Consider the following 71,073-nt stretch of genomic DNA (forward strand, 5'->3'; position numbering starts at 1 on the left):
TCTCTTTAAGCTCGATAGGTCAGCGAGCAGGGGGCGCCCTCGCAACTCCTCCCGTTCCCCCTAATCAACTGCTGCTTGGGGATTTGCTGGGGTCGGGGATTCTTCTGCAGCTCGCGAGCTCGACCAGCAGAGGACGCACTCCTAGCGCTTCCCGTTTCCCCCCGCCCCCTTAAATGAGTGGAGCGTGGGGATCGGCTGGATCCGGGGACCGTCCTGTAGCTCCTGGTCTGGGCCAACAGAGGGCACCCTCGCAACACCTCCCGGCCCAGCCACCATCCAGTGAAGCGCGGGCATTGGCTGGGTCAGGGGCCCGTCCTTCAGGTCTATTGGTGGGCCAGCAGAGGGCGCCCGCAGCTCCGCCCACTCTGCCCAATCAATTGGTGCTTGGGAATTGGCTGGGTTCGGGGATTCTCCTGCAGCCGAGCTCGTCCAGCAGAGTACGCCCTAGCAGCTCTTCTCGTTTCCCCCCTTATCCTTAAATAAGAGGAGCGTGGGGATCGGCTGGGGCCCGGGACCATCCTGCAGCTCCTGGCTCGCCCAAAAGGGGTCGCCATTCGTGCTCCTCCCGGCCCACCCCCCATTCAATGAATCGCGGGGATCGGCTAGGGCAGGTGACCGTCCTGCAGTTCTCTGGGTGGGCCAGCAGATGGCGCCCTCGCAGCTCCTCCCGTCTCCCCAAATCAGTGGAGTGCAGGGATTGGCAGGGGCAGGGGATTACCCTGCAGCTCTTGGACTCGGTCATCAGAGGGTGCCCTCTCGGCTACTCCTGTCCCCTCCATATCAACTGGTGCTTGGAGATTGGCTGTTGTCGGGGATTCTCCTTAAGCTCACGAGGTCGGCCAGCAGGGGGCACCCTCGCAGCTCCACCCGTTTCCCCCCTCCTTAAATGAGTGGAGCGTGGAGATCGCCTGGAACCGGGGACCGTCCTACAGCTACTGGGCTCGGCCAACGGAAGGCGCCCTCGCAGCACCTCTTGGCCCAAACCACTTTCAGTGGAACGTGGAGTTTGGTTGAGGCAGGGGCCTGTCCTGCAGGTCTCTGGGTGGCCAGAAGAGGACGCCCTCACAGCTTCTCTCGTTCCCTCCTATCCACTGGTGCCTGGGATTGCTTGGGCTCAGGGATTCTCCTGCAGCTCACGAAGTCGGCCGGCAGAGAACGCCCTCGCAGATCTTCCCGTTTCACCCAGCCCTCCTTAACTGAGTGGAACATGGGGATCTCTTTGAGCCAGGTACCGTCCTGCAGCTCCAGGGTTTGGCCATCTGATAACGCCCTCGCAAGTCCACCCGTACGCCACCATTCAGTGGGTCAAGGATTGGTTGGAGCAAGGGATTTCCCTGCAGCTCCAGGGCCAGGCCAGCATATGGAGCCCTCGCAGCTTCTTCCGTCGCCCCAAATCAGTGGAGTGTGGGGATTGGCTGTGTGCGGGAATAAACTGTAGCTCCTGGACTGGGTCAGCAGAGGGCGCCCCCTCAGCTTCTCCAGTCTGCTACAAATAAATAGGTGCTTGGGGATCGGCTGAGGTCGGGTATTCTACAGAGGCTCTAGGTGGGCCATCAGAGGGCCCCTTCGCAGCTCTTCCAATTCCCAGCAAACAACTGGTGCTTGGGGATTGGCTGGAGTCGGGGATTCTCCTGCAGCTCTTGCACCCCGCCAGCAGATGGGGCCCTCGCAGCTCCTCTCTTTCCCCCTACTCAGGTGGCGCTTGGGGATTGGCTGTAGTCGGGTATTCTCCTGCAGCTCGCGAGCTCGGCCAGCAGAAGATGCCCTCACAGCTCTTCCCGTTTACCCCTCTCCTTAATTGAGTGGAGCGTGGAGATCGGCTGGAGACGGGGACACTCCTGCAGCTCCTGGGCTCGGGCAACAGAGGTCGCCCTCACAGCTCCTCCCGGCACACCACCAATTCAGTGAGCGCGGGGATTGCTTGAGGACGGGGCCTGTCTTGCAGGGCTCTAGATGGGCGAGCAAAGGGTGCCCTCCCAGCTCCTCCCGTTCCTCCCAATTAACTGGTGCTTGGGGATTGCCTGGGTCGGGGATTCTCCTGCAACTAGAGGGTTTGGCCAGCAGAAGACGCCCTCGCATCTCTTTCCGTTTCTCCCACTCTCCGTAAATGTATGGAGCGTGGGGATTAGCTGGAGCTGGGCACCCTCCTGCAGCTCTTGGGCTCGGCCAACAGAAGGCACCCTCGCAGCTCCTCCCGGCCCACCCCCATCAGTGGTGGGGATTCGTTGGGGCCGGGGATTCCCCTGCATCTCTTGGACTCGGTTAGCAGATGGCGCCCTCTCAGCTTCTCCCGGCCCCTCCAAATCAACAGGTGCTTGGGGATCGGGTGACGTCGGAGATTCTCATGCAGTTCGCGAGGTCGGCCAGCAGGGGGCGCCATCGCAGCTTCTCCCATTCCCCCAATCAACCGGTGCTTGGGGACTGCCTGGGGTCGGGGATTCCCCTGCAGCTCGCGAGCTTGGCCAGCAGAGGATTCCCTCGCAGCTCTTCCTGTTTCCGCACCTCTACTTAAATGAGTGAAACGTGGGGATCTGTTGGAGACGGGGACCGTCCTGCAGCTCCTGGGTTCGACCAACAGAGGGCGCCCTCGCAACTCCTCCTGGCCCACTCCCCAAAGAGTGGAGCGCGGGGATTGCCTGGGGCCGGGATCCGTCCTGCAGTGCTCTGGGTTGGCCATCATAGGGCTCCCTCGCAGATCCTCCCGTTCACCCCAATCAACTGGTTCTTGGGGACTCGCTGGGGTCGGAGATTCTCCTGCAGCTCGCGAACTCGGCCAGCAGAAGACGCCCTTGCAGCTCTTCCCGTTTCCCCCACTCTCCTTAACTGAGTGGATCGTGGGGATCGGATGGGGCCGGGGACTTTCCTGCAGCTCCTTAGCTCAGACAGCAGACAGCGCCCACGCCGATCCTCCCATCCCCCCGATTCAGTGGGGTGCGGATTGTTTGGGGCAAGGGATTTCCCTGCAGCTCATGCGCCCGTCCAGCCGATGGCGCCCTCTCAGCTTCTCCCGTCCTCTCCAAATCAACAGGTGCTTGGGGATCGGCTGAGGTCGGTCTACAGAAGCTCTGGGTGTACCAGCAGAGGGCGCCCTCCCAGCTCCTCCAATTCCCACCAAACAACTGGTGCTTGGGGATTGGCTGGAGTAGGGGATTCTCCTGCACCTCGAGAGCTCGGCCAGCAGAAGACGCCCTCGCAGCTCTTCCCCTTCCCCGCTCCTTAACTGAATGGAGCATGGGGATCGTCTGGAGCCCGGGACCCTACTGCAGCTTCTGGGCTCGGCGAGCAGAGAGCGCAGTCACAGGTCCTCCTGTCCCCCGCTATTCAGCGAGGCGCGGATTGGTATGGGCAAGTGATTTCCCTGCAGCTCCCGTGCCCGGCCAGGAGATGGCACCCTCGCACCTTCTCCCCTCTCCCCAAAATCAGTGGAGTGGGGTGTTTGACTGAGGCCCGGATTCCCCTGCGGCTCCTGGATTCGGTCAGCAGTGGGCGCCCTCTCATCTTCTGAATCCCCTCCAAATCAACTGGTGATTGGGGATCGGCTGAGGGTGGGCATTATCCTTAAGCTCACGAGGTCTGCCAGCAGGGGGCGCCCTCGCAGCTACTCCCGGCCTACACCCCATTCAGTGGAGCCCGGGGATTAGCTAAATTGGGGACCGTCCTGCAGGACTCTGGGTGGACCAGAAGAGGGCGCCCTCACAGATCCTCCCGCTCCCCCCAATCAACTGGTGCTTGGGAAATGGCTGGGTTCCGGGATTCTCCTGCAGCTCGGCCAGCAGAGGACGCCCTCGCAGCTCTTCCTGTTTCCCGCCTCTCCTTACATGAGGGGAGCGTGTGGACCGCTTGGAGCCCGGAACAGTCCTGCAGCTCATGGGCTCGCCATCAGGGGTGCCCTCGCAGCTCATCCCGGGCATCCTCGAAGTGGTGGAGCGCGGGGACTGTCTGGGGCCTGGGATTCTCCTGCAGATCGCGATCTCAGCCAGCAGAGGACGCCCTCGCAGCTCTTCCCGTTTTCCCCAATCTCTTTTACTGAGTGGATCGTGGGGATCCGCTGGTGCCAGGGTCTCTTCTGCAGCTCCTGGGCCCGGCCTGCAGAGAACGCCCTCGCAGGTCCTCCCGTCCCCCTCCATTCATTGGGGCGTGTATTGGTTGGGGCAAGGGATTTCTCTGCAGCTCGCGGGCCCGGGCAGCAGATGGTGCCCTCACAGCTTCGCCCGTCGCCCCCAAATCAGTGCATTTCTTTGATTGGCTGGGGCTGGGGATTCCCCTGCAGCTCCTGGACTCGGTCAGTGGGGGACGCCTTCTCAGCTTTTCCTGTCCCCTCCAAATCAACTGGTGTTTGGGGATCCGCTGAGGTTGGGTATTCTCCTGAAGCTCGCGATGTCAGCCGTTTCCCCTCCTCCTTAACTGAATAGAGCGTGGGGTCCTAGTGGAGCCGGGGAACCACCTGAACCTCCTGGGATCGGCCAGAAGATTACGCCCTCGCAAGTCCTCCAGGCCCACCCAGTCAGTGGGGTGCAGATTGTTTGTGACAAGTGATTTCCCTGCAGCTCGAGGGCCCGTCAAGCAGATGGGGCCCTCCCATCTTCTCAGGTCTCTTCAAAATCAGTGGAATATGGGGATTAGCTGGGGCCGGGGATTCCCCTGCAGCTCGTGGACTCGGCCAGCAGAGGGCGCCCTCGCAGCTCCTCCCGTTTCCCCCAGTAAAGTGGTGCTTGGGGATTGGCTGTGATCGGGGATTCTCCTGAAGCTCCCGAGCTTAGCCAGCAGAAGACGCCTTTACAGCTCTTCCCGCCACCCCCCCCCACCTCCTCAATTGACTGGAACGTGGGGATCGGCTGGAGCCAGGCACCGTCCTGTAGCTCTTGGCTCGGCAAACAGAGGGTCACCTCGCAGCTCCTCGAGGCCCACTCCCCATTCAGTAGAGCGCGGGAATAGACTGGGGCTGGGGCCGGTCCTGCAGAGCTCTGGGTGGGCCAGCAGAGGGCGCCCTCGCAGCTCTTCCCGTCCCCCCCACCCTTAACTGAGAGGAGCGTAGGGATCGGCTGGCGCCGGGGACCCTCCTGCAGATCCTGGGTTCGGCTATCAGAGGGCACTCTCACAGGTCCTCCCATCCCCCCCATTCAGTGAGGCGCGGATTGGTTGAGACAAGCGTTTTCCCTGTAGCTCGATAGACCAGCCAGCAGATGGTGCCCTCGCAACTACTTCTGTCGCCCACAAATCAGTCGAATGCGGGTATTGGCTGGGGCCGGGGATTCCCCTGCAGCTCTTGCACTCGGTCAGCAGAGGGCGTCCTCTCAGCTTCTCCCGTTCCCTCCAAATCAACTGGTGCTTTTGGATTGGCTGGGGTCGGGGATTGTCCTGAACCTCGCGAGGTCAGCAAGCAGAAGACGTCTTCGAAGCTCTTCGCGTTTCCCCCCTCTCCTTAAATGAGTGTAACATGGGAGTCGGCCAAAGCCTGGGACCATCCTGCAGCTCCAGGGCTCGGCCGACAAAGGTCGCCCTCGCTGCTCCTCCCGGCCCACCTCCCATTCAGTGAATTGCGGGGATGGGCTGGGTCAGGGGCCCGCCCTGTAGATCTTTGGGTGGGCCAGCAGAGGGCTCACTCGCAGCTCCCCGCGTTACCTCCAATCAACTGTGCTTGGGAATTATCTGAGGTCGGGGATTCTCCTGCAGCTCGAAAGGTCGGCCAGTGGAAGACGCCCTCGCAGCACTTGCCGTTTCCCTCCTCCTGCTAAAATGAGTGAAGCGCAGGGATAGCCTGGAGACGGGGACCGCCCTGCTGGTCCTGGGCTCGGCCAGCTGAGAACACCCTTGTAGGTCCTTCCTTCCCCCCCCCCCATTAGGTGGGGCGCAGATTGTTGGGGCAAGGGATTTCCCTGCAGCTCGAGGGAGCAGCCAGCAGAGGGCACCCTCGCAGTTTCTTCCATCACCCCCAAATCAGTGGAATGCAGGGATTGGCTGGGGCAAGGGATTCGCCAGCAGCTCTTGGACTAGGTCAGCAAAGGGCGCCCTCTCAGCTTCTCCCAGCCCCTCCAAATCAACAGGTGCCTGAGAATCGGGTGACTTCGGGCATTTTCCTGAAGCTTGCGAGTTCGTCCAGCAGGGGGCGCCATCGCAGCTTCTCCCATTCCCCACAATCAACCGGTGCTTGGGGATAGCCTGGGGTCGGGGATTCTCCTGCAGATCGGGAGCTCGGACAGCAAAGGATGCCCTCGCAACTCTTCCTGTTTCCCCCCATCCTTAAATTAGTGGAGTATGGGGATCGGCTGGACCCGAGGACCGTCTGGCAGCTCCTGGTCTCGGTCAACAGAGGGTGCCGTGGCAGCTCCTCCCTGCCCACCACTCATTCAGTGGAGCGCAGGGATTAGCTGGGGTTGGAGCCCGTCCGAAGGGCAGAGGGTGCCCTCGCAGTTCCTCCCGTTCCCCCGAATCAACTGGTGCTTGGGGATTGGCTAGGGTCGGGGATTCTCATGCAGCTCGCAAGGTCGGTTAGAAGGGGCCGCCCTCGCAGCTCCTCCCGTTTCCCCCAAACAACTGGTGTTTTGGGATGGGCTGGGATTGGGGATTCTCCTGCAGCTCGTGAGCTCGGCCAGCTGAGGACGCACTCGCAGCTCTTCCCATTTCCCCCCCTCTTTAAATGAGTGGAGCTTGGGGATCGGCTGGAGCCGGGGAGCTTCCTGCAGCTCCTGGGCTCGGCCAACATAGGGTGCCTTTGCAACTCCTCCCGGCCCACCAGCCATTCAGTGAAGCGCGGGCATTGGCTGGAGCAGGTACCTGTCCAGCAGGTCTCTGGGTTGGCCAGCAAAGGGTGCCCTCGCAGCTCCGCCCGTTTACCCCAATCAACTGGTGCTTGGGGATTGGATGGAGTCGGAGATTCTCCTACACCTTGCGTGGTCGGCCAGCTGAGGACGCCATCGCAGCTCTTCCAGTTTCCCCCCCTTAAATGAGTGAAGCATGGGGATCGGCTCAAGCCAGGTCTGCCCTGCAGCTCATGGGCTCGAACAGAAGAGAAAGCCCTCGCAGGTCCTCCCAACCCTCCATTCGGTAGGGCGCGGATTGTTCGGGGCAAGGGATTTCCCTGCAGCTCGAGGTCCCGCCCAGCAGATGGCGCTCTCGCAGCTTTTCCTGTCGTCCCTAAACCAGTGAAGTGGAAGGATTGGCTGGGGTTGGGGAGTCCCCTGCAACTCTTGGACTCCCTTTCAACTTCTCCCGTCTGCTCCAAATCGACTGGTGCTTAGGAATCGGCTAAAGTCGTGTGTTCTCCTTAAGCTCGTGAAGTCGGTCAGCAGAGGGCGCCCTCGCAGCTCCTCCCGTTCCCCCCAGTCAGCTGGTGCTTGGGGATTGGCTGGGGTGGGAGATATTCCTGCAGCTCGCGAGATCGACCAGCAGAGGAAGCCCTCCCAGTTCTGCACGTTTTCTCCCCTCCATAACTGAGTGGAGCATGGGGATAGGTTTGATCCAGGGACCACCCTGCAGCTCTTGGGCTAGGCCAGGAGAGAACGCCTACTCAGGTCCTCCCGTTCCACCCCATTCAGTGGGACGCCGATTGGTTGGGGCAAGGGGTTTCCCGGAAGCTCGTGGGTGCGGCTAGAAGATGGCGCCCTCGCAGTTCAACCCGTCGCCCCAGAATAAGTGGAGTGCGGGGATTGGCTGGGGCCGGGGATTACTCTAGAGCTCTTGGACTCGGTCAGCAGTGGGCGCCTTCTAAGCTTCTCCCATCCCCTCTAAATCAACTGTTGCTTAGGGATTTGCTGGGGTCAGTGATTCGCTTGAAGCTCTCGAGATCGCCCAGCAGTGGACGCCCTCGCAGCTCTTCCCTTTTCCCCCACTGTCTTTAAATGAGTGAAGCGCGGGGATAGGCTGGAGCCGGGGACCGTTCTGCAGCTCCTGGGCTCGGCCAACAGAGGGCGCCCTCGCAGCTCCTCCCAGCCCACCCCACATTCAGTGGAGAGCGGGGTTTGGCTGAGCCCGGGGCCCGTTCTTCAGGTCTCTGGGTAGGCCAGCAGATGGCGCCCTCGCAGCTTCTCCCGTTGCCCCAAATCAGTGGAGTTCAGGGATTGGCTTGGCCCGGGGTTTGCATTGCAGCTCTTGGACTCGGTCAGCAGGCGTCCTCCCAAATTCTCCCATCCCCTCCAAATCAACTGGTGTTTGGAAATCGCTTGAAGTCAGGTGTTCTCCTAAAGCTCGCGAGGTCGGCCAGCAGGGGGCACCCTCGCAGCTCCTGCAATCCCCCCAATCAACTGGTGTTTTGCATTTATTTGGTTGGGGTCGGGGATTCTCCTTCAGCTCTTGAGCTCGGCAAGCAGAGAACGCCTTCGTAGCTCTTCCCGTTTGACCCCATTCCTTAAATAAGTTGAGCATGGGGTCCGTCCTGCAGCTCTTGGGTACAGGCAGCAGAGAAGGCTTTCGCAGGTACGCCACTACCCCCCATTCAGTGGGGTGCGGATTGGTTGAGGCAAGGGATTTCCCTTGTGCTTGAGGGCGCGGCTAGCCAATGGTGCCCTCGCAGCTTGTCCCATCGCCCCCAAATCAATGGAGTGCAAGGATTGGCTGGGGCCAGTTATTCCCCTGCGGCTCTTGGACTCGGTCAACAGAGGGCGCCCTCTCAACTTCTCCCGTCCCTCCAAATCAAGTGGTGCTTGGAGATCGGCTGACATCAGGGGTTCTCCTTAAGCTCGCGAGGTCGGCCAGCAGGGGCCGCCCTCGAAACTCCTCACGTTCCCCCCAATCCACTGGTTCTTAAATGTGTGAAGCGTGGCGATCGTTGGAGCCGGGGACCGTCTTGTAGCTCTTGGGCTCGGTCAACAGAGGGCGCCCTCGTTGCTCCTCCCGGCCCACCCCACATTCAGTGGAGTGCGGGGTTTGGCTGAGGCCGGGGCCCGTCCTGCAGAGCACTGGGTGGGTCAGCAGAGTACGCCCTCGCAGCTCTTCCCGTTTCCCCCACCTCTCTTTGAGTGAGTGGAGCGTGGGGATCGGCTGGATCCGGGGACCATCCTGCAGCTCCTCTGCTCGGCCAATAGAGGTCGCCCTTCGTGCTCCTCCCGGCCCACCCCCAATGCAGTGAATCCCGGGGATAGGCTGGGGCGGGGGCCCGTCTTGCAGTTCTCTGGGTGGGCCAGCAGATGGCGCCCTTGCAGCTTCTCCCGTCGCCCCAAATCAGTGGAGTACTGGGACTAGCTGGGACAAGGGATTATGCTGCAGCTCCTGGACTCGGTGAGCAGAGGGGGCCATCTCTGCTTCTCCTGTCCCCTCCAAATCAACTGATGCTTGGGGATCGGCTGAAGTCGGGAGTTCTCCTAAAGCTCGCGAGGTAGGCCAGCAGAGGGCGCCCTCGCAGCTCCTCAGGTTCACCCCAGTCAACTGGTGCTTTGTGATTAGCTGGTGTCGAGGATTCTCCTATTAATCGGCCAGTACAGGGCGCCCTAGCAGCTCTTCCCATTTCCCCTCCCTTCTCCTTAAATGAGTGGATTGTGTGGATCGGCTGAAGCCAGGGACCGTCCTGCATCTCCAGGGCTCGGCCAGCAGAGGGCTCCCTCGCATCTCCTAGGGGCCCAGCACTCTTTAAGTCGACCGCGGGAATTGCCCGGAGTCTGGGCCCGTCCTGCAGTGCTCTGGATGGGCCAGCAGAGGGCGTCCTCGCATCTCCTCCCGTTCCCCCCAATCAAATGGTTCATGGGGATGGCTGGGTTCGGGTATTCTCTCTGCTCGCCATCTCGGCCAGCAGAGGACGCCCTCTCAGCTCTTCCCGTTTCCTCTCCTCTCTTTAAATGAGTGCAGCGTGGGGATCTGCTGGAGCCGGGGACCTTCCTGGAGCTCCTGGGATCGGCCAACAGAAGGAACCCTCGCAATTCTTCCCGGCCCACCCTCCATTCAGTGAAGCGCGGGAACTCGCTCGGACAGGGGCCCGTCCTGCTGTTCTCTGCGTGTGCCAGTAGAGGGCGCGCTCGCAGCTCTTCCCGTTTCCCCCCTCTACTTAAATGAGTGAAGCGTGGGGATCGGTTGGAACCGGGGACCGTCCTGCAACTCCTGGGCTCGGTCAACAGGTGGCGCCCTGGTATCGGGGATTCCCCTGCAGCTTTCGGACTCGGTCAGCAGAGGGCTCCCTCTCAACTTCTCCCATCCACTCCAAATCAACTGGTGCTTAGGAATCGGCTAGGGTCGTGCGTTCTCCTTAAGCTCGTGAGGTCGGTCAGCAGGGGGCGCCCTCGCAGCTCCTCCCGTTCCTCCCAGTCAATTGGTGCTTGGGGATTGGCTGGGGTCGGGGATTCTCCTGCAGCTCACGAGATTGGCCAGCAGAGGACGCCCTCGCAGTTCTGCACGTTTCCACCCCCCATCCTTAATCAATAAATAAATCAATCGTATTTATTGAGCGCTTACTGTGTGCAGAGCACTGTACTAAGCACTTGGGAAGTACAAGTGGGAGTATAACTTAACTGAGTGGAGCATGGGGATCGGTTTGATCCAGGGACCGTCCTGCAGCTCCTGGGCTCGGCCATCAGAGAACGCCTACTCAGGTCCTCCCATCCCACCCCATTCAGTGGGGCGCCGATTGGTTGGGGCAAGGGTTTTCCCGGCAGCTCGAGGGTGCGGCTAGCAGATGGCGCCCTCGCAGTTCCTCCCGTCGCCCCCGAATCATCATCATCGTATCAATCGTATTTATTGAGAGCTTACTGTGTGCAGAGCACTGTACTAAGCGCTTAGGAAGTACAAGTTGGCAACATATAGATACAGTCCCTACCCAACAGTGAGCTCACAGTCTTAAAGGGGGAGACAGAGAATAAAACCAAGCATACTAACAAAATAAAATAAATAGAATAGATATGTACAAGTAAAATAAATAAATAAATAGAGTAATAAATATGTACAAACATACGTACATATATACAGGTGCTGTGGGGAAGGGAAGGAGGTAAGATGGGGAGATGGAGAGGGTAACGAGGGGGAGAGGAAGGAAGGGGCTCAGTCTGGGAAGGCCTCCTGGAGGAGGTGAGCTCTCAGTAGGGCCTTGAAGGGAGGAAGAGAGCTAGCTTGGCGGATGGGCAGAGGGAGGGCATTCCAGGCCAGGGGGTGACGTAAAGCTCTCGAGCTCGGCCAGCGGTGGACACCCTCACTGCTCTTCCCTTTCCCCCCACTCTCTTTAAATGAGTGAAGCGCGGGGGAACGTCCTGCAGCTCCTGGGCTCGGCCAACAGAAGGCGCTCTCACAGCTCTTCCCAGCCTCAGCGCGGAGCGCGGAGTTTTGCTGAGGCTAGGGCCCGTCCTGCAGAGCTCTGGGTGGGCCAGCAGAGGACGCCCTGGTAGCTCTTCCTATTTTCCCCACCTCTCCTTAAATGAGTGGAGCGTGGGGATCGTCTGGATCCGGGGACCACCCTGCAGCTCCTAGCCTCGGCCAACTGTAGTCGCTCTTCGTGCTCCTCCTGTCCCATCCTCATTCATTGAATCGCGGGGATTGGCTGGGGCAGGAAACTGTAATGCAGTTCTCTGGGTGGGCCAGGAGATGGCGCCAGCGCAGCTTCTCCCGTCTCCCCAAATTAGTGGAGTGCAGGGATTTGCAGGGGCAGGGGATTTCCCTGCAGCTCTTGGACTCGGTCAGCAGAGGGCGCCATCTCAGCTTCCCCCTTCCCCTCTAAATCACGTGGTACTTAGAGATGGGCTGAAGCCCTAATCAGCTGGTGCTTGGGGATTTGTTGGCATCGGGGATTCTCCTGAAGCTCGCGAGCTCGGCCAACAGATGACGCCCTCGCAGCTGTTCCCGTTCCCCCCCCCTTAAATGAGTGAGCTGTGGCTATCGGTTGGAGCCGGGGACCGTCCTGTAGAACCTGGGCTTGGCCAATTGAAGACGACCTCGCAGCTCCTCGTGGCCCAACCCACATTCTGTGGAGCGTGGGGTTTGGCTGAGACCTGGGCCCGTCCTGCAGTGCTCTGGGCGGACCAGCAGAGGACGCCCTCGCAACTCTTCCGGTTTCCACCCCCTCCTTAACTCAGTGGAGCGTGGGGATTGGCTTTCGCCCGGGACCGTCCTGCAACTCCTGGGCTCGGCCAACAGATGTCGCCCGTCGTGCTCCTTCTGGCCCACCCCCCATTCAGTGAATCGCGGGGATCGGCTGGGGCAAGGGCCCGTCCTGCAGTTCTCTGGGTGGGCCAGTAGGTGGCCCCCTCGCAGCTTCTCCCGTGGTCCCAAATCAGTGGTGTGCAGGGATTGGCAGGGGCAGGGGATTCCCCTGCAACTCTTTCACTCGGTCAGCAGAGGGTTACTCCTGTCCCCTCCAAATCAACTGGTGCTAGGGGATCGGCTGAAGTTGGGGGTTCTCCTTAAGCTCGCGAGGGCGGCCGGCAGGGGCCGCCCTTGCAGCTCCTCCCGTTGACCCCAATCAACTTGTGCTTTGGGATTGGCTAGGGTCTGGGGTTCTCCTGCACCTCTCTTGGACGGCCAGCAAGAGGACGCCTTTGCAGCTCTTCGCGTTTACACCTCTCCATAATTGAGTGGAGCGTGGGTATAGGCTGGAGCCATGAACCGTCCTCCAGCTCCTCTCCTCGGCCAGCAGAGAGCGTCCTCGCAGGTCCTCCCGCCCCCCCACCATTCAGTGGGGCACGGATTGGTTTGGGAAAGGGATTTCCCTGCAGCCCCTGGGCAAAAGTCGGGGTTCTCCTTTAACTCGCGAGGTCTGCCAGCAGGGAACGCCCTCACAGCGCCTCCCGTTCACCCCAATCAACTGATGCTTGGGGATTGGCTGGGTTCGGGATTCTCCTACACCTCGCGAGCACGGCCAGCAGAGGATGCCCTTGCAGCACTTCCCGTTTCCCCCCCCCTCCTTAATGAGTGAAGCGTGGGGATCGGCTGCAGCCAGGGACCGTCCTGCAGCTCCTGGGCTCAGCCAACAGAGGGCGCCTCCCAGGTCCTCCCGCCCCCCCAGTTCAGTGGGGTACGGATTGGTTGGGGCGAGGAATTTCCCTGCAGCTCCAGGGTCCAATCAACAGGTGGCGCCTTTTTAGCTCCTCCCATCGCCCCAAAATCAGTGAAGTGCATGAACTGGCTGGGGCCGGGGATTCCGCTGCAGCTGTTAGACTCGGTCAGCAGAGGGCGCCCTCAAATACTCCCATCCCCTCCAAATCAAGTGGTGCTTGTGGATCGGCTGAAGTCCGGGTTTTTTCTTAAGCTCGAGAGGTCGGCCAGCAGGGGGCGCTCTCGCAGCTCCTCCCGTTCTTCACAATTAAGAAGTGTTTGGGGATTTTCTGGGGTCGGGGATTCTCGCGCAGCTCGTGCGCTCTGCCAGCCGATGAAGCCCTCGCAGCTCTTCCCGTTTCCCCCCTCTCCTTAAATAAGTGGAGCATGGGAATCGGCTGGAGCCAGGTACCTTCCTGCAGGTTCTGGGCTCGGCCCACAGAGGTCACCCTCGCAGCTCTTCCCGGCCAACCATACGTTGAGTGGGTAGCGGGGTTTAGCTGAGGCCGTGGCCCGTCCTGCAGTGCTCCGGGTGGGCCAGCAGAGGGCGCCTTCGCAGCTCCTCCCGTTCCCCCCAGTCAACTGGTCCTTGGGGATTGGCTGGGATTGGGGATTCTCCTGCCACTCGCGATCTCGGCCAGCAGAGGACGCCCTCGCAGCTCTTCACATTACCCCCCCTTCCTTAAATGAGTGTAGCATGGGGGTCGGCTAGAGCCGGGGACCATCCTGCAGCTCCTGGGCTCGGCTGACAAAGGTCGGCCTCGCTGATCCTCCCGGCCCACCCTCCATTCAGTGAATCGCAGGGATGGGCTGGGGCAGGGGCCCGTCCTGTGGATCTCTGGGTGGGCCAGCAAAGGATGGACCCCCTCGCTGCCCCTCCTGTTCCCCCAAATGAGCTGGTGCTTGGGGATTGGCTGGGGTCGGGGATTCTCCTGCAGCTCGCGAGTTCGGATCAGAAGACGCCCTCGCAGCCCTTCCCGTTTCCCTCCCCCTCTTTAAATGAGTGGAGCATGGGTATAGGCTGGACCCGGGGACCCTCCTGCAGCTCCTGGGCTCGGCCAACAGAGGGCGTCCTTGCAGCTATTCCCTGCCCACCTCGATTCAGTGGAACAAGGGAATTGGCTGGGGAACGGGCGCGTCCTGCTGGGCTTTGGGTGGGCCAGCAGACGGCGCCCTCGCAGCTCCTCCCATTCCCCCAACAATTGATGCTTGGGGTTTGGCTGGGGTAGGGGATTCTCCTGCAGCTCGCAAGTTCCACCAGCAGAGGACGCCTTCGCAGCTCTTCCCTTTTACCGCCCCCCTTAATGAGAGGAGCGTGGGCATCAGCTGGACCCGGGGACCGTCCTGCAGCTCCTGGGCTCAGACAGCAGAGAATGCCCTCGCAGGTCCTCCAGTCCCACCCCCCCACATTCACTTGGGCGCGGATTAGTTGCCGCAAATGATTATCTACAGCTGGACGGCCCGACCAGCTGATGGCGCCCTCGCAGCTTGTCCCGTCCCCCCGAAATCAGTAGAGTGTGGGTATTGGCTCGAGCCGGTGATTCCACTGCAGCTCCTGGACTCGGTAATCAGCGGGCGCCCTCTCAGCTTCTCGTTCCCCTTCCAAATTAACTGATGCTTGGGTTCAGCTGATGTCAGTGATTATCCTTAAGCTCGCGAGGCCGGAAAGCAGGGGGCGTCCTCGGAGCTCCTCACGTTCCCCCAATCAACTGGAGCTTTGGGATTGCCTGAGGTCGGTGATTATCCTGCAGCTTCCGAGCTCGGCCAGCACAGGATGCTCTCGCAGCTCTTCCCGTTTTCCCCCTTCTCCTTACATGAATGTAGCATGGTGATCGGCTGAAGCCGGGGACCGTCCTGCATCTCCTGGGCTTGGCCAACAGAGGGCGCCCTTGCCGGTGCTCCCGGCCCACCCCAAATTCAGGGAAGCGCGGAGATTGGCTGGGGCAGGGGCCCGTCCTGCAAGTCTCAGAGTTGTCCAGCAGAGGGCGCCATCGCATCACCGCCTGTTCCCTCCAATCTCGATCTACACTCCCTCCCTTGGTGACTTCATTCGCTCCCACGGCTTCAACTATCATCTCTAGGCTGATGACACCCAAATATACATCTCTGCCCCTCCTCTCTCTCCCTCCCTCCAGGCTCGCAAACCTCCTGCCTTCAGGACATCTCCATATGGATGTCTGCCCGCCACCTAAAACTCAACATGGCCAAGACTGAACTCCTTGTCTTTCCCCCCAAACCCTGCCCTCTCCCTGACATTCCCGTCAATGTTGACGGCACTACCATCCTTCCCGTCTCACAAGCCCGCAATCTTGGTGTCATCCTCAACTCCGCTCTCTCGTTCACCCTTCACATCCAATCCGTCACCTAAACCTGCCGGTCTCAGCTCTGCAACATTGCCAAGATCCACTCTTTCCTCTCCATCCAAACCGCTACCCTGCTCGTTCAAGCTCTCATCCTATCCCGTCTGGATTACTGTATCAGCCTCCTCTCTCCTCTCCCATCCTCCTGTCTCTCCCCACTTCAATCCATATTTCACGCCGATGCCCGGATCGTTTTTGTCCAGAAACGCTCTGGGCACGTTACTCCCCTCCTCAAAAATCTCCAGTGGCTACCAATCAACCTACATATCAGGCAAAAACTCCTCACCTTCGGCTTCAAGGCTACCCATCACCTTGCCCCATCCTACCTCACCTCCCTTCTTTCCTTCTACAGCCCAGCCCGCACCCCCGCTCCTCTGCCGCTAATCTCTTCACCGTGCCTCGTTCTCGTCTGTCCCACCGTCGACCCCCGGCCCACGTCATCCCCCTGGCTTGGAATGCCCTCCCTCCCCATATCCGCCAAGCCATCTCTCTTCCTCCCTTCAAGGCCCTACTGAGAGGTCACCTCCTCCAGGAGGCCTTCTCAGACTGAGCCCCTCCTTCCTCTCCCCCTCATCCCCCTCTCCATCCCCCCTGCCTTACCTCTTTCCCTTCCCCACAGCACCTGTATATATGTATATATGTTTGTACGTATTTATTTATTTATTTTACTTGTGCATACCTATTCTATTTATTTTGTTTTGTTCATATGTTTTGTTTTGTTCTCTGTCTACCCCTTCTAGTCTGTGAGCGCACTGTTTTGTAGGGACCGTCTCTATATGTTGACAACCTGCACTTCCCAAGCGTTTATTACAGTGCTCTGCACACAGTAAGCTCTCAATCAATACGATTGATTGATTGATTGATTGATTCGAAAGCCACCCGGGAAACTCTGCCAAAGAAGAACACCAAGGTATTATAGCCCAAGTGAGTTTATGGGGGCCCCCCAGGGTCGCAAGTTGGCCTTTGGGGCCCCGGGGGCCCAAGTGGGTGATTGGCACCCAAAGGTGCTCTAGTGGGTTTTTGGGTCCCCAGAGATACAAGTAGCTAATTGTGACCCCGAAAGGCCCAGGCGTGTTTGGGCTGTCTCCTGGCGCCCAAGTATAATACTCGGGGTCTGAGGGATCAGTTTCAGTTATTGGGGTCCACAAGGGCCAAAGAGTGGTTTAGGACTCCCAGGGACTCAAGTGGGTTACTGGTGCCCTAAGGCACCTTAGTGGATTTTGGGGGCCCCGGGGGCCCAAATGTATGACTGGGGCTTCCAAAGATCCATGTGTGTTTTTAGGGACCCTAGAGCTCAAGTGGATATTTGTGGCCCTGGGGGTCCAAGTAGGTTATTTGGACCCCTGTGGTCTCCAGTGGTCAATAAGAGCCTCCAGGGACCCAACTGGATTACTGGGGTGTCGAGGGGCCAAAGTGGATTATTGAGGCCCACATAGGCCCAAGTGAGATTTTTGGGCCCACGGAGCCCTAGTTGGTATGGGGGGCCCTTAGTAGCCCAATTGCGTTACTGGGGCTCCAGGAGTCTAAGTGGATTCTTTAGACCCTTTGTGCCCCAAGTGGATAACTGGAGTCTCCTCAGGGGCCCAATTGGGTTTTAGGAGCACCTAGGAGCCCAAGAGGATTATTTGGGCCTCCAGGGGACCGAGAAGGTCACTAGGGCACCTAGGACTCCAAATGCATTTTGGCATCCCCCAGGGTCCCAAGTGGGCTACTGGGGACCCCAGTGGCCCAAGTGGGATTTTGGGTTTCTCTGAGACCTAAGTGGATCACTATGGTCCCCAGGGGCCCAGGTGGATTTTGAGGGCCCCCAGAAGATCAACTGGGTTTTAGGTCCCTGGCCCTTCCGGTGCGTTATCGGGGGCTCGAGCGGTCCAGTTAAGCCTTGGGGCACCCCGGGTCCCAAGTGAATTTTTAGGGGATTCATGGGGCCAAAAATGGTTTTTGGCACGCCCAGGGCACCCAAGTAAGTACTTGCAGCCCTCAGGGACCCATGTGGGCTTTTGGGACCTAAGTGAGTTATTGGAACCCGTAAGAGCCAAAGTGTGTTCTTGAGGACCCAGTGGCCCAAGTTGGTTTAGGGGGCCCCAAGGGGCCCAAGTGGCTTACTGGGGACCCTAGGGACTCAAAGAAAAGTGGCAGAGCCCAGGTCCTTGGGTCTCCCAGGTCTGGGCTTTAGGCACTAGGCCTCGTCCCACCCCCCGACAGCCTGCCCACACCCTCCTCCGCCACCTCACAACTGGCACTTCCGCTAGCTGGAACATGTCTACAAACTCTGCTGCATGGTACTCTCCCAAAGGCTTAGTCCAGCGTTCTGCACGCAGTCAGCACTCAATCAATATCTTTTATTGGGATGACAAGTTCCTTGAGGGCAGGGAACTTACATACCAACTATCATACTCTCCCAAGCACTCAGTACTGTGCTCTGCACATTGTAATTGCTCAATTAATTACCACTGATTGAATGCTGATTGTGAGCTGGGAACACGTCTACTAACTCAGCTGCATGGTACTCTCTCAAGTGCTTAGAACAGTGTTCCACCCACGGTAGGTGTTCACTTAATACCATTGATTGATTGATTGATGACAGGGGAATGAGGGAAGCATTCCGAATTGCACAGGCTGTGGACCAGGCACAGAATGCAACCCCGAAGTGAGAGTAGGGCGAGGAGGAGGCCGGGGGTCCCAACTGTCCCACACCGCCCACCTCCCGCCTGACATAGTGAACAGAACCAGGGACTGAGAGTCAGAAGGACCTGGATTCCAATCCCGGCTCCGCCACGTTTCTGTTGGGTGGGTTGGGCGAGTCATTTTACTTCTCTTTGCCTCATTTAACTCATCTGTAAAATGGGGATGAAGATTGCGAGTCCCATTTGGGACAACATGGCCTAGATGATAGAGCACAAGCTTGGGAGTCAGAAGATCATAGGTTCTAGTCTCAGCTCTGCCACATGTCTGCTGTGCAACCTTGGGCAAGTCAACTCACTTCTCTGTGTCTCAGTTACTTCAGTTAGTCGGTAAAATGGGGATTGTGGCTGTGAGCCCTACGTGGGACGGGGTCTGTGTCCATCTGATTTGTCCACCCCAGCGCCTAGTACAGTGTATGACAAAAAGTGACTAGCAAATACAACTTTTACTATTATTATTATTATTATTATTATATGAACTAAGTCCAACCTTATTAACTTGAATCTACCCTGGTGCTTAGAACAGTGCCTGGAACACACTGAGCACTCAACAGATACCATAAAAAAGCAATCTTCAGGCATCATGGTGCCTCTGTCAGAAACTGAGGCTCAGATAATAACTGCGGTATTTGTTAAGCACCTAAAAGGTGCCAAGTACTCTACTAATCTCTGGAGTAGACACAAGATCATTAGGTCCCAAATGGAGCTCCCCCATTTGGCAGAAGAAGGAACTGAGGCCCAGAGAAGTAGTGGATAAGTGTTGTGGCTGAGATTAGAACCCAGGCCCTTCTGACGTTCAGGCCAGGGCTCTATCAACAAGGCCCTGCTGTTTCTCTAAACACCTGGTAAATAGTAAACAAACAGCCAGTCATTGTTGTTATTATCATTATTATTTCTCACTCTCAGAAAGCTCTCCTGGATTGTCCTGCCCAGCCCATCGCTGTTTGATAAGGAAGCACGATTCTCGGCGGAAACCCACCGGTCTGATTGCTGATCTCTTCCTCGGCACGGGACACACAGTCGTAGCAGCAGGCGGCTATCCGTTACCGCCCTGTTTTCCTGAATCCAGGGGTCTATGCGAGGAGGGGAAGACAGAAACAGGCAGGGCATTGAGGCTTTCCACCGTGCTACACAGGGGCATGGGGGGAAGACAGGAAATGATATAGAAATCCCAGGGCATCATACTGCTCCCTACAAAGTGGAAGGAGAAAATCAGTTCAAACCGAGCTTTGAGCAGTCTTCATAGTCCATGCGATCTATTGAGCATTTATCATGTACTGAGAACTGCACTGAGCACTTAAAGAGCAATCAATCAATCAATCGATCATCAATGGCATTTATTGAACACTTACTGTGTGCAGAGCACCGTATTAAATGCTTGGGAGAGTACACTGTAACAGAGTTGGTGGACACGTTCCCTGCACAAAATGAGCTTACACTCTTGAGGGGGAGATAGGCATTAATATAAAAAATTGATTTTGATATATAATGCATGGATATGTAGATAGGTGCTTTGGTGGAATATCAAATGTCCAAAGGACATAGATCCAATTGCATAGATGACACAGAACAAAGACGGTGCTGGAGAAAACAGGGCTTAATCAAGGAAGGCCTCTTGGAGGACATGTGATTTTAATAAGGCTTTGAACATGGGGAGAGGGGTACTCTGGCGTATATGGAAGGGGAGGGAGTTCCAGGCTATAGGGAGGATGTGGGGTAGGGTTAGGGGGCAAGATAGACGAGATTGCAGTAACGTGTGTAAACTGACACTAGAGGAGTGGAGTTTGTGGGCTGGACTGCGGTAGATCACTGAAGGTGAAGAAGAAGGGAGTGAGCTGATTGAGTGCGTTAAAGCCAATGATGAGGAATTTCCTCATTTCATTTCATCCAATTTTACAGCTCTACCAGCTTCCAGTTCATGATGACAATCTGGGATCTCATTAAATGACAGCTCCTCAATTAATTGCTCAATGAGTGGTATTTACGGAGTGTCTATTGTGTGGAGAGCACTGTATTGAACACTTGGGAGGGTATAATAAAACAGAGTTGGAAGACACATTATCTGTCCACAAAGAGGAGGCCAGAGGGGGAGACATACATTAAAAGGAATTACGGATACAGGGGCCGGGAATGTTTCCGTTCTACTGTTATATTGTTTGGGCTGCAACCACACCTTCATTCTGTGCCCCGGCCCGGTGGTCCTGAAAGCCAGGACCCTGGTGTTGGTCTCAGCCAACATGGCAGAAGTGACCAGGGAGAAGATGACTCCGAAGGCCGCCTGTGAGAGGATGCAGGTCACCTCCTCCTCCTCCTCCTACCGCTGCTTCTGATACTCCTCCTCCTCCTCCGTCATTACCTGAGAAAATTGCCTATCCCACATTATCCTCTCCTCACTGATGGTGAACTCTTGACCAGCTGGGGCCAGGGGGATGAACTCTCCCACTTTGACATACACGTTGGTGTCACTCTGTAAAATCCTGTAGTTCAGGATGTCAAACCTACTGGTGGCCAAGCCGAGGTCATCCAAATGGATCTGCTCACCGGTGCCAGTGTGGAGCCGAGCTTCTTCAGGAAAGTGTGGAGCTGGAGGGAGAGGGAGACACCAGTGATAGAAGTCACTGACGAAGCAGTGTTTTCTAGTGGAGAGAAGGAGAGGAGAATTACCTGCCACGGACGAGGGGCCCGACCTGGTCCACCTCCCTATGTCTCCTTCTCCTTCGCAGCCCAGATCTCTTAGTGGAGGGCGCGGGCTATGGCGTACACAACACTGTATATGTTGTAACTCTGGGCAGACAGATTAATGTCCCAGAACTCTTAAGAGCCGGCTCTACAAAGTACCATTATCACAACATGGTTCCTGGGAATTAAGTCTATCCGAATCTTCTGGAAATTGACAAACAAAAACCAAAAGCCAGAATGACAGCAGGAATATGTCCTTCGGATATTTCTGAGGGTTCAGAGTCCGTTCAAAATCCCAGAAACCCGGTATCTCTTTCCTGTGGACTGAAAATGACAAGGGGCCTTGGAAATAGGTGTTATTTCTGATATGGGAATTGGTTGTAAAATCCCAGTTGGTTGTGGTGACCCAAACCTTAACGATAGTGGGGAAGTTATGCAGATTAAAACCAAACAACACTAAACAGTATGTTTCCTCATAGACAGAGATCACATTTGCTGATGATGCAATCATCATCATCATCAATCGTATTTATTGAGCGCTTACTATGTGCAGAGCACTGTACTAAGCGCTTGGGAAGTACAAATTGGCGACATACAGAGACAGTCCCTACCCAACAGTGGGCTCACAGTCTAAAAGGGGGAGACAGAGAACAAAACCAAACATACTAACAAAATAAAATAAATAGAATAGATATGTACAAGTAGAATAAATAAATAAATAAATAAATAAATAGAGTAATAAATCTGTACAAACATATATACATATATACAGGTGCTGTGGGGAAGGGAAGGAGGTAAGATGGGGGGATGGAGAGGGGGACGAGGGGGAGAGGAAGGAAGGGGCTCAGTCTGGGAAGGCCTCCTGGAGGAGGTGAGCTCTCAGCAGGGCCTTGAAGGGAGGAAGAGAGCTAGCTTGGCAGATGGGCAGAGGGAGGGCATTCCAGGCCCGGGGGATGACGTGGGCCGGGGGTCGATGGCGAGACAGGCGAGAACGAGGTACGGTGAGGAGATTAGCAGGGGAGGAGCGGAGGGTGCGGGCTGGGCTGTAGAAGGAGAGAAGGGAGGTGAGGTAGGAGGGGGCGAGGTGATGGAGAGCCTTGAAGCCCAGGGTGAGGAGTTTCTGCCTGATGCGTAGATTGATTGGTAGCCACTGGAGATTTTTGAGGAGGGGAGTAATATGCCCAGAGCGTTTCTGGACAAAGATAATCCGGGCAGCAGCATGAAGTATGGGGCAGCAGCATGAAGTATGGTGCGTTATGATTGAGTGCGTTAAAGCCAATGATGAGGAATTTCCTCATTTCATTTCATCCAATTTTACAGCTCTACCAGCTTCCAGTTCATGATGACAATCTGGGATCTCATTAAATGACAGCTCCTCAATTAATTGCTCAATGAGTGGTATTTACAGAGTGTCTATTGTGTGGAAATTATTGTATGCAATAATTTGTTTGCAGTAAGATTCAAGCCTATACATGCTTTCAGTAAAGTATTCATAGATTTTATTTCAACATAAGCCACTCAGATGCCATTCTTGATCATCTTCACCATTAGGACCGAGGCAAATGTCTTCCCTCTAATGTCATCGGTGACCAGAAGGCCGATCCAGACCAGCGAAAATGTTTCATAAGACTTATGATCCCCGAATGCAGATCTGAGGACCTCGCAAAGATCCAATAAAGAGACGAGAAATGAGCCTTATCTCTGAGAGTAGGGTCTTTTGGGCCATAGCAGATACATGGGAGACAGAGCAGGGGGATGAGGGGACTCTTGAGTGGACAGATGGACAAGTATGCATAATCATTCTGTGTTCCCAAATCAATCAATACATGGTATTTGCTGAGCACTTGACAGGGGTACAGCCCTGTACTACGCACTTGGAGGAGTACAGCAGAGCTGAGAGACAAACTCTCTGCCTACAGAGGGCTTGCAGTCTATAGAGGGTAGTCCTTTTCCATTCCGGGCAAAGGCACCAGTGCATTTCATGGACTTTGGCTCCTTAGATGGAATTTCCTGGGCTCAGAATGTCCATGAGACAATGCTGAGTGCAGTGGCTGGCACTTAGTAAGTACTAAACTAATACCATAAAACAGCAACAAGGACAACAACATCCAACTAATGCTGGTCTGCCCCTAACTAGCGGGACTCCTTACCTAGGGGAGCTAATAGAGTCCCAGCAGCCAGGAGGCAGTCATGGTCACCGCTGAAGTCATCCCTCCTATGACAGTCAGTAGTTTGTCCTGCCACTCCGGCTCACACTGTAACCTCCTTTTGAGCAAAGAATATATCTCCGAACTCTAATATTTTACTCTCCCAACTACTTAGTACAGTGTTCTGCACATGGCAGTAAATCAATTGATCTATCAATCGGTGATATTAATTGAGGATTTACTGTGTGCAGAGACACTGAACTAAGCACTTAGTACTAAGTGCTTATGGGTAGGGATAGTGCCTACCATCTGAGTTATATTGTGCTCTTCCAAGCTCATAGTACAGTGCTCTGCCACAAGGTAAGTGCTCAATAAATATCACCAATGACTGATTTGTTTCCTGACCTGTTCCATTTGGGATCTGCTCTTTGACCCCTGCCTGTAGACGTCAGTGCCATCTGTGTCCCAGCACTCGTATCTGCTACCCTTCCTTTGCCTGCCATTCTCTGGTGCCCCCTCATGCTCCACCCCTGCTCGTCCTACCTCCCAGGAAACACAGACACTTACTCTGTGGGCTCGTGAATGATTTCCGGCTGTTTTACGAACTCAAATAAACTGAAATGTCCCGGAATCAAATCCAGAGAGAGGAGTCTTCCGATAACCACATCTTCATCCTGGTAGTAGCCTCTGGAATAATTTTTCTCCATGGATCAGAGATACATCCCGAACTGGACCCCACAGAAGACCAGGCCTCATAGCCACAGCCCTGAAACACAAAGAGAAAACTAGTTACTGGAATGACGGGCTGATCCAGAAGCAGACAGATTGAGCTGAGAGAGCTGTTCAGCGTTTCCGGACGAGGGGCATATTTATAGGGATGCTATGGCTTGAGTCAAGAGTTATTGATTCGACCTCATAATATTTGTTTTCGGTGGTGTACGTGATGTGAGGCTCCTCTTCCTCCGCTCTCTCCTGGTCCCCGCCTCACTCCCAGAGAGGGCTTGATCACAATCATTGAGAAGTAACAGCCGTGTTTGCAGCACCTGCATACTCACAATCACTGGACAAACGTCTGTTGGCAATATGACTCTAAAACTCTGTTATACTATACTCTCCTCAGCCCTTATTGCACTACTCTGCACAGAAAGAGCATTCATTAAATACTATTGATTTACCGGAAGCCCCTTTAAGGCAGAGAAAGTGTCTACGAACTCCGGTGCATATTTCTCTCCCAGGTGCTTAATACAGTGCTCAGCACACAATAAGCACTCAATAAATACCGCTGGTTCACCCTGGGAAGGGAACATGCCTATCAACTCTGTTGCGCCGGATCCTCCCAGATGCTTAGTGCAATGTTGTGTACACAGTAAGCGCTATATAAATACCATGGATTGATCGTGGGCGGCGAATGTGTCTACCAAGTCTATTGTATGGTACTCTTCTACGTGCTCTCCAGAGAGTAAGCTCTCAATAAGTACCATTGATTTAATGATGCTTAGAAAATCCAGAAGGAGCCTAGGGCACTGTGACCTCAGCGGAACCGGGTCTGTAAAAGGGGCCAGACACTTCTTCAGACACAAAACCCCATAGTGTCTTCAGGCTGCCTGTCCCTTTGCCAGCAGACCCTTGTGCTCTCTGGAGAATCTCCAGTGTCGGGGACAAAGAACTGTGGCCTCGTGGAAAGAGCAAAAGCTTGTTCATCAGAGAACCTAATAGTAGTAACCAACTTGGCCTTACCCCAGCGTTTAGAACAATTTCGAGACATAGTAAGCAGTTCACCAATACCATTATAAAAGAGGAATTTAAGGAAGACTCAGCACATTTGTGTGGTGAAGGAGTTCGAGGAAGGAGAAACAGGAAACATGAGCTTTGAGAAAGAGGTACAGTTAGAGGGTGAGCTTGGAAGGAATGAAGAGTACAAGCTGGAGACTTCCTAATTTTTTTAACTTTTAGATTGTGTATCCTCTCTGTGTACCTAGTGTTAGCACAGTTTTCTGCACGGGATGCACTTAATAACTACTACTACTGGAAGCAGCATGGCCTAGTGGCGAGAGCATGGGCATGGGAGCCAGAGGACATGGGTTCTAATGCCACCTTCACCACTCGTCTGCTGTGTGACCATGGACAAATCACTCCACTTCTCTGTGCCTCAGTTACCTTCTCTGTAAAATGGGGATTTAGACTGTGAGCCCTATGTGGGACAGGGACTCTGCCTAACCTGATAATCTTGTATTTGCCCCAGTGCTTTGAATGGTGCTTGGCACATAGTAAGCACCTAACAAATACCATTATTACTACTAATAATAATAATACTAATGATAATTATGGCATCTCTTAAGCACCTACTGTGTGCAGAACACTGTAATAAGCGCTTGGGACAGTGCAATACAAAAATGAATAGACACATTTCCTGCTCACAATGATCTTACAGTCCAGAGGATGAGCTTACACTACCACTACTACTACTACTACCACTCTAACCATTCTTCTTTCTGATTCAGTCATTGAAACAGGGAACTCTCTACCTAACCTTCCTCTAATCCCCTTTAAGTTATTGAGTAGGATTTATTAACTGAGGAACAATTGTTACAGTCTTTGCCCCACCAACACATTGGAGACTGTAGTGTCCATGGTGCCAGGGAGCATGTCTGGTTTGGCTGCGTGATTTCTTGAAAGCTTGGAGTAATACCTTGGTATTGTTATCTTTGACTCAATCAATCAATCAATCGTATTTATTGAGCTCTTACTGTGTGCAGAGCACTGTACTAAGCGCTTGGCAAGTACAAGTTGGCAACATATAGAGATGGTTCCTACCCAACAGTGGGCTGACAGTCTAGAAGGGGGAGACAGAACAAAACAGAACATATTAACAAAATAAAATAAATAGAATAAATATGTACAAGTAAAATAAATAGAGTAATAAATCCGTAAAAACATATATACATATATACAGGTGCTGTGGGGAAGGGAAGGAGGTAAGGCGGGGGGGTGTAAAGGGGGAGAGGAAGGAGGGGGCTCAGTCTGAGAAGGCCTCCTGGAGGAGGTGAGCTCTCAGTAGGGTCTTGAAAGGAGGAAGAGAGCCAGTTTGGCGGATGTGGGAAGGGAAGGCATTCCAGGCCAGGGGGATGACGTGGGCCGGGGGTCGACGGCGGGACAGGCGAGAATGAGGCGCGTTGAGATTAGCAGCAGAGGAGTGAAGGGTGCGTGCTGGGCTGTAGAAGGGAGGAGAGGTAGGAGGGGGCGAGGTGATGGAGCCTTGAAGCCGAGGGTGAGGTTCTGCCTGATGCGTAGGTTGATTGGTAGCCACTGGAGATTTTTGAGGGGAGTAACATGCCCAGAGCGTTTCTGGACAAAGACAATCCGGGCAGTGGTGTGAAGTACGGATTGAAGCGGGGAGAGACAAGAGGATGGGAGATCGGAGAGGAGGCTGATACAGTAGTCCAGACTCCTACAAAGGGGTCTTAACCGACCTCATCATTGCCATCAACGCTCTCTTCCCGGCACCTCCACATCTCCATGTACCTCTTCCTCAAGCATTTGTCCATCCTCAACCTCTGCCTCATCTCCGTCACCGTGCCCAAATCCATCCTCAATGCCCTGAGCGATCGTCAATCCAACTTTCTTGGGCTGCATTTCCCAAGTGTTTTCCTTCATAATATTTGCTACTGTGAACACGGCCTTCCTCATAGTGATGTCCTATGACTACTACGTGGCCATCTGCAGCCCCCTGCTTTGTAACATCATCCTGGACCTAGGGGCCTGTGGGAAGATGGCGGCCACCTCGTGGCTCACCATTGGCCGCTTCACTCTTATGGACATAGCTGTCAACTTCTCCGTCCACTTCTGCTGTCCTCATGTCATCCACCAGTTCTTCTGTGACGTCCCCCAGTTGCTCTAACTCATGTTCCCGGGAGAGGCCCAGCCCGAGGTCTGTGCTCTGGCAGTGTGGGTCACTTTGGTACTGGGATGCTTCGTATCATCCTTCTGTCTTACGTCCACATCTTCTGGGCCGTGCTGAGGATGTGATACACCGAGGACGGGGCCAAAGCCTTGTCCACCTGCCTGCCCAACCTCACCTTCATGACTTCATTCGTAGCGAATGGCATCTTGCCTACCTCAAGCCCATTTATGACCACCCCCCCGCCTCCGCCCTGGACCTGCTGGTATCGGTGTTCTACACCTTGGTGCCCTCCACCCTAAACCTCCTCACCAATGGTGTGAGGAACCAGGAAGGCCTCCCTGAGGAGAATGGTAGTGGGGAAATGGTGGTAGAATCTCCTTCTCAATGAAGTCGCGGGCCTTTCAAGCTCAGGGAATGCTGGGTCCTTGCCCCCTTGAGATCGGTCGCATGGGAGTCACTGATGACGATGGATTCTCTCACAGAGAAAGATGGACGGCATGGTTGCTCTGTCCTCACCTTCAAGGACCACTGTGCCCGAAAGTATTAGGATGCCAGCCTTAGCTAAGTGACACCTGCCCTCTTTGTCCCTTCCTGCCTTATTTTCACAGTGCTCAGCACACAGTACGCGCGTCAGGTGATCAACCACAGAGAAAAAAAGATCACCTAGAAGCTCTAAATAAAGGTATGCCGCGGCATGGTCCTGGGTGTCCTCAGGCGTTGACACGAGGCCTTTTAAAGATCAACTGATGATGGTTTCTTATGTATGTCCTTGAAGGGGAACCACCAGTGGCCTCTTAAAAAGCAGGATTAAATGCAATTAATTGATTGCTTCATTCACTGAATAAGTGATGGACACTGAAACAAGAGAGGGAAGCTAGGCTAAGATGGGAAGCTGTAAAAATCATTTGTGGAGGAGTGGAGATAGGCTAGGATAGAAACAAATAGTTAACAAAAGAACATTAAGTGAGAGAGAGCAACTTGCAGTCAAGAAAATGAGACAAAAGGTCTCTCAAAACTCCACCATCAAGAAGTGATTTCGACCTGGCACATCACATGACCCAACGTATTAACCCTAAAAGCGAGGACTGTAACCCATAGCTCCATGCTCAAGAAGTGACCTCAACTGGAAATGCAACATGGCTCAATATACAAACCACAAAAAGAAAAACGTGTCCATAGCTCCACCCTCAAGAGGTGACTTTGACTGGACATGGAATGTGGCTTAATGTACAAACTACAAGAGGGATGACCATTGCCTAAAGCGTAGCGTGGCCTAGTGGATAGAACACGGGCCTAGGAGTCAGAAGGGCCGGGGTTCTAATACCGGCTCCGCCTCTTTCTGCTAGGTGACCTTGGGCAAGCCGCCCACCTTCTCTGTGCCTCAGCTCTTTCATCTATAAAATGGGGATTAAGAATGTCAGCCCCATGTGGGACAGGGACTGTGTCCAATTGGATTAGCTTGTATGTGTCCCAGCAATTAGTATAGTGTCAAGCACCTAGTAAGCGCTTAACAGAAACCATAAACAAGAGAGAAAAAAAGTGCGTAAAACGTGCATTAAAGGCATAGGCACAGCTGACAGAGCTGGGCCTTGAAAGAGAGTTGGAATCCCCTAAAACCTGCAGGACTTGGCATTGACATGGGTAGATCTCTCCAGAGGTATGTCAGAGGGATCAAGTAGAAAGAGATAATGAAGGGGAGACTTCTAGGCTCATTCTGGTCCCGCGACCTGGAGATCAAGGAAAGGATCCAGAGATTTCCCAAGTAGCGTGTCAGAGCTAATAAATGCTAAGTGATGCACTCAGCTGCATACATTCTAATCACTCCCTGAGGTAGGCGAGATAAAGACGAGGCCATTGATAAAAGCTGCCTCAGCCTTGTTCTCCTTGACAGTGACCAGAGGCGAGCTGCCTTTTCAACGTCTGGAACATCAGAAATGGGTAAGATCGAGCCATCTCTCTATCGATTGGGTTCCAGGGTTCGAAGTTACTCTGCTCAGAGGGAATTTATGACTTTAATTGGGACTCAGAACCACTCACCATCTCTCTCCCATCTCTCTATTCCTCGGGCCTTCGGAGCAGACTGCATCACCTTCCATCTGAGGTTTCTAAGCTGTAAATCAATCAATAAATCCATCGATGGTATTCACTGAGTGCTTAATGTGTGCAGAGCAGTTTACTCAACGGTTGGGAGAGTACAACAGGAAGAGCAGACAAATTCTCTGCCAACAAGGATTTTATAATCTATGGCACTTCACACGCTATTGTCTTGCAGTGTATTGTATTCTCCCAAGTGCTTAACATAGTGTTCTGCATCCACTAAGGACCTGATACCGGTTTTTTTTTCTAAAAAAAGTATTTATTAAGTGCTTAGAGCGGTTTCAGTTAAACCCTGCCATGGGCCGAAGGAAGGAACATGCCCCGGGGAACCGAGGGACCCTGGACTAATAATAATAATAATTGTGGTATATGTTAAGTTCTTACTATGTGTTAGGCACTGTACTAAGCCCTGGGGTAGATGCAAACTAATCAAATTGGACGGAGTCCCTGTTCCACGTGGGGCTTATAGGGAAGCATCATGATGTAGTGGACAGAGCACGGTCCTGGGAATCAGTAGGTAGGGATCAGTAGGGTTCTGATCCCAGCTCCACCACTTGTCTGCCGTGCGACCCTGAGCAAGTCACTCCACTTCTCTATGCCTCAGGTTCTTCAACTATAAAATGGGGATTGAGACTGTGAGCCTTACGTGGGTCAGGGACTGTGTCCAACCCAATTAGCTTGTATCCACCCCAGTGCTTAGAACAGTGCTTGGTACATAGTAAGCTCATAAAAGGTAACATTATTTATTATTATTAATCCCCATTTTACAGAAGAGGTACCTGGCTCTCAGAGAAGTGAAATGACTTGCCCAAGGTCACACAGCAGGCAAATGGTGGGGCCAGAATTAGAACCCAGGTCCCCTGATTCCCAGGCTCAATTTCTTTTAACAAGGCCACGCTGCATCCAGTTCTCCCTCTGCCTTAGACTGTGAGCCCCATGTGGGACAGGGGCTTTATCTGACCTGACTGATTTGACTCTACCCCAGGGCTTAGAACAGAGAAGAAGCAGCATGGCCTACTGGGTAGAGCACAGGCCTAGGAGTCAGAATAATAATAATAATAACATTGGTATTTGCTAAGCACTTACTATGTGCCAAGCACTGTTTTAAATGCTGGGGTAGATACAAGGTAATCAGGTTGTGCCACGTGGGCTCACAGTCTTCATCCCCATTTTACAGATGAGGGAACTGAGGTCCAGAGAAGTTAAGTGACTTGCCCAAAGTCACACAGCAGACAAGTGGTGGAACCGGGATTTGAACCTGCGACCTCTGACTCCAAAGCCCGGGCTCTTTCCACTGAGCCACGCTGCTTCCCCAAAGAAGGTCATGGGTTCTATTCCTGCTCTACCACTTGTCTTCTGTGTGACCTTGGGCAAGTCACTTCACTTCTCTGTGCTTCAGTTACCGCATCTGTAAAATGGAGATTGAGACTGTGAGCTCCATGTGGGACAGAGACGCTGTCCAGTCTGATTTGCTTGTATCCTTCCCAGCGCTTAGTATAGTGCCTGGCTCACAGTAAGTACTTAACATATACCCCGGATATTATTATTGTTGTTGTTTATAAGAGTGTTTGACACCTAGTAAGCACTTAATAGATCCCATTGAAATAAATCAATATTACTGATCGATTGATGGATCCACTAGACTCTGGACCCTATCGTGTTCACAAAATCAGTTTCTTCATGAACGTTCATGGCAAATTCATTAGTTAAGGCCAGTGTCTGACACACAGTAAGCGCTTAACAAACACAATTTTAAACAAATGTTTGAGGGAAGTAATTCAAGAAATGTTTATTGTAAATTTTGAAGTGTGCTCTCTCCTACTTCTTTCTCCTTCACCCCCCCTTTCTCTCTCTCTCTCTTCTTCCTTCCTTCCCAGGATGCTCCTCAGGAGGAAGTCCTCTCTTATTCTAGCCACCATTTCAAGACAGTGAATGCTACCTGGCTTTCTTTTGGGATCATGATTCTGTTACGGATCAGCATTGTTGTCTTTTTAAATATATTTCTCCTCCTATTTTATGCTTACGTGGTCTCTGCTACTCACAAACTGAGCCCGTCCGATTTAGTCCTCTCCCAGCTGGCCTTAGACAACATCATCCTCCTCCTCACCTTTGGGTTCACGGAGACCCTGTCCGCTTGGGATCTGAGAAACTTCCTGGATGACGTTGGATGCAAACTCCTCATGTACTTGTACCGGGTGGCCTGGGCCCTGGCCATCTGCAGCACCTGCCTCCTGACCATCTTCCAAGCTGTCACCAGCAGCCCCAGGACCCCCCGGTGGAATCGGATCAAAGCCAGGTTACCCAGGTGTGTCGTCCTCTCCTGCCTCCTGTCCTGGGGCCTCAATATGCTGATAGAGTTCGATACTCTGATGAACATAACATTCCCTCTGAAAAACAACAGCGTTCACATTGTATTGGACCTCAGATATTGCACTAAAGTTAGTGACAATGTGGAAACCACCCTGCTCATCGCCGTCACATTTTCCGTCTGCAACCTCGTCTTTATGGGGCTCATGAGCACAGGCAGCGGCTACATGGTGTTCATCCTGTAAGGTACCACCGTGGGGTCCGACGCCTCCCCACGCCTGGACGATCCCCCGCGGCGATGTCTGAGGTCAGGACGGCCAAGAGAGTGGTCGTCTTTGTCACCCTCCCCTCTGTGTTCTCCTTTATGGGCGGCAAACGAACATGCTGAGCGTTATAATGAACACGAGGGAGAATTCTCCTCTGCTGGCGAACAGCCACATGGCGTAGGGATTCACCTTCTTAGCGGTGAGTCCATTACTCATTATTTCCAGTGACAGGAGGATGAGGACATTCTGGAAAAAAGACTCTCCTGTTTGCCGTATGGAGCCTTAGCAGGGGCTCAGGGAAACGGACCTAACCGCCTACTGAGTCCACTGGGATGAGTCCCTGCTCTAATCCACACTTCACTCTGCAGCCTGGATCATTTTTCTACCAAACGTTCAGTTTGGCTTGGAACACCCTCCCTTTTCATATCCAACTGACGATCACTCTTCCCCCACTTCAAAGACTTATCAAAGGCGCATCTCCTCCAAAAGCCCTTCTCCAACTAGGCCCTATTTCTTCTTGATCTCCCTTCTTTGTTGCCTTTGTACTTGAGTTGGAACCCCTCTCAGCCCATCACTTATGTACATATCCATAATTTATTCATTTACATAAATGTCCGTCTCCTCCTCTAGACTGTAAGCTCGTTGAGGGCAGGGATCATGTCTACCAACTCTATTGTATTGTGCCCTCCAATGCTTAGTACAGTGCTCTGCACACAGTAAGCGCTCAATACTGACTGATTGATTGATAGAACCACACAGAGGAGACCTACTAACATCCCCTGCAATCACCGCGACACTGTCAGTACCTTGTGGGCAGGGAAGGTTTTCTACCAATTCTATTATATTGGACTCCAAGTGCTTAGTATATTGTTGTTCACTCAGTCGGTGTTCCATACATACTATTGATTGATTGAGCCAGCTTTTTTCCACCCATTCTTGTCGATGGGGACCAAGATCAGATCCCTTCCCTGGGATTTCATCCCGCAGAAGGAACATCCGTCACTTCCCTTGCTGACGACCGGTGAACTTGAAGTCCACCCACCCACTGACCAGAGTGAAAAGTAGCTTGGTAGATTGCACTTCCTGGATCACCTAGAACTCCTGAGATTTAGGCTTCTCCCACCAACACAATTAAGAACCCTGAAGCAATAAACTGAAATCACTAAACTATCTCCAGTACTAGGATTTTCATTACAAGAAAATTAAACTCTAAAAAATGAATAAAGAAAAGAGGAAAGTAGCATTTGTTACCTGCGCTTCAAGGAGTGGGTTACAACAGCCATGCTCTCTAGTAGATATTTAATAATTGGTATCTTTTCCTTTTAACTGTGACACCTCACTAATGGATACATGTTCTTAGTCTGCTTTCTGGTTCATATATTTGAATGTTCATTAAATCCTCAAGTAGAAAAATATTTTTCACCCTTATATCTCTTCTCCTCTGTCCCTCTGGAAAGAGCAAAATAATAATAATAATAATAATGGGTAACTGGAAAGAAAAATGAGACTATTGTATTTAAATTTGAGTTTGAAGATGTCTCTCAGCTGTTGCCTTCTTTACGTGCAATGAACAGGTGTTAAAAAGCAGACTCAGAAAAGATAAAGTATTAATGAAGCAATTTAATAAGTTGTACAACTTTAGCAACAACTGAACGGTTTGTAAAATTATGACTCCTCCTCTCCCATGAAAGGAGATGTCCATTTCTGTTACTTGAAATCCTTCAAAACAAAGCACTGGTTACGAATGGGCCTTTCCACCAACTCCTCCAATTGGCTTCCTCTGGATATGATTGGTGGACAAATCTATTTTTTGAAGGCCTGCCAAATTCCCTCTTCTGTCCCATCCCTGACACCTGTAATGTCCCTTTTCTGATTAGCTGTACCAGGTTGGGAACGATTGGTGAGCAAATTAAGGGAAGCAGCATGGCGTAGTGGATAGAGCATGGGCCTGGGAGTCAGAAGGTCACGAGTTCTAATCCCGTCTCCATCACTGTCTGCTCTGTGATCTTGGGCAAGTCACTTCACTTCTCTGGGCCTCAGGTACCTCAACTGTAAAATGGGGATTGCGACTGTGAGCCCCACATGGAACAGGAACTGTGTCCAATTTGATTTTCTTGTATCCACCCCCAGCATTTAGTACAGTGCCTGGCACATAGTAAGTCCTAACAAATATCATCATTAACTATTATTATTATTACTTGCTGGGCCCACCATGCCTGCTTCTCTGTTTGGAGGGAGAGGCGAGGTGGAGCAGCTGGAGAAAAGTTTGGAGGAGAGGACCACTCATTTCTAAGCACCTTGCCCAGAGCGCCTAATAACTACCCAGCCTGCCCTGCTGCAGGAAACAGTCTCCTGCTGGCTCCACAAAGCCCCTGAATCTTCCTTACCGTGACTCCCACCACTCTGAGCTGAAGGTTTTGTTCTTGAAGTGAAACGTCCCCAATTTTTTTCCCTCCATAAGAAATCCAAAGGAACACACAATGAACAGAGTTTGACATTTGTAGATGTGAGGGATTAGCAAAATTAGCAGGATCAATAACACTTGATCCCTTCTTTCCACAATACCCCTCTTTATTATTATTATAATCACCATCTTCATTAAGGGCTTTTTTCTGGTACTTTTTAAGCATTTACTACATGTCAAGTACTGGGGTAAATGCAAGTTTCTAAGGTTTGACACAGTCTCCGTCTCACATGGAACTAACAGTCGAAATTGGAGAGAGGAGGACTTAGTCCCTACTTTACAGATGCGGTAGCTGAGACACGGAGAAGTAAAGTGACTTGCCCAAAATCATGCGGCAGACCAGTGATGGAGCTGGGATTAGAACCAACTTCATGAGAAGGAGTGGGGCCTAGCAGATAGACCACGGGCCTGGTGGTTGGAAGGACCTGGGTTCTAATCCTAGCTCCACTTGTCTGTTGTGCGACATTGGGCAAGTCACTTCACTTCTCCGGTCCTCATTTTATAGATTAGGTAAATGACGTAAATTGATTGGCTGACTGAAATGGGCTGGCTGCATTTTATTTTATTAATGATGTGTATAGATCTATAATTATATTTATTTATTTGGATGCTATTGATTGATTCATTCATTCAATCGTATTTATTGAGTGCATACTGTGTGCAGAGCACTGTACTAAGTGCTTGGGAAGTACAAATCAGTAACATATAGAGACGGTCCCTACCCAACAATGGGCTCACAGTCTAAAAGGGGGAGACAGACAACAAAACAAGTAGACAGGTGTCAAAACCGTCAGAATAAATTCCCAAGTGCTTAGTACAGTGCTCTTCACACAGTAAGCGCTCAATAAATACGATTGAATGAATGAATGAATTATTGCTGTATGCACATCATTAATAAAATAGAGTAGTAAATATGTACAAGTACAGTAAATAAAGTAATAAATATGTACAAATATATACAAGTGCTGTGGGGAGGGAAGGGGGTAGGGCAGAGGGAGGGAGGGGGCGATGGGGAGGGGAAGAGGAGAGGAAAATGGGGGCTCAGCCTGGGAAGGCCTCCTGCAGGAGGTGACTCTCAATAGGGCTTTGAAGGGAGAAAGATAGGTAATAATGATGATAGTAATGATAATTTTGGTATTTGTTACGTGCTTACTTCATGCGAAGTACTGTTCTAAGCGCTGGGGGTGATACAAGGTAATCAGGTTGCCCCACATGGGGCTCACAGTCTTAATCCCTATTTTCCAGATGAGGTAATTGAGTCATAGAGAAGTTAAATGACTTGCCCGAAGTCACACAGTTGATAAATGGCGAAGCTGGGATTAGAATCCATGACCTCTGACTCCCAAACCCGTGGTCTTTCCACTGAGCCACGCTGCTTTTCTGCTACTACTTTGCTATTTTGGCGGATGTGGGGAGGGAGGGCATTCCAGGCCAGGGAAAGGACGTGGGTCAGGGGTCGACGGGGGGACAGACCAGAACGAGAAACAGTTGAGGAGGTAAGCGGCAGAGGAGCGGAGGGTGCGGACTGAGCTGTAGAAGGAAAGAAGGGAGGTGAAGTAGGAGGGGGCGAGGTGATGGAGAGCCTTTAAGCCGAGAGTGAGGAGGTTTTGCTTGATTCGTAGATTGACAGGAAACCACTGGAGATTTCTGAGGAGGGGAGTGGCATGCCCAGAGCGCTTCTGTACAAAGATAATCCGGTAGCAGAGTGAACTATAGACAGAAGCAGGGAGAGATAGGAGGATGGGAGATCAGAACGGAGGCTGATGCGGTAATCCAGTCGGAACAGGATGAGAGATTCATTCATATATTCATTCAATCGTATTAATTGGGTGCTTACTGTGTGCAGAGCACTGTACTAAGCTCGTGGGAAGTACAAGTTGGGAATGTATAGAGACGGTCCCTACCCAACAGTGGGCTCACAGTCTAGAAAGGGGAGACATAGAACGAAACAAAACATATTAACAAAACAAAATAAATAGAATAAATATGTACAAATTAAATAAATAAATAAATATGTACAAACAAATATACATATGTACAGGTGCTGTGGGGAGGGAAAGGATGTAAGGTGGGGGATGGGGAGGGGGAGGAGGGGGAGAAGAAGGAGGGGGTCAGTCTGGGAAGGCCTTCTGGAAAAGGTGAGCTCTCAGTAGGGCTTTGAAGGGAGGAAGAGAGCTAGCTTGGAGGATGTGAGGAGGGAGGGCATTCCAGGCCAGGGGGATGGCGTCGGTCGGGGGTCGACGGCGGCACAGGTGAGAACGAGGCACGGTGAGGAGATTAGTGGCAGAGGAGCGGAGGGTACAGGCTGGGCTGTAGAAGGAAAGAAGGGAGGTGAGGTAGGAAGGGGGGAGGTGAGGTAGGAGGGGGCGAGGTGATGGAGAGCCTTGAAGCCGAGGGTGAGGAGATTCTGCCTGATGCGTAGGTTGATTGGTAACCACTGGAAATGTTTGAGGAGGAGAGTAACATGCCCAGAGCGTTTCTGGACAAAGACGATCCGGGCAGCGGCGTGAAGTATGGATTGAAGGGGGGAGAGACAGGAGGATGGGAGATGAGAGAGGAGGCTGATACAGTAATCCAAACGGGATAGGATGAGAGCTTGAATGTGCAGGGTAGCTGTTTGGATGGAGAGGAAAGGTTGGATCTTCGCAATGTTGCGTAGCTGAGACCGGCAGGTTTAGGTTACGGATTGGATGTGAGGCGTGAACGAGAGAGCGGAGTCGAAGATGACACCACGGTTGCGGGCTTGTGAGACGAGAAGGATAGTAGTGCCGTCAACAGTGACGGGAGAGTCACGGAGAGGTCAGAGTTTGGGAGGGAAGACAAGGAGTTCAGTCTTGGACATGCTGAGTTTTAGGTTTGTGTGTCATCAGCGTAAACATGATAGTTGAAGCCGTGGGAGCGAATGAGGTCACCAAGGGAGTGAGTGTAGATAGAGAACAGAAGGGGACCAAGAACTGACCCTTGAGGAACCCCTACAGTAAGGGGATGGGAGGGGGAGGAGGAGCCTGCGAAAGAGACTCAGAATGAACGGCTGGAGAGATAAGAGGAGAACCAGGAGAGGATGGAGTCTGTGAAGCCAAGGTTGGGTAGCGCATTGAGGATAAGGGGGTGGTCCACAGTCTTGAAGGCAGCTGAGAGGTCGAGGAGTATTAGGATAGAGTATGAGCCGTTGGATTTGGCAATCAGGAGGTCATTGTTGACCTTTGAGAGGGCAGTTTCCTTGGAATGTAGGGGACGGAAGCCAGATTGGAGGGGGTCGAGGAGAGAGTTGGCGTTGAGGAATTCGAGGCAGCACGTGTAGACGACTCTTTCAAGGAGTTTGGAAAGGAATGGTAGGAGGGAGATAGGGCGATAACTAGAAGGTGAGGTGGGGTCAAGAGAGGGTTTTTTTAGTATGGGAGAGACGTGGGCATGTTTGAAGGCAGAGGGGAAGGAACCAGTGGAGAGGGAGCGGTTGAAGATGGAAGTTAAGGAGGGGAGAAGGGACGGAGCAAGAGATTTCATAAGGTGAGAGGGAACGGGGTCAGAAGCACAGGTGGCCGGAGTAGCACTTGAGAGGAGGGAGGTGATCTCTTCTGAGGATACTGCTTGGAAGCAGCGGAGAGAGTAAAGATCAGAGGGGTTGGAAAAGGGGGAGGAGTGACCTTGGGGAGCTCAGACCTGATGGATTTAATTTTATTAATGAAGTAGGAGGCCAGATCGTTGGGGGTGAGGGAAGGAAGAGAGGGAGGAACGGGGGGCCTGAGAAGGGAGTTGAATGTACGGAAAAGCTGACGGGGATGATGGTTACGGGTGTCAATAAGGGAGGAGAAATAGTTTTGTCTGGCAGAGGAGAGGGCAGAGTTAAGGCAGGAAATGATAAACGTGAAGTGAACGAGGTTGGCATGGTTTTTAGACTTTCGCCAGCAGTGTTCAGCAGCTCGAGAATAAGAGCGAAGGAGGCGGACAGTGGCAGTGATCCAGGGCTGAGTGTTAGTGGTAGGAGAGCGGCGAAGGGAAAGGGGAGTGAGCGAGTCTAGCTGAGTAGAGAGGCTAGAGTTGAGAGCAGAACTGATCATCAAGATTGGGTAGAGAGGAAAGGGAGGCGGGGTAGGGTGTGAGGCGCTCAGAAAGACGGACGGGGTCAAGAGAGTGGAGATCTCTATGAGGGAGTAATACGGATTTACAGGGTAAAGGAGTGTGAGTGACGAGGCAGGTGAGAAGAATATGATCTGAGAGAGGGATTTCAGAGTTGGTGAGGGTGGACACAGTGCAGCGGTAGGAGATGATGAGGTCGAGGGTGTGACCAAGGTGGTGAGTGGGCGAGGTGGGGTGGAGCAAGAGTTTGGCAGCGTCAAGGAGAGATAGAAGGCAGGCGGCAGCGGAGTCACCAGGGATATCCATGTGGATGTTGCAGTCTCCGAGGATCAGAGTGGACATGGAAAAGGAGAGAAGAAAGATGAGGAAGGGGTCAAAATCGTTAAAGAAGTTGGAGGTGGGGCCGGGGGGGGGCGGTAGATGACGTCTACAAGAATCTGGAGGGGGTGGTAGAGACGAATAATGTGGGCTTCAAAGGAAGGGAAGGAAAGGGAAAGGGGAGGAGGGATAGTGCGAAAGCGACATTGGAGGGCGAGAAGGAAAGTGACACCTCCTCCTTTTCCGGTGAGTCTGGGAGAGTGGGAGAAGAAGAGGCCCCCACTGGAGAGAGCAGCAGAAGAGACCGTGTCGTCCGGAGACAGCCATGTTTCAGTTAGGGAGAAGAGGAGTAGAGAGCTGGAAAGGAATAGGTCCAGGATGAAAGGGAGCTTATAACGGAGCGGGGGTTCCAGAGGACACACTTGGCAGCAGCTGTGGAGGGAGGGGAGGGAGGGGGAAGGGTGCGAGGGGTGGGGAGGGTTTGGATTGGGATAAATTGGCGGGGGCCTAGGTGGGGAGAGTGGGAAGAGGGGTGGCGATGGGAAAGGAGAACTGGGATGGGGTGGGGCAGTAATGAGGGGAGGGAGGGGCTGGGAGGGAGGACTTGAGGATTGGCACTGGTACAGAGGGATTCTTGGTAGAGGGTGAGGGGGAGCGGTGGGGGGAAGGGAGGGAAAAAGCTGGGTGGGAGAAGGGAAGGGGTAGGTGAGGAATGGGAATGGCAGTTGGGAGCAAGGGAATTGATAGTTCATGGTGAGGTGAGCAGGGCAAATGACAGCACAGCGGGAGGTTAACAATTGGGATGCAGAAGCGATAAAACAGTAACAATTATATAAATAGGCGATGGCATCACAGAATGTAGTTAACGATTAATATGCTATGTCAATAATAAAATAGGCAGTTAATGATGGGACAGAGAGCAGATATAAACTATTATGTGCTGGAGTAGGGTGGACCTGTTAAAGGGGGTCAGGGACTAGAGATACCAGGGGAGAGGGGTGAACAGCCAAATAGCATGGGAGGGCAGAGTAGGTGCGAATGAGGTTATCGTTAACGTACTTTGGTGATAACAGGGGCCTTTTTCCCGGGGGAAGGGGGACGGGGGGGGCAGTCAGTCAGGTCCGAACCGGGAAGGGGGGTATAGGGGGACACTTTAAGGATGGTCGCCTAACCGGTGGGGGGATGCTGGAAGCAAGGGGCGTCTATGGCGGCGCTCTGAAGAGAGGATTCTTCCGGGAGCAGCAAGGCCGCGCGGTGTGATGGTGGGCGGGCCTCTCGGGATCGGAGTCCCGGGATTCTATGGCGGCGCTCATTGAACAAGCATGCAAGCAAGTTCACTGAACAAGCAGGGTAGTGGTTTGGATGGAGAGGAAAGGGTAGATCTTGGCGCTGCTATTGATGCCTGTCTAGTTGTTTTGTTTTGTTGTCTGCCTCTCCCCTTCTAGATTTTTGAGCCCGTTGTTGGGTAGGGATTGTCTATTTGTTGCCAAATTGTACTTTCCAAGAGCTTAATACAGTGCTCTGCACACAGTGAGCGTTCAATAAATACGACTGAATGAATGAACTGAAAGTTTTTCCATCTGCCAAACGTTCGTAGATTTGCACTCTGGTATGCATTTGCTGATGACTGTGAATTTGGAAGCGATGAGTGAAAGCTTCTCCACATTTATTACATTTGTAGAGTTGTTCTCATATGTGAATTACCTGATGAATCATAAGATCTGACTTATGATGTGACTTATGAAGGACCTATCATGTAGTCCAGGCAGCTGAAGGCTATTCGGCGGGGCCAGATGAGTGGTGCGAGCATCATCCTGACTAAGGATATGTAATCAATTTCCTTCCATAAATACATTCCTATACAGCTCACCACCCTCTGCCTCCCTCCATAGTGGTCCCAATTGGCCCCCATTGGTTCAGATCGTTCAAATGCCCACCCACGTGCCCCTGGAGGTCACCTCCCCTCCCATCCTGACCAGGCCACTTCTCTGTCACCTCAGAGACATTTTTGCCATGATCCCCTGAACTCTCCTTGCCATTAACCTCTTTGATCTGGTTTGACTGACCTATGGACAATTCATCTTTCTGCTTTGAGCGTCATCTGCCTATTTTATGGTCACGTCTGCATGTTAATTGTAAACTGCTCTCTGTGGTGTCATCATATTACTCCCCTCCTCAAAAATCTCCAGTGGCTGCCAGTCAACCTACGCATCAAGCAAAAACTCCTCACACTCGGCTTCAAGGCTCTCCATCACCTCGCCCCCTCCTTCCTCACCTCCCTTTTCTCCTTCTATAGCCCAGCCCGCACCCTCCGCTCCTCGCCGCTAACCTCCTCACTGTACGTCATTCTCGCCTGTCCCGCCGTTGACTCCCAGCCCACGTCCTCCCCCTGGCCTGGAATGCCCTCCCTCCACACATCCGCCAAGCTAGTTCTCTTCCTCCCTTCAAAGCCCTATTGAGAGCTCATCTCCTCCAGGAGGCCTCCCTAGACTGAGCCCCCTTTTTCCTCTTCTCCTCCCCATCCCCCCGCCCTACCTCCTTCCCCTCCCCATAGATTCATTACTGTATTTATTTTACTTGTACATATTTACTATTCTATTTATTTTGTTAATGATATGCATCTAGCTTTATTTCTATTTCTTCTGATGACTTGACACCTGTCCACATGTTTTGTTTTGATTTCTGTCTTCCCCCCTTCTAGACTATGAACCCGTTGTTGGGTAGGGACCGTCTCTATATGGTGCCAACTTGTACTTCCCAAGCGCTTAGAACTGTGCTCTGCACACAGTAAGCGCTTAATAAATACGATTGAAGGAATGAATGTTGAGGTCGGCCACATTGGGTCAGGGTCCCAGAGCTATGTCACCGAGTTCAGAGATGCTCACGGTCTTCGGTGAGCCCAGCGGCACACTGAGGCTAGATGCCAGTCTCCGACTGGGTTGTGCAGGCCCCTCACCCCCTACTTCAAAATCGTACCATAGCCCCCTTGGATTTTAGGAGTAATGAACCGAAAGATTCTGAGGTGACTCCGTGAAGTTTTTCATTTTTAATTGTATTTTTTAAGTGCTTACTTTGTAACAGGCACTAATCCTCTTGAATTGTACTCTCCCAACAGCTTAGAATAGTGTTCTGCACAGATTTAGCAGTCAATAAATAACATTGACTGATTACTTCTCTTGCGGTTGATGGTAAGAATCATTGCCTGTCTCCCCCTCTAGAGTGTAAGCTTGTTGTGAGCAGGGAACGTGTCTACCAACTCTGTTGCAATGTACTCTCCCAAGCGCTTAGTACAGCGCTCTGCATATGGTAAGTGCTCAAAAAATAACATTGATTGATAGTAGGTGAAGTAGTAGTTGCGGTGGTAGTAGAAAAGGTGGTGATAATAGTAGCAGTATTTCTTATATTGTACTCTCCCAAGCACTTGCATAGTTTTTCACACACTGTATAAAGTACTTGGGGGAGTACAAATGTGTACACCTGAACATTCAGATATGTAAACCAAACAAGCTATGTAACCAGAAAGCAGACAAGAACATGTGTGAATTCATTATCATCATCATTATTGTATTTGTTAAGCACTTACTATGTGTCAAGTACTGTTCTAAGCACTGGGATAGATATACGTTAATTGGGTAAGACCCAGTCCCCTGTCCCACATGGGGCACACAGTTTAAATGTGAATTTTCCAGAAAAACAAAAAAGACACCAATCGTCTAATGTACAATAGTGAGAATCCACTAGTTACAAAGCATGCCAACACTTCTGTACGTTTTGAAGCACAGGTAACAAATACCATTTCTTTTCTCTATTTATTATTTGTTTCATTTTCGTATAATGAAAACCCTACCAAGGTAATCAGGTTGGACACAGTCTATGTCCCACGTGGGACTCCTAGTCTCTATCCCCATTTTACAGATGAGGTAACTGAGGCACAGAGAAGTTAAGTGATTCCCCCTGGATCACACAACAGGAAGTGGCAGAGTCAGGATAAGAACCCAGTTCCTCTCCTCCCAGGCCCGGGCTATTTTAGCTAGGCTTTTTGATATCACGGAGCTACCCAAATGAGGAATTCCTGGTCAGCTGATCTCAGTGGAACTGGAGACAAGGCCCAGGTGACTTCCCCAGAAGCTATGAATGGCTTGCATTGGCATCAAGAGATTCCCTTTTCCAGAAAGTCCTGATTCTCCTGTCACTGTGAATCACCAGGAGCGGACTCACGGCAGGGAACGTGGACTCTAACACTGTGTGGCTGGTCACCAACAGAAAGGGCTTCTCTTTCATGTCCAATATGACGCTCATCATGATCGAATGTTGCCCATGGAGAAGGACACAGAGCGTTGCCATGGCCACGACCCTCTTGGACGCCCCGACTTCGGGCGTCGCTCCGGGGGAGCGTCCGGGCGCGTGGAGGTGCCGGATCTGCCGGTGGTGCCTGTGCAGGAAGAACACCATGTAGCTGCTGGCCGCGCTTATGAGCCCCACGATAACGAGGTCGCGGAGGGAGAACACGACGGCGATGGGCAGGGTGGTTTCCGCGCTGATACTGATTTTGGAGCAATATTTGAGATACAACATGAGTTGAACGCTGCTGTTCTGGGGGCCTGTCATGTTCACTAGCACATCAAAAGCTACGAGCAGGAAAAGGGAATCTCTTGATACCAATGAAAGCCATTCATAGCTTCTGGGGAAGTCACCTGGGCCTTGTCTCCAGTTCCACTGGGATCAGGGGACCAAGAATTCCTCATTTGGGTAGCTCCGTGATACCCAGGTGCGTTGTTCCCTCCTGCCTCCTGTCCTGACTTTGATCCGGGCCCAACGGGAGGTCTCGGAGCTGATGGTAACGGCCTGGAAGATGCTCAGGAGGCAGGTGGGGCTGATGGCGAGGCTGCAGGCCACTCGAAACAGATAAATAAGGATTTTGCATCCATCACCGTACAGGAAATTTCTCCATCCCCGAGCGGACATGGTTTCTGGGATTCCAAAGGCTAGGAGGATGATAGTATTCTAGCCAAGACCAGGTCGGCAAAGCCCAAGTCTGACGGGTTCAGTTCGAGGCTGGAAGAGGCCGTGCGGGTATAGAACTGGAGAAGAAAAATGTTCCATAAGAGGCCGATGCCCATTTGGAGAAGAAACATGTTAATTGTCTTGAACTGTCCTCGAATTTCAAAGGCCTCAATCAATCAATGCTATTTATTGAGCACTTTTGGTGAACAAAGTACTTTATTAAGTTCTTGGAAGAGGACAATACAGCATAGTTGGGAGACACGTTTCCTGTCCACAATGATCTTACAGTCTAGAGGGGTCATCAGCCTCCTCTCTGATCTCCCATCCTCCTGCCTCTCCCCACTTCAGCCTATACAGCACGCTGCTGCCCTGATCATCTTTTTGCAGAAACTCTCTGGGCATGTTACTCCCCTCTTCAAAAATCTCCACTGGCTACCAGTCAACCTGTGCATCAGGCAAAATCTCCTCACTCTCGGCTTCAAGGCTCTCCATCACCTCGCCCCCTCCTACCTCACTTACCTTCTCTACTTCTACAGCCCAGCCCGCATCCTCCCCTCCTCTGCCGCTAACCTCCTCACTGTACCTCATTCTTGCCTGTCGCGCCATCGACCCCCAGCCCACGTACTCCCCCTGGCCTGGAATGCCCTCCCTCCAAACACCCGCCAAGCTAACTCTCTTCCTCCCTTCAAAGCCCTATTGAGAACTCACCTCCTTCAGGAGGCCTTCCCAGACTGAGTCCCCTCTTTCCTCTCCACCTCCCCAACCCTCCCCCCGCCCTACCTTCTTCCCCTCCCCACAGTAGCTGTATATATGTTTGTACAGCTTTATTACTCTATTTGTTTTACTTGTACATATTTACTATTCTACTTATTTTGTTACTGATGTGCATCTAGCTTTACTTCTATTTATTCTGATGACTTGACAGCTGGGTCCACATGTTTTGCTTTGTTGTTTGTCTCCTTCTTCTAGACTGTGAGCCCGTTGTTGGGTAGGGACCGTCTCCATATGTTGCCAACTTGTACTACCCAAGCGCTTAGTCAAGTGCTCTGCACACAGTAAGAGCTCAATAAATACGATTGAATGCATGAATGTCTTGTAAGTCTTTTCTAATAATGACTGTAATATTCATTAAGCTTTTACTAGGTGCCAAGCACTGTACTAAACGCTAGGGTGTAGATAAAAGCAGTCAGGCCCCACGTAGGGCTCACAATCTAGTCTATCCACTAGGCCATGTTACCTCCAGTTTGACCATCACCCCACAGTACCTATGTACATTCCCTCTAGGTTGTATGCTCGATGTGGGCAGGGAAATTGTCTCTGTTGCATTGCTCTCTCCCAAGTGCTTAGTACAGTGCACACAGTAGGCACACACTAAGCGCTCAACAAATACCATTGATTGATTGATCAGTGTCTTACTCCCCATTTAGACATTAGACATTTAGACTCCCCATTAGCTCACAATCTAGTCTATCCACTAGGCCATGTTACCTCCAGTTTGACCATCACCCCACAGTACCTATGTACATTCCCTCTAGGTTGTATGCTCGATGTGGGCAGGGAAATTGTCTCTGTTGCATTGCTCTCTCCCAAGTGCTTAGTACAGTGCACACAGTAGGCACACACTAAGCGCTCAACAAATACCATTGATTGATTGATCAGTGTCTTACTCCCCATTTAGACTGTAAGGTTGTTAGGGACAAGGAACGTGTCCACTAATTCTGTTGAAATGAGCTGTCCCTAGCGCTTAGTACAGTGTACTGCACATAGTAAGTGCTCAAAAAATACCACTGACTGATTGATTATTGTCTTTTCCCACTTTTAGACTATTAGCTTACTGTGGACATGGAAAGTGTCTCCCAACTCTGTTGTATTGTACTCTCCCAAGTTCTTAGTACAGTGCTCTGCACGCATTAAGCGTTGAATAAATACAATTGATTGATTTATTAATGTCAGTCTCCCCCTTTTCACTGTAGCTCACTGTGGGTAGGCAATGTGGCTCCCGACTCTATTGTATTTTACTTTCTCAAGGACTTACAGTTGTTCAGCACGCAATAAGCACTTAATAAATACTATTGATTGATCGATGGAGGAATAACCAGACAGTTTCAGATTCCATGGTAACCCATCCCACAGGGAAGATCAGCACCGTTGGATTTAAGCCAATTCTTTTGAATAAAATGGCTGCCAAAATGCAGAGAGGCCGATAGCAACACGCTATCCAATCTTGGCTTCACAGACTCCTGATTCTCCTCTTATCTCTGGCCATTCATTCTCAGTTTCATTCGCGGGCTCCTCTTCCCCCTCCTATCCCCTTACTATAGGGGTTCCTCAAGGGTCAGTTCTTGGTCCCCTTCTGTTCTTCATCTATACTCACTCCCTTGGGGAACTCATTTTCTCCCACAGTTTCAATTATCATCTCTACGCAGACGACACCCAAACCTACATCTCCTTCCCTGTTCTCTCCCTCCCTCCAGGCTCATAACTCTTCCTGCCTTCAGGACACCTCCACCTGGATGTCTGTCCGCCTTCTAAAACTCAGCATGTCCAAGACTGAGCTCCTTATCTTCCATCCCAAACCTTGTCCTCTCCCTGACTTTCCCGTCAGTGTGGACGGCACTACCATCAATCCCGTCTCACAAGCCCGCAACGCTGGTGTCATCCTTGACTCCGCTCTCTCATTCACCCCACACATCCAATCTGTCACCAAAACCTGCCGGTCTCACCTTCACAACATGACCAAGATCCGCCCTTTTCTCTCCATCCAAACTGCCACCTTGTTGGTTCAATCTTTCATCCTATCCCGACTGGACTACTTCATCAGCCTCCTTTCTGATCCCCTGTCCTCCTGTCTCTCCCCTCCTCAGTCTATACTTCATTCTGCTGCCCGGATTATCTTTTTACAGAAGAGTTCTGGGCATGTCACTCCCATCCTCAAAAATCTCCAGTGGCTGCTTATCAACCTTCGAATGAAGCAAAAATTCCTCACTCTCGTTCTCGCCTGTCCCGGCATCAACCCCTGTCCCACGTCCTACCTCTGGCCTGGAATGCCCTCCCTCCACACATCCGTCAAACTAGCTGTTTTCCTCCCTTCAAAGCTCTACTGAGAGCTCACCTTCTCCAGGAGGCCTTCCCATACTGAGCTCCCCCTATTACCCTCTGACTCCTCCCCTCCCCATCGTCCCCATCGCTCCGTCTGTCCTATCCCCTTCCCCTCCCCACAGCACCTGTGCATATTTGTACATATTTATTACTCTATTCATTTTATTAATGATATCTATATAGCTATAATTTTATTTATTCTGATGGTATTGACACCTGTCTACTTGTTTTGTTCTGTTGTCTGTCTCCCCCTTCTAGACTGTGAGCCCGTTGCTGGGTGGGGACCTTCTCTATATTTTGCCGATTTGTACTTCTCAAGCACTTAGTACAGTGCTCTGCACACATTAAGCACTCAATAAATACGATTTTACGAATGAATGAATGAATGAAAGGGATCTTGTTTTTTTTCTGACTTCAGACTTGATTCTGAGTAATGCTACGGAACTGAAGCAGTTACTGTGAGAACATTTAATTGTCATTTCAACTTAGTCCAACGAGGAATTGACTCCTCTCAAGAGAAACGAACTTCAAAATTCTACAAACGAGACCCTTGGGAGAGTGATTAACAATGGAATGTAAATCTTTGAGGCCAGAAAGTAGAAGAGTTAATCTATATAGCATCCTGCTCATGTGCCTGAAAAGAGGGTTTTAACACATCCTAAGCCCTAAACCCTAGTTAATGTTTCCTGCTGGGTAGAAGAAGGGAAAGAATCCATGAAATGGGGGTTCCTTTGGGTGGATCAAGATATACTACATTAATCTCTGTCTAGTCATCTCTAGATCGTTTTTTTACTGTAACGCTTATCAAGAGCGAGGCTGGGATCAAAGGTTTCGTGGCTTCCTTCCCACCACGGTCCGTATGGACACCGTCTCTCTGCTTTCCAATTTATTGCTAATTGTCGAAGGTGTTTGGGTTTTGGATCATTAGTGTCTTCTGAGCTTACGTCTATGGGGAGCCCATATTTGTGCTGTCTCCAGTTCCTCGTAGGCCTGCAGTGCACAAGACAGATAAAACCCGCCCAATTCTCCTGGCTGCGAAACCCGCAAAGAAACCTCTCTGCTGAGTCAACTCTGCTCTCTTTGGGAGAGAGAAAGTTCCAAGCATTTGCTGTCCTCGAGAGCAGATTTTCTTCTTTCTCTCTAATGTGCATGAGAGCACGGCGAGGCAACAGTTGGAATTCCACAGATTCGATGAACGGGTGACTTTATGGGACTTTTTAAAAGTTTTTATTAAGTACTTACTATGTGCCAAGCACTGACCTAAGCGCTGAGGTAGGAACAAGGTTGGACACAGTCCCTGTCCCACATGGGACTCCCATGTAAGCACACATGAGTACATTAAGAAGAGGAAAGATTGGGGAGAAACGGGTTGTTGTAGCTGTTGCTTATAGTTGACCCCATTCTTGAAAGGAGGGAGATGTTTTCTGATGAGGACACTCCATTGATGAGTGTTGATTAGAGCTTCGCATGATGCTTGGCTTAATTAAGACCACAATTATTAGTCTCATTATTGTTAGAAGACCAAATCGCAGGGCACATCAGGTATCAGGGGATTGTCCCAATTATCACAAATACAAATATAGTGGACCTATGGAGCACCTCTTACAGTCTTGAAAACAATCTCTGAAAGAGTGATGACCTATTCATCTCTCTGTGTTTTATTATACCTCACTATCTCACGGTATTATCTCAAGCTTCTTTTGTGATGTTCAGTCGATAGCATGACCCTTTGATTCCTTTAGAATGAAAACTCTTGGTGGATAACGAATATATGATGAAGATGGCATTTGTTAATTGCTTACTATGTGCCAAGCACTGTTCTCTACCAACTCTGTTGTGTTGCTCTCTCCCGAGCGCTTTGCACAGTGCTACTAATGTCTGTCTCCCCCTCTAAGCTCATTATGGGCAGAGAAGGTGACTGCTATATTGTTCTATCGTACTCTCCCAAGCGCTTAGTACAGTGCTCTGCACACAGTAAACGCTCAACAAATATGATGGACTGACTGACTGAAGTTTGGGAGCTCTTGAGCATTAAGATCCCATCTACTGGATCCAATTTTTCCTCACTTGCGGTGCCCCCGTGGTCTCTCCTTGCAGTCCAAGATAGCATCAAGTTGGAAATGAGGAATCGAACCACCGTGACGGAATTCATCCTCCTGGGTCTGACCGATGACCCCTTCTTGAAGGTTTGCCTTTTCTCTTTTTTATTCCTTGCTTAACTGCTGAGCAATCTATCTTCACCCTGACCCTCCTGATCCCCCAACTTCACACCCCCATATATTTCTTCCTCCGTAATTTCTCGCTTCAGGAAGTCTTGTTCACTTCCTTCTGCATTCCCAACTTGCTGCTGAGCATTTCCACTGGGGCAAAACCATCTTCTTCGGTGACTGTATGACCCAGACCTTCTAAATTCTCCTGGGGACGCCGGAATTCTTCCTTCTGGCCTGCATGTCCTTTGACCGTTACGTGGCCATCTGCAGACCCCTATGCTACACGACCATCACGAACCCTAGGGTCTGCACTCTGCTCGTCCTCTGCTCCTATTTGGAAAGTTTCTTGGTCATCGTTCCGGGCATCACCTTTGACCTTCAGCTGGAGTTCTGTGTCTCCAATATCATCAACCACTTCACCTGCGACACAGCACCCTTGCTGAAGATAGCCTGCTCAGGCACGCGATCCCTACAGGTGCTATCATTTTGTGGTGCCATTGTCACGCTGCTGGTCACTCTGTTGCTGGTGATCCTGTCCTACGTATTCATCATTAAGACCATTCTGAGAATTCCCTCCACCCAGAAGAGTAAAAAGGACTTTTCCACCTGTTCTTCCCACATGTTCGCCATCTCTCTGTCCTTCGGCAGTTGCATCTTCATGTATGTCAATTCTTCCATCAGGGAGGTGAGGATGACCAAGACGGCGGCCGTTATCAATACGTCTGCGGCCCCCCATGCTTAATCCCATCATTTACACGCTGAGGAACCAGCGGGTGAAACGAGCCTTCGCATACCTAGCCAGAAAGGTCTTCAGAAATGAGAGGCCCAGATGGTCCTCAAGTGAAACCCTAATGGACAAACCCAAAAACTAATCCAACGATCGATTGATCAATCAGTTGCTGGTATTTACTGAGCCCTTCCCGGGAGCAGAGTACTACACTGAGCTCTTGGGAGGGTACGTACAACAGAGCTGGTAGACACGCTCTCTGCCCACAAGGAGGTTACCGTGGAAAGGAAGAGACAGACTTTGAGATGGACACATTATAGATGTGTCCAGAAGTGCTGTGGGGCTGAGGGAGGGGTGCATAAAGAGTGCAGATCCCAGGACAAGGGAATGGGAGGAAAGGAAATGAGGGCATAGTCAGGGAAGGCTTCATGGAAGGCCTCTCAACAATCAATGGTATTGTGTACGGGGGCTTGCTGCGTGCAGCATTTGGTCCTGTGCTCTGCACGTAGTAAGCGCTCAATAAGTACCACTGATTGATTGACTGATTGAATCAGAGCACTGTAGTAAGAGCCTAGGAGAGTACACCGTAGTCAATCAATCATATTTATTGAGTGCTTACTGTGTGCAGAGCACTGTACTAAGCACTTGGGAAGTACAAGTTGGCAACATATAGAGACAGTCCCTACCCAACATTGGGCTCACAGTCTAAAAGGGGGAGACAGACAACAAAACCAAACATACAAACAAAATAAAATAAATAGAATAGATATGTACAAGTAAAATAAATAAATAAATAGAGTAATAAATATGTACAAACATATATACTTATATACAGGTGCTGTGGGGAAGGGAAGGAGGTAAGATGGGGGGATGGAGAGGGGGACGAGGGGGAGAGGAAGGAAGGGGCTCAGTCTGGGAAGGCCTCCTGGAGGAGGTGAGCTCTCAGTAGGGCCTTGAAGGGAGGAAGAGAGCTAGCTTGGCGGATGGGCAGAGGGAGGGCATTCCAGGCCCGGGGAATGACGGAGGCCGGGGATCGATGGCGGGACAGGCGAGAACGAGGCACGGTGAGGGGATTAGCGGCAGAGGAGTGGAGGATGCGGGGTGGGCTGTAGAAGGAGAGAAGGGAGGTGAGGTAGGAGAGGGCGAGGTGATGGAGAGCCTTGAAGCCGAGGGTGAGGAGTTTCTGCCTGATGAGCTGATTGATTGGTAGCCACTGGAGATTTTTGAGGAGGGAAGTCACATGCCCAGAGCGTTTCTGGACAAAGACAATCCGGGCAGCAGCATGGAGTATGGATTGAAGTGGGGAGAGACATGAGGATGGGAAATCAGAGAGAAGGCTGATACAGTAGTCCAGACAGGATAGGATGAGAGCGTGAACGAGCAGGGTAGCGGTTTGGATGGAGAGGAAAGGGCGGATCTTGGAAATGCTGCGGAGCTGAGACCGGCAGTTTTCGGTGACGGCTTCGATGTGAGGGGTGATTGAGAGAGCGGAGACAAGGATGACACCAAGGTTGCGGGCTTGTGAGACAGTAAGTAGATAAAATACCAGCCGTCAAGGAGTTTACAATCAGCAGAGGGGAGGACAGGCATAAAAATAAATTACAGGTCAGGGAAGCACCAGCTATGAGGATATTTGCATAAGCACTACCTCGGGGGGTGGGGATGGTAAATACCTAAGTTCTTAGAGGGTATCGGTGATGCGGAAAGGAGGGGAAATAGGCTGGGGAGATGAGGGATTCGCCAGAGAAAGCTTCCTGGTGGAAATATTATCTCGGTAGGATTTTGGAGAAGGGTAGAGTAGCGGATTGTCAGACTATTCCTTCTAAAATCGCTGCAAGCAGGGAACATGTCTGCCAACTCTGCACAAACAAGCACTCCACAAATAACATCGATTAAGTGATTGACTGGTGGGAAGAAGAAGCGGGTTCCAGGCAGTGAGGAGGGCATGAGCAAGAAGATCAACAGCGTGAGAAACGAGATCGAAGCATGGTAAGGTGCTAGAGGATCAGTGCATGTAAACATGTTCGTAGTGGTAGAGGAGTGAATATAGGTACCTGAAGATAGTGAATTGAGCACCTACAAATATGTCTATGATTTGCCCTGTACTGTACTCTACCATAGTGCTTTCTTGCTCTCTTCTCTTCGGTCAACAAAAAGTATATTTCATCTACAAATTATATGTCTTATAGACTTTAAATTATTTATTTATATAAATACTTGCCTCTTTCTCCAAACTATCAGCTCATTGGGCATAGGAAATGTGTCTGCCAACTCTGCTATGTTGTTCTCTATCGAACACTTAGTACACGTTCTGTTCACAGTAAGCACCCAATAATATGATTGATAACCTTCCTTCCATTTAAAACTCTCTTTTCCTTCTTCACATTCCAGATTTCCTCGTATCCACCCTAGCTCCTAGTACGGTGCCTGGCACATAGCCAGCGTTTAACAAAAGCCATAATTGTTATTATTAGAGGCAAGCTTACATGAGAACCAAACCCACAATCGGCTTCAAGACTCTCCGTCATCAGAACCAACTTTACCGAGAAGCAGCGTGGCCTAGTGGATAGAGGGAGGGCCTGTTAATCAGAGGATCGGGGTTCCTAATCCCAGCTCTGCCACTTGTCTAAGCCCAATTACCCTAGCCTAGCACTTCTGAATGTATGTTCTCTCAACCTATTTTAATTTATGTTTCCTTAAGCCCTGCGTGGAACAGGGATTGGGTCTGATTTGATTGTCCTGTATCTTCCCCGGCTCTTAGAAGAGTGCTTGTCGCGTAGTTAGTGCTTAATAAATACCATAATTATTATTATTATTTACGTTGTTGCCTAGTCTTGGGTAGATAAAAATTAATTTGTTTGGACACCATCCCTTTCCTGAAAGGAGCTCACAGTCTAAATAGAAAGGAGAATTAAGGCTCAGGTTTCACTCTACCGCCCGGATTATCGTTTTACAGAAACTCTCTGGGCACGTCACTCCCCTCCTCAAAAATCTCCAGTGTTTGCCTATCAACCTTCGCATGAAGCAAACCCTCCTCACTATCGGCTTCAATGCTCTCCATCACCTTGCCCCCTCCTCCCTCGCCTCCCATCTCTCCCTCTACAGCCCAGCCGGCACACTCCAATCCTCTGTCCTTAACCTCCTAACTCTGCCTCGTTCTCGCCTGTCCCACCGTTGACCCCTGGCCCACGTCCTACCTTTGGCTTTGAATTTCCTGCCTCCTCACATCCGCCAAACTACCTCTCTTCTCCCTTTCAAAGCCCTACTGAGAGCTCACCTCCTCCAGGAGGCCTTCCTAGACTGAGCCCTCATTTTCCTCCACTCCTCCTCTCCTCCCCATTGCCTCTACTCCCTCCCTCTAGCACTTGGGTACATTCGCACATATTCATTACTCCAATTGTTTTATTAATGATGTATATATATAATCTATAATTCTATTTATCTGTTGTGATGGTATTGTCACCGGTCTACTTGTTTTGTTTTGTTGTCTGTCTCCCCCTTCTAGACTGTGAGCCCGTTGCTGGATAGGGATTGTGTCTATATGTTGCCGAATTGTACTTTCCAAGTGCTTATTACAGTGCTCTGCACACAGTAAGCGATACGATTGAATTAATGAACTTGCCAGGGTCACACAGCAAGCAATTGACAGAGCTGAGATGAGAACCCAAGCCTTCTGACTCCCACGTCCTTGCCCTTTCCATTCATTCATTCAATTGTATTTATTGAGCACTCTCTGCGTGCAGAGCTCCGTACTAAGCGCTTGGGAGGGTATGACATAACAATAAACAGACAAGATCCCTTCCCACGACGAGCTTACAGTCTAGAGACAACGAACTGACACTAGGCCATATTGCTTCTCATACTGCATGCTTACTCAGTGCTGAGGATTTTACTAAGCACAGCGTAAGCTTCCTGTGGGGAACATATATTTCCATTATTCTGTACTTGCAAAACACTGCACAAAACAAGAACGTAATAAATGCTAGTGCAACTACCATCACTTGTGTTCCGTTTTTTTTTCTTGTTTATTGTTTCTCCTAGGGCTCTATCCTTGCTGTGCCAGATTTTCTCAGGATAAGTCACTACTCCTGCACTTACATTCCCTCATCCGTAAAATGGAGATGCATTATCAGTTCTCCTTCCTTCATAGATGGAGCCTTCTATGGGTCGGGGACTTTGTCCAACCTGATTAACATATATCTACCCTCGTGCTTAGAACACTGCTTGACCCATCCTGAGTGCTTAACAAACATATAAAAATCCCACATAGAGAGGGAGGGGAATAGGTGCCCATTCTCACAGGCCCTTAGATAAACTGCTGTTTGGGCTCGGATGAGGAGTTTGTACTAAGCATCAATGAACGGGATGCGTTCTTAGAATATCTAGCAACTGAAGGACCACTTCCGCGGCAGTGATGATAGGATTGAACTTGATGTGTGCAGAGACGTTCCCTTCCATGCCACCCATTCCCACAGCACTAGGCACCATATTCAGGGTAGAACGTGGATTGGGGAATCGGTCAATTGACAGTATTTACTGAGTGCTTACTATGTGCAGAGCACTGGATTAGGCGTTTAGGAGAATACAACAGAGTTGGTAGACACATCCCCTGACCTCAGCAAGCCCATAGTCTATAGGAGGAGATAGACATTAATACTAATAAATTACATACATGTACATAAATGCTCGGTGGTGGAGGGTGGGGTAAATATCAAGTGCCCGAATTGAAGAATTCCTGAAGGCTTTCCTACATACAGTTGAAATGATTTTAAAAAAATTTTTCATGGAGACGGTGAGGGGGAGGTAAGCTTGTTGTGTACTCTTGTCCTCTCCCAAGCTCTTAGTTCAACATTGTACACAGAGACAGCGCTCAATAAATACTATTGATTGATTAATTGATTAAAGCGCTTAGTACAGCACTTTGTACACAGTAAACGCTTAGTAAATCCGATTAAATGAATGATGAATTGGGGGGTACTTCCTCCCACCACCCTTCCCCGCCCCACACCCTGCAGCGTGGCTTAGTGGAAAGAGCACGGGCTTGGGAGTCAGAGGTCCTGGGTTCTAATCCCGACTCTGCTACTTGTCAGCTGTGTGACCGTGGGCAAGTCACTTAACTTCTCTGGGCCCCAGTGACCTCATCTGTAAAATGGGGATGAAGGCTGTGAGCCCCACGTGGAAAAACCTGATGACCTTGTATCTACCCCAGCGCTTAGAACAGTGCTTGGTACATAGTAAGCGCTTAACAAATGCCATCATTATTCTTATTATTACGAGCCCCGCCCAATCCCAGCAGGGGCCCCGCCCCCTCTGCACAGCGCCTGCGCCAGAGCATCACGCAGGATTGGTTAATCTACTCTCGCCCCCTGCTCCTCGTGGCCCCGCCCCGCAGGAATGCGCCTGCACAATCGCTTCATATGAACAGGTTGAGGCACGCGGTGGGGCGGGGGGTGACTTATTCATTCATTCATTCAATCAGTCGTATTCATTAAGCGCTTATTGTGTGCAGAGTACTGTACTAAGCGCTTGGGAAAGTACAATGAAACAATAAACAGTGACATTCCCTACCCACAGTGAGCTCACAGCCTAAAGGGGGGGAGACAAATGAATATAATTAAGTATTCTACTCTTTCATTCATTCAAACGTATTTACTGAGCGCTCACTGTATGCAAAGCACTGCACTAAGAGTTTGGGACAGTACACTATAATAATGAACAGAAGCATTCCCTGCCCACAGCGAGCTTATTCTGAACACTTCCCTCCCGCCCGACAATTTGGCGGGGAAAAAAAGTGAGAAGGGAGCGATTGGGACGGCGGCCTCGGGGCTCTGAGAGGCCCGGCCCCATCCGTGGGGAAGCCGTCATGATGGGGTCTTCGTACCGTCCATCAGTTCATCTTCCATTCGTCTACTCCAGCCAGACCCTCCCCTGAGCCCTGACTGACCGTCTATGAGGGGACTCCCTCCTTCATGGGCCCCTCTCCCGGATCACCGCCTCCTCTCCTCGCCCTCCGGGGGAGGGGAGCGCCTGCGTGCTGGCTTCCCATGGCCATGAGGAGGTCGAGAGAAACCGTTGTTCGATTCTGACCTTCCCCCCCCCCACCTCTACACACACACACCTTCACGTGTTGGCAGGAATAAAGGGAGGAGGTGAGCTCTCAGTAGGGCGTTGAAGGGAGGAAGAGAGCTATCTTGGCGGATGTGTGGAAGGAGGGCATTCCAGGCCAGGGGGAGGACGTGGGCCGGGGGTCAACGGCGGGACAGGCGGGAATGAGGTACAGTGAGGAGGTTAGCGTCAGAGGAGGGGAGGATGGGGGTTGGGCTGTAGAAGGAGAGAAGGGAGGTGAGGTAGAAGGGGGTGAGGTGATGGAGAGCCTTGAAGCCGAGAGTAAGGAGTTTTTGCTTGATGCGTAGGTTGACAGGCAGCCACTGGAAATTTTTGAGGAGGGGAGTAACATGCCCAGAGCCTTTCTCCACAGAGATGATCCGGGCAGCATAGTGCAGTATAGAATGAAGTAGGGAGAGACAGGAGGATGGGAGATCAGAGAGGAGGTTGATGCGGTAATAAAACACTGTACCGAGCGTTTGGGAGGGCACAATACAACAGAGGTACACTCTAGCGACGAGGCTACGGTCTAGAGGAAGAGACAGACATTAATCAGTCAATCAGTCAGTGCTTACCGTGTGCAGAGCGCTGAACCAAGTGCATGGATAAGCACAGTGCAAGAGATTTGGCAGTCTCGTTCTCTGCCCACAATGAGCTTTCAGTCTAGAGGGGAAGACAGACATAATCCACTAATCAATCAATGGTATTCATTAAATTCTTTCTGTGTGTAGAGCATTGCACTAAGCACTTGGGAGAGGACAATGAAGCATAGTTGGTAGACAGGCATCTTCCCCGGCTTCGAGGAATGATTATTGATTGAGCACTTGAGGATGAATGATAACACGTGCTGTAGCCCTGGGAAGGGAAAGGGGTCCCACAACTCCCTCCTGTCTCTCTCTGCATCTCTCTCTGTCTCTGTTTCTCTCCCCAACCCACTTAGTGTCCCGGAGTCTCCCGCGTCCCGATTGGCGGAAGGCCCACGAAGCCTTCAGCTGCCGAGGCCCATCCGGTGGTCGCCGCCGGGGGAGCCACTGAAGGACCATCCCCAGATAAGGCGGTACGTGGCACGGTAGGAGAGGCAGGAGATTGGCCTTATTGGATGGGGACCTCTACAGGGTCCGACCCCTCTTTTTCTCCCAGATGGCCTGGCGACCCCGTTGGTCAATATCCATCCTCTAGACCGGTGGACGGGGCCGGGTGCCGGGGCCGGCTGGGTCAGGCTATTTACCTGCCTGACCTGCCGAGCCATGCTGCTTTAGGTCTCTGGTAAGGCAGTCCGTACCGGGATTCTGACCCGGTGGGCCCAGAGGAGGGGAAGTGGAATTACAGGGAGGGGGGAGGGAGGTATTCCGAGGGGACTGGGAGGAGTGGGGAAAGAGGAAGGGCCATAGGGAGGGAAGAATGGGACCTCGATCATCATCATCACATTCATCAAGCAATACTATTTATTGAGCGCTTACTGCGGGCAGAGCACTGTAATTGGCGATGGGGAGAGGACAATATAACAGTGTTGGTAGACAGGTTGCCTCCCCACAACGAGTTCACAGACAGGAGGAGGAGGCAGGCATCAATATGAAGAAATGCACTGATCACTTTTCATTCTATGGGAAGCAGCGTGGCCTAGTGGAAAGAGCCCGAGCCTGAGACTCAAAAGACCCGGGTCTTTTGATCACACCTCAGCCACTTGCCTGCTGTGTGACGTTGGACAAGTAGCTGCACATCTCTGTTCCTCAGTTCCCCCGTCTGCAAAATGGGGATTCGATACCTGTCCTCCCTCGTACTTAGATTGTGAGCTCCATGGGGGACAGGGACTATGTCCGAACCGCTTAGCTTATATCAACCCCAGCGCTCAGTACAATGCCGTGCACACAGTAAGCATTTAAGCAAGTACCACTATCATCAAGCTTCTTCAGCTTGCTAAGGTCCCCCATCTCCAGCGCCTCCCATCAGCTCTCTCTGCGTTGGAACCCCAAAACCCGTTGCCTTTCGGAGACGCCCCTTGCCCTAAGTCTCACCTCTTCCAAGAGGCCTTCCCCGACTAAGCCCTCATTTCCTCCTCTCTTTCTAACTTCTGCATCGCCCTTCAACTTGGATTTACATTCTTTATTCATCCCTCCCTCGGCCCCATAGCATTTATGTCCATATCCGTAATTGATTTATTTCTATTAATGTCTGTCTCTCTCTCTAGACTGCAAGCTCCTTGTGGGCAGGAAACTTGCCTACCGACTCTGTTCATTTATTCAATCGTATTTGTTGAGCGCTTACTGTGGGCAGAGCACTGTACTAAACGCTCAGTTATACTCTCCCAAGTGCTTAGTAATAATAATAATAATAGTACTTGTTAAGCGCTTACTATGTGCAAAGCACTGTTCTAAGCGCTAGGGAGATACAAGGCGATCAGGTTGTCCCACCTGGGGTTCACAGTCTTAATCCCCATTTTACAGATGAGAGAACTGAGGCACAGAGAAGTTAAGTGACTTGCCCAAAGTCACACAGCTGACAATTGGCAGAGCCAGCATTTGAACCCATGACCTCTGACTCCAAAGCTCGGGCTCTTTCCACTGAGCCACGCTGCTTCTCATGCTGCGTAGTATAGTACTCTGCATACAGGCAGTGTTCAATAAATACCATTGACTGACTCATTAATGTCTGTCTCCCATTTTAGACTGTAAACTCTTTGTGAGAAGGGAACTTGATCAACTCTCATATTGGACCTCTCCCAAGTGCTTAGTCCAGTGCTCTGCACGCCAACAGCGTTCAATATGCACTATTAATTGATTTACTTAATTCCCCTAGACTATAAGCTCGTAGTGAGCAGGGCAGGGGTCTCCCAATTCTGTTATCTTGGCCTCTCGATCACTGCACACACTAAGAGCTCAATAAATACCACTGATTGATCGATTGATTTCCTCAGCTCCTTCTGTGTCCAGCGCAGGACCTCCCACATGCCGAGCTCGGTCTCCTCGTTTTTCCGAGCTCAGTCTCCTGGTGTTCCTAGGTGCCCAGAGCCAGAAAGAGACAGCCCCCAGGGCTCGGCCCACAGGGAGGCCAGAAAACAAGGTGGCTGAGCAGAGACGTGGAGGATCCGTCCTGCCCCACCCCCCCGACCCTGACCCGCACGGGGAATCCCAGAAGTTGCTGGACTTTGTCAACCAGTTTGCTCAGTCCTTGGCCGAGGAAGAGCGTCTGACAGGCCCGGGTAAGAGCCGTGGTGGTCCCGATCCAATCCAAACGGCAAGGTCCGCCCAACCTCGCCAACTTCACCAACCTTCACCTCCTCAACTCAAACTCACCCCTCACTTCAGCTCAAATCCGACAGACTCTCTCTCCCCTCCCCTTCAAAACCCTATCGAAGGCACATCTCATTCAAGGAGCCTTCCCAGATTAATCCCTCATTTCCCCTATGCGTTACCTCCCCACTTGCCTGTGAAACCCCTTAAGCACTTGGATACTCACCCCATCTCCCCAACACCTTTTTTCCATTTCCTTATTCTCCACTATTTCCTCTGTCAGTAATTTTTTGCAACGTCTGTCTCCTCCTCTAGACCGTAAACCACTTGTGGGCAGGGATCAGGTCTACTAATGAGAAGCAATGTGGCTTAGTGGCAAGAGCAAGGGCTTGGGAGTCAGGGGATGTGGGTTCTAATCCTACTCTGCCACTGGTCTGCTGTGTGACCTTGGGCAAGCCACTTAACTTCTCTGTGCCTCAGTTACTTCATCTGTCAAATGGGGATTAAGACTGTAAACCCTATGTGGGACAACCCGATGACCTTGTATTTACCCCAGCGCTTAGAAAAGTGCTTGGCAAATAATAATAATAATAATAATAATAATGGTATTTGTTAAGCGCTTACTATGTTCAAAGCACTGTTCTAAGCCCTGGGGGATACAAGGTGATTAGGTTGTCCCACGTGGGGCTCAAAGTCTTATTCCCCATTTTACAGATGCGGGAACTGAGGCCCAGAGAAGTGAAGTGACTTGCCCAAAATCACACAGCCGACAATTGATGGAGCCGGGATTTGAAACCATGACATCTGACTCCAAAGCCCGTACTCGCTCCACTGAGTCACGCTGCTTCTCTAAAAAATAATAATAATGGCATTTATTAAGCGCTTACTATGTGCAAAACACTGTTCTAAGCGCTGGGGAGGTTACAAGGTGATCAGGTTGTCCCGGGGGGGGGGGCGGGGGGGCTCACAGCCTTAATCCCCATTTTACAGATGAGGTAACTGAGGCCCAGAGAAGTGAAGTGACTTGCCCAAAGTCACACAGCTGACAATTGGTGGAGCCGGGATTTGAACCCATGACCTCTGACTCCAAAGTCCGGGCTCTTTCCACTGAGCTACGCTGCTTCTCCATTCAACAAACAATAGTAAACGTTTAACAAATACCATAATTATTATTATTATTGTTATTATTACCAACTCTGTTGAATCGTATTCTCCTAAAGGCTCAGTACAGTGCTCTGCACACAGGAATCGCTCAGTAAATACCATTCATTGATTGATGGACCGGCAAAGGCCTTGAGGCCCCTAGGTCCTATCCTGGGAAAGGGTTTTGTGAGTGTTTCTGGGATATCTCCTCCCCACCCTCCCTGCCGTCCTTCGGAGTTTAGTCAGTCAATGGTATTTATTGAGCACGTACTGTGTGTAGGGCAGTGTACTAAGAGCTTTGGACAATACAATGTAATACTATAACTGATTAAATCCCTACCCACAACAAGTTTACAATCTAGAGTGGGGATTTACAGTTTAGAGGTCTTGGAGATCTTCTTGATCGTGCCTTTCGGCCACTCCCTGATGATGATGATGATGATGATGATGGCGTTTGTTGAGCGTTTACTATGTGCCAGGCAGTGTACTAAGCGCTGGGGTGAATACAAGCAAATCGGGTTGGACACAGTCCCTATCCTAGGTGAGGCTCACAGTCTCAATCCCCATTATACAGATGAGGGGACTGAGGCCCAGAAAAGTGAAATGACTTGCCTAAGTTCACACAGCAGACGCCCTTCCCATCCTCCTCGTCTGGTTTCGGCTTTGCCCCTTCCATGCAGTCCGAGGAGCTGGCCCTCCCGCCCCAGCTTTGCCATTGCCCTGAACAAGCCTTGGTTCTAGGCAGGGACTGTCTCTGTGATACATTGTACGCTCCCAAACTCTTAGTACAGTGTTCTGCACACAGTAAGTGCTCAATAAATATCAGGGTTGATCGATTGATTGGTTGGGATTCCCATTTCCATCACTCCGCAGCCTCTGCCGGATCTTCGTCCCCTCCTGCGGGGGAGAGGGAGGGTCCTCTGTGGTGGAAGGCGGCCCACAAGGAGCTATCCGCGAGCTGCGGTCAAGGCTCCCGGGCTCCTGGGTCCTCCCGGACGACTTGCTGGATTACCTCAAAGGAGACCCCGAGTCTCCCAGCCCGGCGACTCCAGCCCCCACAGATAAACCCATCGAGGGGGCGTTAGGCTTGGAGGGAGGAGGCTTTAATCCCCATTTTGCGGAGTGTATGGGATGGGCGAGGTGAGATAGGGTAGGCAAGGTGATGGACGGCTTTAAAGCCCAAGGAAACGAGCTTCTGTTTGATGGGGAGGTGGATGGGCAACTACTGAAAGTTCTTGAGGAGTGAAGAAACACGGACAGAACGTTTTTGTAGAAAAAATGATCGGGGCATCAGCGTGTAGTATCAAGTACAATTCAGCAAAATTAGCAGGCACATTCCATGCCTAGTCAGTCAGCCAATCCATCGGTCAATAGCTTTTATTGAGAGCTTACTGTGTGCAGAGCACTGTACTTAGCGCTTGGGATAGTACAATATAATAAAAATGACATTTGTTTGTTCAGCGCTTACTATGTGTCAAGCACTGTTCTAAGCGCTGGGGGCAGGATGCAAGGTAATCAGGTTGTCCCACGCGGGGCTCACAGCCTTGACTCCGATTTTACAGATGAGGTAACTGAGGCACAGAGAAGTTAAGTGACTTGCCCAAAGTCACATAGCTGACAAGTGGCAGAGTCAGGATTAGAACCCATTATCTGTGTCTCCCAATCCCGTGCTCTTTCCACTGAACCACGCTGCTTCTCGATACACATATATGTATGTATATATGTGTGTGTGTGTGTGTGTGTATGTATGTATGTATGTATATGGAGAATATATATAGCACTGTAGCAATATAGCACTATAACAGATATTCCCTGCCCACGACGATATTAACTTGCCCCCGAGGGTTTGTCTTCTAGACTGTGAGCCCGTTGTGGGCAGGGATTCACTCTATTTGTTGCTGAATTGTACTTCCCAAGCACTTAGTACAATGCTCTGAGCCCGTTGTTGGGTATGGACCGTCTCTATATGTTGCCAACCTGTATCATCATCATCATCATCAATCGTATTTATTGAGCGCTGTACTTACCAAGCGCTTAGTAAATTGCTCCGCATACAGTAAGCGCTCAATAAATACGATTGAATGAATGAATGCACACAGTGAGCGCTCAATAAATAAGATGGAATGAGTGAATGACGGGCTGATTTGGAGCGGGGGCACGCAGGAGGGCGGGAAATCCGAAGTACCCGTGCTGGCTACCGCTGTAGGCGCCAGGTCGGGTGGGGCCTCATCCTCTGCAAAAGATTGTGGCTATCCTGAGATCAGGTGGGCGACGCCAACCGGCCCCTTCTGCAGCCTCCACCGGGTCCTCGTCCTCTGCTGCGGAGGAGAGGGAGGGTCCCGCGGTGTCGGGGGCGGCCCACGAGGAGCTGGAGCGAGTCATCCGCCAGCTGCAGGCTAGGGGCCCGGACTCCTGGGTCCGTGCTGGATTACCTCAACAGAGACCCCGAGCCGCCCAGCACCGCCACTCCAGCCCCTCCCCCACCCCAGGTGAGCCCGGCGAGGACTCGACCCCTTCTCCGCTGCGTGACCTTAGGCAAGTCACTTCACGTTTCTCTGCCTCAGTTCCCTCATCTGTAAAGAATGAGGATCAAGAGTGCAAGCCCCATGTGGGACAGGGACTATGTCCAGCCTACTTAACTTGTACCTTGGGGAAGCTGCGTGGCTCAGTGGAAGGAGCCCGGGCTGTGGACTCAGAGGTCATGGGTTCAAATCCCGGCTCCACCACTTATCAGCTGTGTGACTTTGGGCAAGTCACTTTACTTCTCTGGGCCTCAGTTTCCTCACCTGTAAAATGGGGATGAAGACTGTGGGACAACCTGATCACCTTGTTAACCTCTACAGCGCTTAGAACAGTTCTTTGCATATACTAAGCGCTTAATAAATGTTATTATTATTATTATTATCTACCCCAGCGCTAAAAACAGTGCTTGGCACAGAGTAAGAGCTATAAAAGTACCAACATTATTAGTATTGGTGTTAGACGCCGCTGGGGGCGCCCAGAGCCTCCCTAGGTCCTCTGAGGCACTTGGGAGAGTATAATACAACAGAGCTGGCAGACGCAGTCCTTGCCCACATGGATCTTACAGTCTACAGGGGGGACAGACATTAATAGAAGAAAATAAACTACAGATACGGACATAAATGCTGTGGGGCAGAGGGTGGGGTGGTTAAAGGATGCAAATCCAAGAGCAAGGGGGAAGCAAAAGGGAGTGGGAGGCGAAGTAATAACGGCTTCATCAGGGAAGGTCTCTTGGAGTCAGAGGGAGGCTGACACTAGAATAAAAAAATCATGTGTATCATTTGAAGATACATATGTAATAACTTACACTTTACTAAATGCATAAAACTACACGCCCCGCAAGTCAGCAATCTATAACCCTTCTTCCCTTTTCTGTGCAGTGCGAAGATGGTATCCTTTGGAAACCTTGGAATTCCAAGCCAGCACAGGCTGGAAGCGTTGCGACTTCCAATGGCTCTGACAAGGACGCCCCTCCCCACCGGCTGTTTCCTCCTCCCTGAACGCATCCCGCAGCCCTTCGCGAACCTGTCTTCAGCCTACTCCAGACTGACCAGCCAAAGCCTGGACATTTTTGGCCAATCCCAATGAAGCCGTCCTGAGTTTGTTTTCCCGGAATTGCCCGTTTCTTGTTTCCCATTTCCTTCGAAAACCCTTCTCTTCCCGAAGCTGTGGGATAGGCACATGCGATCAAATGGCGTCGAAGGCAAAGGATTGTTGGTTGTTTCACCTTCAGCCTTAATAGGGCCAATCAACCGTATTTTAAGACCGATCATATTTATTGAGCACCTACTATCAGCACTGCACTGTACTAAGCCCTTGGGAAAGTACAACAGAATTAGCGGGCACGTTCCCTGCCCCTAATGAGCTAGCTAATCTAGAGGCAAAGGGTGGAGGTTGCATCATCACAAGCGGGGGAGGTGTGACCTTGGCCAAGTCATTTCACTTCTCTGTGCCTCAGTTTCCTCAACTGTCAAGTGGACACTCAACACTTGATCTCCCTCCTACTTAGTCTGTGAGCCCCATGTGGGACAGGATCTGTTTCTAATCTGAATGATTTGTATTTGTTCCAGCGTTTAGAACAGTGCTGGATACTTAATAAGCATTTAACAAATACCAGAATTAACTGATTAAACATATACAAAGGTTCTGACTCAGAAAAATGAGCGAACAGAGAAGAGATTGGGGAAAGGAAAAGACGGAAGGTGACTGTAGAAAAATATCTGTACCAGAGAAAAGTACCAAGGAACAAAGAGCTGAGGGGAGCTTCAAGGGGCAAGAAGCAGATGTGATTCAGTTCATTTATGGTATTTATTGGGCGCTTGTTATGTGAAGAGTACTGTACTAAGCGCTTGGGAGAGTACAGTTCAACAGAGTGGTTAGGTACGATGCCTCCTCACAAGCAGCTTTAAAGCCCACAATCAACAGACAGAATCAAGACTGTAGGAAGTTCATATCAGAATAAAGGTGGGGTGCAGTGAAGCTGAATTGGAAAATAACTGGGGTAGTTCAGAGGGGAAATGGGTTCTGAACGTGACCTGGAGCAGGTGACTGAAAATGAAGTGAAGTGACATTTCATCCCACACTCAGCCCCACAGCACTTACGTACACGTACCTAATTTATTCATTCATATTAATGTCTGTCTTCCCCCTAGACTTTAAGCTCCTCGTGGGCAGAGAACGTACCTACCAACTCTCTTGTATTGCACTCTCACAAGCAATGAGTCCATTTCCCTGCACACAATAAGTGCTCAATAAATACCACAGATTGATACATTAATGTTTGTCTCTCCTCTAGACTGTAAATCCCTTATGGGCAGGGGACATGTTTACCAGCACATTTAGTACAGTTCTTAGCACACAATACTTAATAAATACTATTAGTGTCAAAACCTCATCCAACCAATAAACTGTTGTTTCCCCTCTATCCTGCAAGCTCCTTGTGGGTAGGGAATGTGCCACTTGTCTGCTGTGTGACCTTGAGCAAGTCACTTAACTTCTCTGGGCCTCAGTTACCTCATCTGTAAAATGGGGATTATGACTGTGAGCCCCATGTGGGACGGACTGTGTCCCAACATTATTAGCTTGTATCTAACCTAGTGCTTAGAACAGTGCTTGACACATAGTAAGTGCTTAACAAATACCATGGTAATAATTATTATTATCATTACCTCTGACTCTCCCAAGCTTTTTGTACAGTGCTCTGCACACAATTAGAGCTCAATAAATACTACTGATTGTGGGCAGAAAACAGGTGTACAACCTGGTCATATTGCACTGTTCGAAGCACTTAGTACGGTGGTCTGCACGCAGTAAGCACTCAATAAATACCATCGATTAGTTGCATCCTCTAGACTCTGAGCCCCTCGTGGGCAGGAAACCTGTCTACTTATTCCATCGTACTGCACTCTCCCAAGTCCTTAGTACTGTTCGCTGTGCACAGTAAGCGCTCGATCGATACTACAAATGGATTGATCGATGAAGGAGACTCAGGCCATCAGAACGCATCAACTGAGGGCTTCCTGGAAGTGATGTACCTTCCCAGAACTCTCCTCATGGCCCTGGCTACATCTTTATTGTGGAGGCTGTAGATCAAAGGGTTGAGCATGGGAGTGAAGATGGTGTAGAAGGCAGAGAACAACTTGTCCAGGGCCGGCGTGTGATAGGAATGTGATAGCATGAATGTGTACATGGCAGCCCCGTAGAACAGCATGACCACCATCACTTGCGAGGAACACGTGGCCAAAATCTTCCTCCTTCCTTCTGCCGAGCTGACACGGCACACGGCGAAGAGGATCCCGGTGTAGGAGGTGAAGAGAACAGAAGCATCATCACCCAGCAGACGTACATGGCCGTCTCGTAGAGGGTCGTGTCAGCGCATACCAGCCTCAGCACAGCCGGGTCCTCACAGAAGAAATGGTCGATCTGCCGGGAGCCACAGAAACAGTGGGTCATGGTGATGGGAGTCAGCAGGCAGCTGCTCACACTGCCGGCCATCCAGGAGACAGCCACGATGACAAGGCAGGTCCTTCGGGTCACGAGGGCTGTATACTTCAGTGGGTGGCACACAGTCACGCAGCGGTCATGGGCCATGAGCCCTAGGAGATAAAACTCAGCCATCGCCAGGGTCAAGTAGGCGAAGTGTTGAGCTGCGCAGCTGGGGATGGTGGCCTGGCCGAGTAGGAAGTCTGTCAGCATCTTGGGCAAGGTGGTGGAGATGTACAGGATGTCGATGAGGGAAAAGTGTCCCAGCAGAAAGTGCATGGGGGTTCGGAGCCGGGGGTCGACCCAGACGAGGGAGATCAGGACGGAGATGGACACCACGGCCGTGAGGAAGATGGCGCAGATGAGGGAGAAGAGGAAGACCGACGTCTCTCCTGGGCCGAAAAGTCCCAGGAGGATGAAGTCGGTGGAAGATGTCGCCTTTTCTCCCTCCATTACGCCAGCTCTACTTACTGAGCAGGGGAATCCAAGATATTGGGGATGGAATGGATGCTGGAAATCAATTGGGGAAACCGATGTAAATGAGTCAGTCGATCATATTTATTGAGCACATATTGCGTGCAGAGCACTGTACTAAGCGCTTGGGTGAGAACAATGCAACAATTAACAGAAACATTTCCTGCCCATAACGAGCTTACAGTATAGAGGGGAAGATAGACATTAATAGAAATAAATAAATGGCAGATATGGACATTAGTGCTGTGGAGGTGGGTGGAGGGTTGAATAAAGGGAGCAAGTTAGGTGATGCAGAAGCGAGTGGGAGAAGAGGAAAGGAGGGCTTAGTGAGGGAAGACCTCTTGGCCTTCAATAACTGCCTTCTAAACTAAGGAGAGTAATTGTCTGTCAGATATGAGGAGGGACGGCGTTCCTGGCCAGAAGTCAATGGTGAAATGGATGAGATCCAGGAACAACGAGAAGGTTAGCATTAGAGGAACCTAATGTATGGGCTGGACTGCAGTAGGAGAGTAGTGAGATGCGGTACGAGTGGGTGAGAAGATTGAGGGTTTTAAAACCAAAATTGATGAGTTTCTGTTTGATAACAATACGGATGGTGTTTGTTAAGCCCCTACTTTGTGCCAAGACCTGTTCTAAGCATTTGATGAGGAAGTGGGTGGAGAACTGTTGGAGTCTCCTGTGGAATGGAGAAACATGGCCTAAATGTTTTTGTAGACAACTGCCCCCGTTGCAGCGCTGCAGGTTGGAGGAGCTCTCCTCCCTCCTCTCAAGTGCTACTCCGGCCACCTGTGCTTCTGACCCCATTCCCTCTCATCTCATGAAATCTCTCGCTCCATCCCTTCTCCCCTCCTTAACTTCTATCTTCAACCGCTCACTCTCCACTGGTTTCTTCCCCTCTGCCTTCAAACATGCCCATGTCTCTTCCATCCTAAAAAAACCCTCTCTTGACCCCACCTCACCTTCTAGTTATCGCCCCATATCCCTCCTACCATTCCTTTCCAAATTCCTTGAATGAGGTGTCTACACGCGCTGCCTAGAATTCCTCAACACCTACTCTCTCCTCGACCCCCTCCAGTCTGACTTCCGTCTCCTACATTCCACGGACACTGCCTTCTCAAAGGTCACCAATGACCTCCTGCTTGCCAAATGCTACGGCTCATACTCTATCCTAATCCTCCTCGATCTCTCAGCTGCCTTCGACACTGTGGACCACCCCCTTCTCCTCAACACGCTATCCGACCTTGGCTTCACAGACTCCGCCCTCTCCTGGTTCTCCTCTTATCTTTCCGGTAGTTCATTCTCAGTCTCTATTGCAGGTTCCTCCTCCCCCTCCCATCCCCTTACTGTGGGGGTTCCCCAAGGTTCAGTGCTTGGGCCCCTTCTTTTCTCGATCTACACTCACTCCCTTGGTGACCTCCTTTGCTCCCACGGCTTCAACTGTCATCTCTACGCTGATGACACCCAGATCTACATCTCTGCCCCTGCTCTCTCCCCCTCTCTCCAGGCTCGCATATCCTCCTGCCTTCAGAACATCTCCATTTTGATGTCTGCCCGCCACCTAAAACTCAACAAGTCCAAGACTGAACTCCTTGTCTTCCCTCCCAAACCCTGCCCTCTCCCTGACTTTCCCATCTCTATTGACGGCACTACCATCCTTCCCGTCTCACAAGCCCACAACCTTGGTGTTATCCTCGACTCAGCTCTCTCATTCACCCCTCACATCCAAGCCGTCACCAAAACCTGTCGGTCTCAGCTCCGCAGCATTGCCAAGATCCGCACTTTCCTCTCCATCCAAACCGCTACCCTGCTCGTTCAAGCTCTCATCCTATCCCGTCTGGACTACTGCACCAGCCTTCTCTCTGATCTCCCATCCTCGTGTCTCTCCCCACTTCAATCCGTCCTTCATGCTGCTGCCCGGATTGTCTTTGTCCAGAAACGCTCTGGGCATGTTTCTCCCTTTCCCAAAAGTCTCCAGTGGCTACCAATCAATCTGCGCATCAGACAGAAACTCCTCACCCTGGGCTTGAAGGCTGTCCATCACCTCGCCCCCACCTACCTCACCTCCCTTCTCTCCTTCTACAGCCCACCCCGCACCCTCCACTCCTCTACCGCTAATCTCCTCACCGTAGCTCGTCCTCCCCCGGTCCTGGAATGCTCTCCGTCTGCCCATCCGCCAAGCTAGCTCTCTTCCTCCCTTCAAGGCCCTACTGAAAGCTCACCTCCTCCAGGAGGCCTTCCCAGACTGAGCCCCTTCCTTCCTCTCCCCATCGTCCCCCTCTCCATCCCCCTCATCTTACCTCCTTCCCTTCCCCACAAACACCTGTATATATGTATATATGTTAGTACATATTTATTACTCTATTTATTTAGTTATTTATTTTACTTGCACATATCTATTCTATTTATTTTATTTTTTTAGTATGTTCGGTTTTGTTCTCCGTCTCCCCCTTTTAGACTGTGAACCCACTGTTGGGTAGGGACTGTCTCTATATGTTGTCAATTTGTACTTTCCAAGCGCTTAGTACAGTGCTCTGCACACAGTAAGCACTCATTAAATACGATTTATTTATTGATTGATTGCAGCGTACCTTGTGGAAAGAGTTAGGGACTTGGAGAAGTCAGAGGATTTGGATTTTAATCCCGTCTCTGCTGGTTATTTGCTGCGTGACCTTGGACAAGTCACTTCACTTTCTGGGCCTCAGGAATATCATCTGTAAAATGGGTATCCAATGCCTGTTTCCTTTTTTCTTAGACTGTGAGCCTCATGTGGGCCAGTCAGTAAATCAAGCAATTAATGGTATTTATCAAGTGCTTACTAAGTTCAGAGCAATTTACTAAGCGCTTGAAAGAACAGAATATAACAGAGGCAGCACATACTTTCCTTGCCCATAACGAGTCTAGAGGGGGAGGCAGACTTCAATATAAATAAATAAGTAATTTACAATATGCAATTTAAACAATGTATGTACGTGCTCTGGGTCTGGGGCGCATAGCAAATGTCCAAAAGTCACAGATTCAAGTGCAGGAACTGTCTATGATCTGATTGACTAGCATCTACCCCCGTGCTTAGACCAGTACGTGACACATAGTAAGCACTTAACAAATATCATTAAAAAAAATCCTGGCTGTGCCATCCACCTGTGTCGTGACCTTGGGTAAGTCACGTCATTCATTCATTCATTCAATCAATCGTATTTATTGAGCGCTTACTGTGTGCAGAGCACTGGACTAAGCGCTTGGAAAGTACAAGTTGGCAACATATGGAGACGGTCCCTTCCCAACAGCGGGCTCACAGTCTAGAAGGGGGGACAGACAACAAAACAAAACATATTAACAAAATAAAATAAATGGAATAGTAAATATGTACAAATAAAATAAATGGTCATAAATCTGTACAAACATATATACAGGTGCTCTGAGGAGGGGAAGGAGGTAAGGCGGGGGGATGGAGGGGGGAGGAGGGGGAGAGGAAGGAGGGGGCACCCCTCGGTGCCTCAATTTCCTCATCTGCATAATGGGGAATAAATATCTGTTCGCCCTCCTACTTAGGCTGTGCACTCCATGAGGAGCAGGGACTGTGTCTGACTTGATTAGCTTATACTCCTGTCTCACATGGGGCTTCTAATCTAAGAAGGAGGGAGACAAGACACTTCAGCCCTGTCTATGGGGGGAATTCCATCAGTTATCATGCCAAAAGTTTTTTTTTCAATGTTTTACTTTTTGAGATACTTTCTTTTTTAAAATTGTTTATGTTAAGAGCTTATTACGGGTCAGACACTGTACCGATACACTACCCCACTACCACTACCACTACCGATACCAGTACCCCATACCAGACTGTGGGGTCGATACAAAGTTATGGCAGCATGTCTTAGTGGTAGAACACAGGCAAGGAAGTCAGAAGAACTTGGATTCTAATCCTGTCTCTGTATTTTATTTTCAAGGTGACCTTGGGCAAGTAACATCACTTATCTGTGCCTCAGTTCCCTCATGAGTGAAATGGAGATTACGGCTGTGAGGGACTGTATCTGACGCGATTTGCTTATAACCACCCCAGTGCTCAGTAAAATGCCTGGCACATAGTAGTACATATCCCACATAGGGCTCAGAGTCTTAATCCCGCCTTTACAAATGAAGTTAGTGAAGCACAGAGAAATTAGTGATTTTCCCAAGGTAACACAGCGGACAAGTGGTAGAGCCAAGATTAGAACCCAGGTCCTCTAACTTCCAGCACCAGGGTCTTTCCACTGAGCCATGCTACTTCTCAGATGGACAAGTTAAGAGACAGATGGGCCATGTAGGAAGCGAATGGGGACGAAGGAATTGATGGCGATTAGGAAAAGAGGGAGGATAGGGTTGAAGCAGCTAAAACAAAGGGTCAAAGGAGGTAGAGAAAAGGAGATCCAGAACAGGAAGGATGGAGATTGAAAGAGGCAGGGACGAGGTGGGAGGAAATATGAGAGGATGAAGTTGTGTGGGCAAGGGAGAACAACGTGGAGGGGAAGAAGCATATGGAAGATAAATGAAAAGGTCTGCAGAAGAAGAGAACTGAGGATTAGAAGAGAAAGAACAACAGAAATCAGGAAAAGAGAAATCAATCAATCAATCAATCGTATTTATTGAGTGCTAACTGTGTGCAGAGCACTGTACTAGGAGCTTAGGAAGTACAAGTTGGTAACATATAGAGACCCTACCCAACAGTGGGCTCACAGTCTAAAAGGGGGAGACAGAGAACAAAACCAAACATACTAACGAAATAAAATAAATAGAATAGATATGATAAATATGTACAAACATATATACATATATACAGGTGCTGTGGGGAAGGGAAGGAGG

General features: G+C 50.9%; 2 protein-coding genes and 1 pseudogene across 2 annotated transcripts; 1 reads left to right on the forward strand and 2 right to left on the reverse strand.

The window, feature by feature from the left end:
• The first annotated feature begins 26,778 nt into the window (after window positions 1-26,778).
• Window positions 26,779-31,669, forward strand: LOC119941276 (annotated as a pseudogene).
• A 7,623-nt stretch (window positions 31,670-39,292) lies between these two features.
• On the reverse strand, window positions 39,293-43,207 carry LOC119941277 (olfactory receptor class A-like protein 1). The gene is made up of 3 exons (XM_038761657.1): window positions 43,060-43,207; window positions 42,461-42,870; window positions 39,293-39,409 (listed from the first exon to the last, which is right to left on the reverse strand). The coding sequence occupies exons 1-3, from the start codon at window positions 43,205-43,207 to the stop codon at window positions 39,293-39,295; spliced, it is 675 nt and encodes a 224-aa protein (XP_038617585.1).
• A 22,068-nt stretch (window positions 43,208-65,275) lies between these two features.
• On the reverse strand, window positions 65,276-66,216 carry LOC119941278 (olfactory receptor 2T1-like). Its single transcript, XM_038761658.1, is given in 2 exon segments — window positions 65,276-65,604; window positions 65,607-66,216. Coding segments are annotated over 2 exon segments (939 nt in total).
• Window positions 66,217-71,073: the final 4,857 nt, after the last annotated feature.

This window comes from Tachyglossus aculeatus, chromosome 20, assembly GCF_015852505.1.
Source record: "Tachyglossus aculeatus isolate mTacAcu1 chromosome 20, mTacAcu1.pri, whole genome shotgun sequence".
Lineage (NCBI taxonomy): Eukaryota > Metazoa > Chordata > Mammalia > Monotremata > Tachyglossidae > Tachyglossus > Tachyglossus aculeatus.

What these genes read in the sequence shown, in the direction of transcription:
- LOC119941277 (XM_038761657.1), bottom strand. Translation starts at nt 43,207, where the DNA reads ATGTCCGCTCGGGGATGGAGAAATTTCCTGTACGGTGATGGATGCAAA. An exon ending in CATCAGCTCCGAGACCTCCC is followed by an intron (nt 42,871 to 43,059) that starts GTTGGGCCCGGA and finishes TCCTGCTCGTAG; the next exon opens with CTTTTGATGTGCTAGTGAAC. An exon ending in TAGAGTCCACGTTCCCTGCC is followed by an intron (nt 39,410 to 42,460) that starts GTGAGTCCGCTC and finishes CCCACCGGTTAG; the next exon opens with GCGACCATCCTTAAAGTGTC.